Source organism: Adiantum capillus-veneris, chromosome 2, assembly GCF_014529385.1.
Source record: "Adiantum capillus-veneris isolate H3 chromosome 2, ASM1452938v2, whole genome shotgun sequence".
NCBI lineage: Eukaryota > Viridiplantae > Streptophyta > Polypodiopsida > Polypodiales > Pteridaceae > Adiantum > Adiantum capillus-veneris.
Genome location: NC_140932.1, coordinates 106,840,051 through 106,900,998, shown reverse-complemented (window position 1 = coordinate 106,900,998; position 60,948 = coordinate 106,840,051). Strand labels below are relative to the sequence as shown.

The 60,948-nt window shown below is 43.7% G+C and overlaps 1 protein-coding gene across 1 annotated transcript; it reads left to right on the top strand.

Annotated features, from left to right (window-relative positions):
* Positions 1 to 1,202: 1,202 nt before the first annotated feature.
* Positions 1,203 to 36,970, top strand: LOC147463346 (uncharacterized). The gene is made up of 13 exons (XM_086528585.1): positions 1,203 to 1,383; positions 1,450 to 1,586; positions 4,217 to 4,324; positions 4,405 to 4,456; positions 4,541 to 4,603; positions 4,689 to 4,742; positions 35,523 to 35,621; positions 35,707 to 35,775; positions 35,863 to 35,978; positions 36,142 to 36,202; positions 36,288 to 36,442; positions 36,517 to 36,598; positions 36,743 to 36,970. Exons 1-13 carry the CDS (start codon positions 1,231 to 1,233, stop codon positions 36,839 to 36,841), a joined length of 1,248 nt encoding a protein of 415 aa, XP_086384711.1. The 5' UTR covers positions 1,203 to 1,230; the 3' UTR covers positions 36,842 to 36,970.
* The last annotated feature ends 23,978 nt before the right edge of the window (positions 36,971 to 60,948 follow it).

Below are 60,948 nucleotides of genomic sequence, written 5' to 3'. Positions count from 1 at the left end.
CCTATTTCCTAGCAAAGTAATTGCGAGAGAGAGAGAGAGAGAGAGAGAGAGAGAGAGAGAGAGAGAGAGAGAGAGGAGTTGCAAACGAATCTTGCAATTTCCTTTTTTGTTGTGGTTCAGACATATCGGCATTACATGTGAGATGCTCCCAATATTCTCTATCCTCCCCCCACCCCCACATGTCTCCTGAGTCCGAGTGCACGTGCCCCCCCTTCCCCTTTTCGGCTGCACACTATTCGCGTAAGTTGAGGTAGCCCTTAACTTACGTTGCCTTCCTTTGGCCTGCGGATCCGAGAGATATGAAATCTTGCCATATAACCAATGGAAAATTTGTATGCATACATAGAGGGCCATGCAAATCTGCCGGCCTGTTGCTAGCCCCAACAAACAAACACACACACACACACACACACACACACACACACACACACAGAATCTGTTTAGATTCTACTTAACAGGAATTTCTTTGGATCGTATACATATTGGCAGTTTGCAGAAATAAATTACATTAGTTAGGAAGATCCCCGTCCCCGTCCCACCCCCGCATCTTCCTACAATAGCCCCTAACTAGCAATCTCGGCATGAGTTTTCTCCTTCGTCGATAGGCCCTCCCCTCCCTCATGACAACTCTCTACAACATCCCCTAACTAGCAATCTCCGTGTGAGTTCTCCCTACGTCTCGCGTACACCCCCAGGTATTCACGATGGTGTTGTAACCCCATTCATTCTCGACTAGCTATTCATGCTTGTGAAGCACCACATTGCTTCTAGAAGAGAGTTGGCACCGTGAAGAAGCACACAGAGAGAGAGAGAGAGAGAGAGAGAGAGAGAGAGAGAGAGAGAGAGATGTCCACAGATTCTCAATTGCATTTTATTTATTTTTATTTTTAGTGTCATTGGATTTCCAAAATTATAATTTTTAGTGTCGCTGGATTTCCACAAATTTCAGGGGCTTATAAATAGCTTTCACGACAACGTGGCAGACCAAGATTACGTCGGCCTAACCCGGTTGGGATGACTCACCTTAAGAGTCGGATTGCCTCCACCTACGGGGGGTTGGGTGTGTGTTGTAATTTCAAAGTTCTACTCTCTCAAACAAAAAAAAAAAAAAAAAAAAAAAAAAAAAGATTGCGTCGGCTGACTCAGCTTCGATTCAATTTCGATCGTACTAGTACTAGGCTTCTGAATTCAATTTCGATCGTAGTAGTCTTCTAATTCTGCTCGGGCGTCATGCGCTGCTCGAAGTTGCTGCCGCTGAGGAGGGCCCTCTCCCAAGCATGCAACTGCACCTACAGCAGGGGCCTCGCTTCTCAGTCCCCCGCACTTCAATGGGACGCCCATCGTCTCTCTGCAGACCAGCTTCACTTTCGACAACTGGCCTCGGTATGTGTCTTTGCTTTCCCCTTCCACATCTCTCTCGCAACTCTTTCATGTCTCAATCTGCTGCAGGATTTTGCACGGCAAGAGTTAATGCCTTCCGCAGCAGAGTGGGATCGCAAGGGATACTTCCCAGTAGACATCCTGCGCAAGGCTGCAACATTGGGGTTTGGTGGCATTTTCTGCTGCCCTGAGTTTGGTGGCTCCAAGTGAGTTCAGTTGCTTCATTCAATCTAAATATAAAGAAGTTACAGTTGACAAAATAAATCGGTACACTATGTATGTGTGTATGCTCAAAACCTTTTGTTTTGTTTTGTTTTTGTTTTTCTTGTCTACACAATTCCTTAGTAAACTCCTGTAACTCTCTAGAACAATTGTGGACCATTGGGTTATAGCCGCATGACAAACTTAATGTTTTTTCTTATTTTTGATGGAGTGTTTAACACTAGGTTGGTAACCTAACAGGACATAAAAGTGTCCTTTCAAGGTTTTGAAAAATACCCTCCAAAACCATAGTAGATCCACTCATTTTGTAAAATCCTTTCATGAGGTTATAGTTCAAGGCCTACTACACATGGAAAAATTAAGAAACTTGTAAAATTTCTCATCTTTTGGTCACACCAAGCCTCCAAAGTTGATGAACCAGTACATTTTCATCAAAATAACCATTTCTTATGTTTTGTTGCATGAAAATAAGATTAGGGATTTTTGTAGGACTTGAGATAAATTCCTTGGTTAACTTCATTGGGTTGGTGATCAGAACATATGATTGCTTCTCACTCACTATTTTTTGTTTTGCTAAAAGAAATAAGTACAAAAAAGTTGAATTTTTTCCATTCTGCAAACCTATCATCAAAGTTTCTATAGCCATGCTCAATACAAATAATATATGCATGTTTTCTTAGTTCCCTGTTGTCCTTTAGGTTTATAAGGAGCCATGGAGCATTTCAAAAGAATAATACATCTCTTACCAAGGGGAATCTTGGGGACAGAGATGAAGTGCTAAATACAACAAACATGAGAAAACTGTGTTCAACATTATGAGTTGTAAAATTCAATAGATATTATTCAATATCTAGCCAAATTTGATGCTTATGATTAGATATGGTTACTACCGACAAAATGCATATAGTTCTCACAAGAAACTAGCAATATTGAAAAAGCTATACTTGATATACTAGAATGTTTCGTTTTTTTTTATAATTGAAAAAATCAACCAGTGTTGTGTACTATGCAAAATAGGGTATTAGGTGCCCCAAAACTCAAGGAATATAAGTTTTATGTTACAATATGTGACATACAAAATCAAAACTGCATTTGGATATCATGAAAGCCACCAAAAAAATCATAGAAGAGCTAAAATTTGGTAAAAAACAAGATTTGATAATTTTTAAAATTTGGTCATAACTTACAACTTTAACATTTATTTCTCCCTAGAAGCACCAAGACATGTTGAGGACTACTAAAGATAGTTTTATAGCATTATAGACCTCACAAACATGAATTCTAGAGTGGTATAGTTGCAAAAAGTTGAAAAAAGCCAAAAACAGGACCCGTTTTTTCACACAGTTTAGGTTGGGAAATGTTGTGCAAGGACAAGATTAAACATGGAATTGATCTTTCAAAAAAATGTCAAGTTTTTTTCAGCTCATGAGACAACTTTCTAAATGGATTGCACCTCAAAATCCATTTTGAAACTCTTGACATAATTCAAGGAAAATGGTCACTTAATAGGACATAAAAGTGTCCCATTACCAACCTAGTGTTAAGAGAGGTATCAACTAGGGGACCGCACATAATCTCCCATCATCCACTGTGACTATTCACCTTGTTTGGATGGTGGGAAACTTCAAAAGAGCCCATGAAGGTACAATTCAGAAAAGCTGATGAAAGGTAGCTATGTAAGAGATTTACATACAGAGGATTACAAATGTTTAGGGACACCCCCCCGGCCCCCACACCCTCCCCTCCTCCCCAAAAACAAAGAAACAAAGAAAAAGGAAACAGGCAGATATGTTGGAGAGTGTATGATCACCACTTAGGATGCATTGTGTGCTTGTATTGGCTAGTCTAGCACTGCATGTCCATTTTGGGTAATTTTTTTCCATTGTTTTTGGGTGCCTTCATTTTCGGGCCGTCCTCAAGATTGGCTTTCAGGTTAAGCATATGCGACCTTTATGTTTCATGGACTTATTGCCATTTGTTATTTATGCTAAAGTTAGTGCATCATTCTATCAGACACCTCTTCCCATTGCCTCTCTTGTCATTGTCGCCATTGTGTGCACTTCTGTTCTCTGTTCTGCTATCAAAGGCCCGAAGGTTGACTACTCATCCTCTACATGACTTGGGAGATTTGGGGGAGAATGCCATTGTAGTAAATTGATCTTTCTTTCATATTTTCCATCTTATGCAGATTGGCCTCTGTTTGGCTGTGGGTTTCCTTCTCCGAGTTATTGCCCATGCTGTCCTTATCTTAGGAGCTTGCAATTGATAGCAATCCTCCATGCCATCAATTGCACTAGCTGCCCCCTATTTGGCAGCCCATTTGAGCCACTTACAGGGTGCCGATGTGCTCTCAAGTGCTGATTTTGCAACCCATTCTGTTGTGATCTTTTTGGTGACTACCTGTTGCACCTTTTTTTTTTGGATCAGCAAGCCTTCTTCAAACTTTTCTGGCCTAATGGTGTATAACAGTATGTACATCATTATATGCTACCTGCACCGTTCTTGTGAACATTTTCTTGGGATAGTGCTCTCACTAGATTGTATGTGCTCAAGTGTAGGGTTTTAGTAGGATTTCAAACATAACTAAGGTAATCTTAACTTTGTTGTTATGTAGATTGACAAGAGCAGATGGAGCTGTGATATTCGAAACCTTGGCATATGGAGATGTGAGTACGACTGCATATTTAACCATCCATAACATGTGTTGCTCCCTCATCGATAGGTCGGTTTCTGGCACACCAGTTGTCTCTCAGCTGTTTCTTTCGTCAACATCGTGACTAGAGTCTCTTTGAAACGTAGCAGGTTTGGAACAGAAGAGCTACGAGCCCAGTGGTTGCCAAGGCTCACCACAATGGTAGCTTCCAGATTCATAAGTGTATCTGTTGTCATGTTCTTCTAACTGCTACCTCTAGTGGTTCTGATATAAAAAAGATGACAGGAACTTTTGTCTTCTTACTGCTTGACTGAACCGGGAAGCGGCAGTGACGCAGCTTCTTTGCAGGTCTTCATTGACTCATTTCTATTAATTCTGGCCTATGGAGGTTAATGATTTCTCATACCCTTTCTACTTGCTTGCTAAATTGCAGACTACGGCACGTCAGAAGCCTGGAAACACAGATTATATACTCAATGGAAGCAAGGTAGAATCTTTTAAGATATGAATTGTTATGTTTGATGATTGCTTTCCTGCCACTTAAGTATCTATGTGCAAATGAGCCAGCCCTTTCACAGGCTGTGGGGATCACTTAGTCGGAGCTCATCAAACTTCTTCATTGACATGATATGATACGGTTGTTGTCATTGAGTTACAACACAATCTCTCTCTCTTGATCATGGCATTTTGGTTCAGGAGCAGAACTATGTAGGTTTCTTTGGAGGTTGACAATGCTTAAGGGGGAATTATTTGTGTGTATGCTGGACTAGAGCTTATGCAAGGGCTTGGTTTTGGCAATAGATTGGGGATGTGTTGCCTATTATGGACTAATTTCAACAATGTAGTGATTGCAAAGGATTGGCGAGCAATTGTGTCTCTTGCCCTACCTTCTATCGCACCCTTTGAGAGAGAAGCTTGGGACAGATTTCTCTTTGCAGTTTTTGATGTGTAGATGCATGGCATTTACCTCCTTGCCTCGTATTTTGCAGTCATTGTAGTTTTTTTGGGGTTTTCAAAGACAGTCTGGATGGCTATCAAAGAGATTAGATAGATTCGATGTTGTCCTTTGGGCAACCTCTCACAGGGGGACAATCACGATCTAGCCTATGATAGTACTGTCCAACCATCCGTCGATTTCTTTGCAATTGAGGTTTCATGTATCCTCTGGACCTAGACGAGTATCACGGATTCTTGCTTCATGTTACATGATGCCTCATTGTGCCAGAGTTTATGAGAGGCTTGGTCCCATATCAGTCCCTTTGCTATGGATCCGGCCGTTCACCTCGCCACAAGTATTGCAGCATCATCTCACGCATGCAGACATGTATCCATAATGAGATGACATGATATTTTTGTTACAGGCTTGGACACTCCAAGCGAGAAATCAATAGCAACACAAACAAAAACTGTAAAATCATTGGACTTAGAGAGAGAGAGAGAGAGAGAGAGAGAGAGAGAGAGAGAGAGAGAGAGAGAGAGAGAGAGAGAGAGAGAGAGAGAGAATGGACACGGCACGGCGGAGTTCCAAGCCAAGACGCATTGGCCCCAATGATCTTTAGGGTTTTAGGCCCCTCGGTAGGTGCTCCACAAGTTCTTTAAGTTGGGTTTATTTTTTTTGAAAATCTTGACCCCGCCTCTATGCTTCTCATCTAAATCTGCAAGTTGGTAAAACTTCTGCTGAGTTCAGTTTCTCTTGTCCTCCTAGCCATCCCTTTCCAGTTGGGCACACCACGTCATCACTTTGTGACATTCCCCCCTCTTGAAAGAATTGTAATTGCCCTCGATTACGCTTGCAATCCAGCCATAGGATAGAAACTTTCTTCAGTAGACACCGACTCTTTGTATCCATGCACCAGACTCCACCAATCCAACACTTCTACAAAGACATAAGTCACTGATCACTCACATTTCTATCGAGGGTCTCAGATACAAATCATGATCATTGTAACCTATTTAGCAATTGCATCCAGATTGTGCTGATCTTTTCACGGATGTCTTGATCTACTAAATCTTATTAGTATCATATTTATATCCTTTCTTTTCACATTTGAATCAAGCAAACTATGCCCCATGACCATCCCACAAGAGAGTACATCCACATAGTATGAGGTTCACAAAATCACACACTTAGTTCACACTGGACATCGTGTTTCAATCATTCAATCTAGCCCTCTCATTTTGTCTAGAACTCTTTATGCACCTAGATTAGCCATCGCATCCTTCTGGAACTCTTGATGAACACACAACAGTATCCAGTCATCTCATCCAGATAGACATCTCGATGCATTAGAATCTCATTCAGTTCTCTTTCACTTAGCCATCACATCCAGATCTTGCTGATCTTTAACAGATGTCTAGATGCACTAAGAATCATTCATTAGACAATGTTGTAGCCATTTCAACTTTCTCTCCATGTCTCTAACAACACACACACGAAAGAGCACACGTCTTAAGGAAATTTTCAATTCAATGTACATCTAGTCATAAAGTCATTCTGCAAAATATTGTCAGTCTATGAGTATCCCTAAATTCTCAAAGAGAAATTAGTGACTTTATTCAATCTGTGACAAAAGAGTGAAGTGGCTCCCCTCTTGGTAGTCCACACCGCACGAGATTCAACTTGTTGATCTGTAACTTTTGGCATAGACATTGCTACTATTCCAAAAGCTTCAAGGTACAACTCTCTCTCGAAAAGAATTTGCGATGTTTTCCTTCTCCGTCCACTTTGCATCGAGGGCCAAAAAGTACTCTCGACCAAATTATCCGGTTGACCTAGCTTACCTTTTTGTTCTTTTTTTCTGTGCCCCATGACCTATTGGTAGCCGTGTTGGCCTCCCTTGTCCTTGACACTTCAATCTGGCTCTTTGGAATTCTTTGATCTACCAGTTGATTCCCTTTTTATTCTTTTCTTGTGCCTTGGGACTTGTTGGTAGCCTTGCTGGTCTCCCCTATCCGCTAGCATTTCAATCTCAATCGTCGGAATTCTCTGATGAACCATCAGTTGATTTCCCTGCTTCGTCGGATGAAACCGGCCTGTTGGGGTGGTAGGTGTTGGCTTTCACTTGAAGTTTCTTTACTTTAGACTTTACGACACAAAGGAACTTCACGAATAAGCCTGCGACTCGAATTCAACACTTCAAGACAAACCACGGCCTGGCAGCTAGAGCGCTACCAAGCAGACAACGACACCCTGTTGGCCCCAAAGACTGGCACCCCTTTCGGTATTTCTTTATTCTTATTATACTTGAGAAAAACGTGTAAACTTCCACAAGATGTCCCACTTTTTATCGAGCTCAAATTTCTCTACTCCAACCCGATTTCGGCAACATAACCGTAGTAGAAGTCTCCACAGACAAAATCCCAAGCCAACATTGACTTTCCACTCACTTTAGAGCGCTTTGCAAAACTTGGCGAGAAATTGCAGCTCGTTGAATTCTCTGTTTTTGCGCTCCGATCTGCGTGCCGGTCACTTTTCTGGGTAGCCCTTGAGCTCTTGCACCTGTAGGGTCACTTGCCCCTTGAATTAGATGAGATTCCTTGTGGGAAATCTCTCCAAAATGGCCTGTACAAGCACCCAATGCTTTCCCGAGGCTCCCCTGATGAAATAAACGATCCGAACCCTTGCACCTAGCCCTCACCAAGCTGTCCAAACCTGTCCATGGCTGTAAGTACAGGTTTGACCCAATTTCGCCAACATAACGGCGCAAATATCCGTGTAGGTCAAAAGTACACTTCAAGGACACTTTCCCTTGCGGAATGAAAGCTTTCCAGTGAGCTGCAGGTCAATTTCAACATGCTGTAATTTTCTGTTTTGCCACTTTTAGGTGCCTACTGCTCCCAAGGCCTTTCCGAGGTTCCCATGGCACTTCCCTGCAGTTTAGGTGCGAAACCCTAAACTTGCAGAAAAACACAGCAGGCTGTAATTCTCTGTTTTGGACCGTTTCGAGCGGAGCGAGCACGCCTACGCGTGTCTTAGGTGCTCCCGCATGCAATGGGACAGTTCCCTAGTAAATTGGACGAGTTTTCACGCGAGAAAACTCTCCGTTCTTGCATTCCTTCGCGATGAAACTGTGCGTACCTAAAGGGGATTAGCAATTAGCTAATCCGGTTCGTGTACAGAAGGCTCTTGCCTTGGCAAATGTGCATAAACCCCCAGGACTGTACATGGTCATCTGAGAAGCCCAACTAGTGGGGCATTACCATATGTGCAAAGGGGAGAGAGAGATGCGCGAGAGCAAATCGTCGCGCTACATAGAGCAAGGGAGAAGGCAAGCTTTCCATTAAAACTGTAGTCACCTACACCCACTACTCACACACACTGAAGCAAAAAATCAGCCCCCTCTCTTGAAATGGGCGCCTCCTCTTCTTGCAGACCTGGCAAGTACATGTGGAGCCGCCATGTGTCCAGTTTGCCTCTTTTGAGTTAATTCGCTAGTACCCACCAACTTATAAGTGTAGCGAGGGGCCTAAATGACTTTGAACTGAGCCTACACACCCTTTTATTGCTTGGATTCCAGTGCCGATTAGCCCGACCAACTCGTGGTGACCTGCCCTTCCCGACTGTGGGTGAAACTCTCGGCCGTCGGCCATTTCACACTGGCCACGCAATGTCCGGTCATTTGCAACTTCAAAAAGAGGGTCCCAAAAATTGAACAAAAATTATCGGAAAGAAACCAACAACTCAAGTTAGCTTTTGCCACGTCCTCGTGACATCGGAACTTGAGATGCACTATCATTTGATTCCCTTTGTTCTCTGGAGTCCTCTAATGAAATTGCATTTGGTTCCCTTAGTTCGTTGGAACCCTCGGATGCACTACCATTTGATTCCCTTACTTTTTGAGAATATTTGATGAACTTTCATTCGGTTCCCCCGGTTCATCTCTTCACTTGAAGAAGGTAACACTAGCATGTTCGTAGAATAAGTCAATGAGCTGGCATGCATTTCAAAACCTTGCTTGGCATGTTCCATAAGTCTCTGAATAGAATCAGACTTTTGAAAACGAGGACATTGGCAAAAAGGTATCCTAACTCTCTGGCAATAGTTGTCCAATGTGTCTTTCTTATTCATTTCTCAAACGATGCCAAGGTGTGATGACATCTTCTTCATATTCTTCTAAGATTGAAGTTGAAGTGAAAACTCTCTTGAATTTTACCCACTTCATAGGTGCTTCTCTGCGTAACAACAAAGTAGACCACCATGTCCATGCATTTCCTTTCCAGTAAGATGCCGCCCTTTGCACCTTGGAGCGTTCCAAGAACCGACCTCCCGAGAGGGCAACATCAAGCTATTGTATAAACTCAAGGGCTAGATGGGTGTCCTAATAGCCTGAAAACCGATCAAACCTGATTGACCTCCATCTTTGAAATTCTTGGTCTTCTGGTCTATTTTTTCATCGTCAGAAGTGGACGAACTCTCCTCCTCTGAACTGCCAGATGGCCTCCCATAGACTTTTTAAAAAATCCGCTTTTCTGGCTTTTTCTCCGCTTCTTCCGCCTTTTCTCATCCTCTTTGGAACTAGAGGACAACGAATTGTCAGAACGCTTTACTTCTTTCCTTGCTTTGATGTGTGCTACTTAGCACGAATGATGGATCCTTTTAAAGAGAGATGAGGGAGAGTCAGAGATGTGGAGAGAGAGAGAGAGAGAGAGAGAGAGAGAGAGAGAGAGAGAGAGAGGAGGAGAATGACACCGGATGGGGTTCCAACCAACCCTCTCAAGGGGCCCCACACCGTTGCCCATGTGGGATTTGCTTTTGATTGCATAAATGGAATGTACACACATGCAATACCTTAATGCAGACTCTACCGACTCGAATGGGGAATGTCACTGTGGTAACTCTTCGAGATGAAGCATGTCAAGGGCTGATTTGAATCTTGATGCACCTTTGGATGGGTTGCTGATGCCCACCAAGGGGGTAGATCTGGGGCTGATTTGTGCTTCTAATGTGAGAGGAATGAAGGGCTGAAAATTGGCTGCAAAAATGCAGATCTGACACGTAAAGCAGGGTTTAAAACGCAGATGATGATGAAGCCGATAATGGACAACAATGGGAGCACTCAATGTGGCGAGGGAATGGCCAAGATTCGGGCTGCAGCAGGTAAGAAGGCATCCGCAGATCCAAGCAATCTCCAATGAGGAAGAGGGTCAAGAGGTTGTGGCAACCACTATTCTTAGTTGTTGGTGTGTACTTTTGACCTACAGGGGTTTTGTGCCGTTATGTTGGCGAAATTGGGTCAAAAACGTGTAATTACAGCCATGGACAGGTTTGCACAGCTTGGTGAGAGTTAGGTGAAAGCATTCGGATCTATTTGCAATAAGAATAAAGAAATACCGAAAGGGGCGCAGTCTTTGAGGCCTATAGAGTGTTGTTGTCTGCTTGGAAGCACTCTAGCTGCCAAGCCGTGTGTTTGTTTGAAGTGTTAAATTCCAATCATAGGTTTATTCGTGAAGCTTCTCTGTGTCGTAAAGTTTAAGTAAAGATTCGGGGGAAAGCTAAAGTCTACCGCCCTACGGGCCCGTTTCATGGTTCCGTTGTCGGGACAGAATCACTTTCTCCTTAAAGAGTGAGCCTTGGTTGGTTTGCGGCGAAGACACAGAGCATAGGAACTCGGAATTACACTATGGCTGATACGACAAACAACGCTAGGGAGGAGGGTTCCTCTTCACAGGACAGACAGGTTGTTCCTCCTCCAGTGTTCGAGCGTGGCGAGAGTTCACGGCCACCCATTTCTGTACTTTTTGTTGATTTTAATGCTTCACAAGGTCAAGGGTATATGACTGGGCATCTAGATGAGGACGCGTTTAGAAAACAGTTGGTTGCCGCTGTGAATGTGTTTTCTCGGCTGGTGCAAAATCCTAGGTTTATGGAATTTCTGCAAGCCCCACCAGTGTCACAGCAGACAAGGCAACTGTCTCATGTAGTAGAGTCTGTTGAGGCTCAAGCTTAGGTCCCTTGTGCGTCTCAGCAGGGCAGGGAGCACTCACATGTTGCGGAGTCAGTTGGGGCTCCAAGACAACTTCCTTCTGTCCACAAATAGGTGGTTAGGACGCCTATTCCACAAGCTTTTCAAGTTCAGCCAGCCACCTTTCAAAGTCCAAATGATGCATCAAATGGACAGGGAACCGGTTTCCAAGCTATGCAACAGGTTTTTCCACCACCCACGCTACATGCTGGGTATTTTGGGGGTGGATCCGTGTTTCAGAGCATGGTTGGTTATGCGCCTGGAAACTAGCAATATATGCCAGGAATAGTCTTTGGGGGTATGCAAGGCATGATGTCAAACCCCATGTATGGTAACATTAGCATGCAACAAGGGTTTCGGTGCAATCAGGGCCAGTTTGGGGTGCCACAGGGCAATTTTGGCATGGATGGTTTTTCCGACCAGCAGGCGCATATGGCACAAGTGACGCAAAATGTCAATGGCCAAGGGCCGCCGATGATCCCTATCACAATGTCCATCTTGCAGACAATTCCCTCTGATAATTTGGGAGCACTGGAAAAGCCAAAAGCATACAAAGAAGGTGGTGCAGCGCTGAAGTTTGACACTTTCAGCGGCTTTGAGGATGAGGCAAAGGCTCTTACTTTCCGCCAGCAGTTTGATACAGCTTATGCAGGGGGGAATTTTACAGAAGCCTCCAAGGTGAGGAAAGCTACCACTTTCTTGAAAGGCAATGCGCTTACATGGTGGACGACACCGTTGATGCAAGGACAGGCACCCGCCACATGGGTATACTCCAAGCAAATGTTTGCATCTGCGTGGCTGTCAAATGAATTTGAAGCCGATGTCATGAAGGATTGGCACCAACTTATTGCAGTTGCTTGCAAGAGCATATAGGAGTACAACCAAAGGTTCCCTATGATAATTTGGGAGCACTTGAAAAGCCAAAAGCATACAAAGAAGGTGGTGCAACGCTGAAGTTTGACACTTTCAGCGGCTTTGAGGATGAGGCAAAGGCCAGCAGTTTGATACAGCTTATGCAGGGGGGAATTTTACAGAAGCCTCCAAGGTGAGGAAAGCTACCACTTTCTTGAAAGGCAATGTGCTTACATGGTGGACGACACTGTTGATGCAAGGACAGGCACCCGCCACATGGGTATGGCTGTCAAATGAATTTGAAGCCGATGTCATGAAGGATTGGCACCAACTTATTGCAACTGCTTGCAAGAGCATACAGGAGTACAACCAAAGGTTCTGTAAAGTGTTGCTCTCAGTAACCTCCTACAAGTTTGTGCCACTGACAGAGCAGATTGAGAAGTATTGTTGTGGGCTGTCGAAAGGGCTTCGAGACTACTGTTGAAAGAACAGAGTGGCTACCCTCACTCAGCTTATGGAAGTTGCCAACATTGGTCATGCCTTGTTGAAGGGAGAGGACGGTGGGTTTCAGGGCAACGTGAAAGGGGGTCAACAAAAGAAAAATTCAGTAAAAAAGCACGTTGTGAAATTGACTCTTGAAGCGTCCCAGGGGTCTGAAAAGACAGGGAAAGCCAAGGACTCAGCCAGACTTCTAAAGGATAGGCCAAGAAAAAGAAAAGGAAGCCTTTTGTGCGCAAGTTGTTCGAGGAAAAGAAGGCTTTAATGACTAAGAACAAATGCTTTTTATACGAGCAGCCTAGCCATTTTGTTGCAGATTGTCCCTAGAGGAGGCCAGCTGACTCAGAGGATAGGAAAGGGAAGAAGCCCAAACCCACGGTCCGGTTAGTGCCAGATATGGTGGGTGATAGGCCAAACTCAGATGCCAGTGAGCTATGCAAAGCGTGGGGTAAAGTCAGAGGCCAGACATCACTTATTTTCTTTAAAAGCAAACTTTATCCCACCAGAATTGGCCGCCAAATTGGGCATCAAAGCTGAAGAGATGGGGTACACAGCAGAGGCAGGGTTGGCATGTCCTGGCCACTTAGAATGTGTTACGCCTATCATTGGAAAGCTTCGTCTGCATATTCAGTCATGTGGACGCAAAGGAATTTTACATCATGCCATTGGAAGGGTGCGATGCGTTGTTGGGAATCCCGTGGATGTTCCGCATACATGGAGTGTTGGATGTCTTCAACACGAAAATCACCCTTTGTAATAGGGGCAAAACCACATCCTGGATGTAAAGCTTAAAGGGGAGTTTGTCCCTATTGTATGTGCTTTGACTATCACTTCTGTAATTAAGAATCATCTTTCTGCGCACTTGATTTTTGCATGTGATGTTTCAGATAATTGTCAGTCAAATTTATATGTGCTAGATAAAGAAAGGTCATCATTTTTGCGAGAGTTTAATGACTATTTTTCTAACTCATTACCGTCTCGGTTGTCGCCGGAGAGGCCTGAGGGTCATACTATTCTAGATAAGCCATGGGAAAGTATTGCTATGGATTTTATCTTTGATATGCCAAGAATGCCAACACAGAATGATGGTATATGGACCATTATTTGTAGGTTCAGCGCAAGCAGGCCCATTTTGGCAAACTGGAGCATCTGCTTTGCGCACTCATCAACATGTTGTTGACGTTGCATCTCCATGAGTGATACTGTGAAGGCCAAGGTGGCCCGTATTCATGATTTGCTAATCCATTTGAATTTTCAGTACCGCCTCCTGTTTCAAGAAGTATCAGGAGGGTTCGTCTGATTCTTGCGGGATTCGTCGTTTGAACCCATGTATTTGGGATTCTTTATGGCTTATGCCCTGTAAGACAGAGCGATGAAGACGGGAGCACGTCTGATGCGCGATGAAGTAAGGATGGGAGCCGCTAATAAGTTCGGGGTCGGAACACGAAGATTCTTTAATATCAAGTTCCAAAGTGCCCAAGTGCCGTGTCTCCTCTTCGATAGGACCGGTATGCTTTGAGAAAAGCACACGCCTGATGCTGTGATACCATTGTCACGGGCTTGGGCACCCCCAAGACGAGAATCCAACACGACACACAAGAGAATCACTCAAAATACTTCACAACTTTAAATCACAGTTCAATTCGAGACGACACGGCCCGACATAGTTCTGTGCCCGGAGGTATTGGCCCCAAAAACTGGCGCCCCTTTTGGTATTTCTTTTAATATTAACAATAGAGCAAAGTTACAACTACCCGTGGGACCTCTGCTCTCAGAGTTAACGTCCAGATGCTCTGAAGAGTGAGGCCCTCGGGGCTTATTTATTGATACAAAGGATGCCCCAAAAGCAGTAAACTCAAAAGCAAGGAGTCCCAAAAGCAATTGACTCCAAAATCTTTCCCCAAAAAGCATCAATGCAATTTTCGGAATCCGTACAGTTTTGCCACGTCAGCAGTCAGCGCAAAAAGTGGGATTCCTCATAGTCTGCCACATCAGCAGTCAGCGCGTTTCATGGACGTCCGTACAGTTGCCACATCAACGCTCCGTACAGCATGCCACGTCATCTGTCTATATTGCTGTTCGTACTATCTAGTCGGGCAGTACTGCCACATCATCATTTTGTGACAATAATCCCTTTCTGATGCTCTCGTCACCCTCCATGTGACGCACTAGAAATACCCATCACTTAGTCCTTTTTCACCGAACTTACGGAACAACTCCTTCCCGATGCTCTATGTCACGCATCCCTTGATGCATCAGAGATGTCTATCCGGAATCCGGATGGTTGAATACTTCTTTTCGATGCTCTTTGTCACCCATCCAATGTGACGTATCGGAATTACCCGTTCTTGGTGGCCTACAAATATTCCCGCTCACAGGTTTCCCGTAATTTCTCTAAATGGCGTACTAGAAATATCTGTACTCGGACGTCTCAAGCAAGAAAAACCCTCTCACATATAAATCCAATAATTCATTTAGAAATATATATTTTTTCAGATAAAGCTAATTTAGCAACAGGTTTGGATGAAAGATAGTAGCCCCTAAACAGACCTCCTTAAGAGAGGTTATTAGATTAGGCTTGAGAGGATGTCCAGAGCAACTAGACAGACAGACAAAGCTAGACCAGCAGTCGGAGGCAGCTCAAGATCAACCTGAGATGCCCCTAGATAGGCCAGGTCAGTAGCCCTTCGATTCCTTGGAGATCTGGTCACAATCGTCTTACAGCAGGCACTATTGGGGGTAGTGGGTATCCTCACTATGATGAGGAGATTGATTATTCATCAAGTTTTGCATCGTTCCCTGAGATCTTACTCGCCCATTTCTTTACCTGTGGTCCCATGGAGATTTCTAGATATTTTTTTGAGGAGTGAGCCACTGTCACGGGGACGTGCAACTGTTAACTATGTCACGAGGACGTGGCAACTGCTAACTTTAGTTGTTGGTTTCTTTCCAATGGGTTTTGTTTTATTTTTGAGACCCTCTTCTTGAAGTAGCAAACGGTCGGACATTGCATGGCCAATGTGAACGGTAGTTTCACCCGCAGATGGGTAGTGGTCGGCACTGGAATTCGTATGGTAAGAGGATGTCTAGGCTCAGAGCAGGATCATTAGGTCCCCCCCGTCGCACTTAGCAAGTTGGTGGATACTAGGAAGTGAACTCAATAAAGGCCTAAAGTCAAGGTGTGACTGCCAATAGAAAGTATCCGACAGTTGGGCCACATTGCACTTTTGGATGCGGTCCCAATGAGGATAGATGGTCAGATGACCAGTGGGAGCCCAACGGAAGCATCTCCTAAAAATTAGGGAATTGCTATTTTGGGCCGTGAAATCTGTTCGCGTCATTAGCTTCAAGATGACAAGGGGAACATTTTATTACTCTGCTACAAAGTCAACTGATGCACCGGTTGAGAGATTTTTAAGGAGGAAGCCCAATGCTATGAGTTGCTATATCAGTCAAAGAGCTAGCGCTGGACATGCTTGTTTCTGGCATTTGCTCCATTGCAAGAGTCGAACAAAGCTTTTGGCAGATTTGTGTAGGTCTCTTACAGCCAGAGAGCTTCAACCCCATGTTTTGATTAGAGTATCTTATCCCTTGATGTATCCTTTGGCTTGTATGCCCATGATCTCAATGTATATCTTTTAGGGTTTTTCCCATATTTCTTGTATATGGATCTATGGTCGATTTTATGTAAGGCAAAGGGTCACAAGGCCCACTTTTGCTTTGTGTGTGTGTGTGTGTGAGAGAGAGAGAGAGAGAGAGAGAGAGAGAGAGAGAGAGAGAGAGAGAGAGAGAGAGAGAGAGAGAGAGAGAGAGAGAGAGAAGGATAAGAAGAAGAAAAAGATAGAATTTTAATGTCGTGGGAAACTATCCCAAGAGACCTTAAAAATTTATTTGGCGAGGAGAGTTGAACTCAAGACCTGTTATTCAAGAGAGAGAGATTTAGAAGGGTGTTAGCTATGCCAGAGGACTCACAATGACAGGGCTAGATGGGATTACGTGCCGGCAAGATCTTTACGTCGTTTGTCAGATGCTTCCTTGGTTGGTGCATAGATTATTGGTTTCACTTATAGGGTTCGCAGAGGGGTGCTTCTCGTGTGAGAGAGATTGATGAGACTATTCTAGCTGACTGGCATGGCTTCATGGGGGACAAACTATTTTACCTTCTCATCAGTGTTGGTGGGTGTTTTTTGATTGCTACACAGCAAGGGACTCTAGTATTTATGATTGTCAAGACTAGCCATCATGGGCGTCACGTCAGACTGGAGTTTCAAGGTGAGAGAAAGGCCATTATGCACCGCCCCAGTGGTTCATTTTACACTCATCGTACAAGGCACCTTGGCATTTACATAGCCTTCACATTGTTATCTTGCTTTTGTACTTCCTCCCATTGGGCATCTCCAGAAGTCCCTTTGAAAACAGAATACAGCCCCCTTTCTCGCAGAGAGAGAGAGAGAGAGAGAGAGAGAGAGAGAGAGAGAGAGAGAGAGAGAGAGAGAGAGAGAGAGAGAGAGAGAGAGAGAGAGAGAGATGAGATGAGATGAGATGAAATGTTATATTAATTAATGTCTTCAAAAGGCCAAAATGACCTATGAGACCAAAAAGTTACAACGCGGTGAATCTGATACAATGTCTGAGTACCAAAAATAAAAAGGTACTGAAAAAAGGGGTACTATAGAATCCTAAACTGCTAGATGTGAACTAAGCAGCTAGCTGGAACTGTCTAGGATATGAGTAGGGAGGGTGAAAGTAGTGAATGAGGGCTAATACAACACAATGTGGGTGTGTGTGTGGGGATATAATGGGTAAGAGCTGATACAAAGGTTGGTACAAGATGAGCAGGGTGTACAATCCTCAAAAGAGCTAAATCACAGGAGATCCATCATCTGTCGCTAGTGGATCTCATCAATCTCCTCCATGGTCAGTAGTCTGACCGAGCGTCGTGCATGTCGGGCCAAAGTGACCCGAATCCTCTAATGCAGCCTTTGTCGCTGCTGTCTGGTCCTTTGCAGTGGTGGGCGTCTGGATCTCCCTAGCTCGGTTGCTCGGTTGATCAGCGTGCCTCAGGTGTAAGGAGAATGTGAGCTTTGTTGTGGTAGGTGCTCCTCCGGCTACCCAGTGCCCGCTCTAAAGAAGTCTGTGATCTGTCTCTGAGATTGGCTAGCCTCTCCTCCATCAGGCTCTCTTTGTGTCTGTGCAACTCGAGCAACCAGACATCTATGGTCCTCATACGGCATGACTCTAGAGAGTGGTCCAAAGCCCTCTCTTAACAGACAATGAAAGCGGACTCGTATCTCATAGTAATCTGGGCAGTGGCATGTGTAGTGCAACTCTGTCTCAGGCTCCATGTGACATAGGAGACATGTCTTGGCCTCTGTTGATACTCCGTTGTATCTACCTGTCTCGACCCAAAGCTGGTGTGAAGATGTGCGTATCTGGCCAATAGCACATCGTATCCCATGAGATAAGTGGGTGTCTATGACTCCATGTATCTGGGCCTCGTCACAGAACCATCCTCGGTAAGCTGGAGAAGATGCTCTCTATAGAAAGCCATCTTAGTGCCCAACTCCTGTGCCGGCTGTATCGAAGTCCTCCTTGTCCCAAGTTCCATAGGGTCTCTTGACTTGAAGATAGGTACAATAGTAGATAAACTCCAAGTATCAAGCAGGCCTCTATAGAAAGCCATCTTAGTGCCCAACTCTTGTGCCAGCTGTATCGAAGTCCTCCTGGTCCCAAATTCCATAGGGTCTCTCGACTTGAAGATAGGTACAATAGTAATAAACTCCAAGTATCAGGCAAGCCCTCCCACATGGCACGGTTGAACATCACTGCTAGAAGCTGTGCGAGAAGATCCTATCAATGGCCTTCTTCACCATCTCAGTGGTGAAAAAAGCACATGTGTGTAGGCATGGCTCGGGGGGGGGGGTCGGGAAGAGGCGGCTATCCAGGAAGTGTGTATAGAGATGATGCATACTAGCCCCAGGCCTCTGTAGAAGTAATGGCAAGAGGGGGGGAAGTGCTCATGAAAGAGTCGCCATGCCTCACTCGAGTCTTGACTCAAGAATAGCTGATATAGATCTTGCTCTAGTCGAGCCAAAAATGCCCTCTTCTTTTGCTGCACTAGTTGTCGGAAGGCAGTCGGAGACTGTCTATGAGTGATGTCCCCCAAAAGCACCTCCCTCTGAAGTTTGGCTCTCATCTTGTGGCACTCCTCATCATACTAGTTGTTTTGGGGCATGCTCCCAAAACGTCGTGTCACGTGCACATCTAACCCTATGTGTACGTGGACAAGCTACTTCATGACAAGGGTTCAGTTCAGTTCAGTCAGTCTAGAATAGGAAGTGATCTGGCACTTTTGTGAGGCTGTTCGCAGACCGTGCATGTTGAGACACTTAGAGTAGATGCATATCCTCTGGTTGCACACAACATGATCATCAGATTTCCATTAGAACCCATCATGAGCATTTTTACAGTGCATAGACCTATTTTCCCTATTTTAGCCAATTTTCACTTATTATTTTTAAGTGACTTTGGTTGGGAACTAGGTAGGGCAATTTTGATAAGCAAGTACATAAGAAACCTAGCGCTAGCACTTTCTGGCAGAAGAGGCAGCAGGAATACAGCGTTCAACAGGCACCCTCTCAACAAGACTCCCCCTCCGCAACGACCCTAGTGTTTTCAACCATTCATAAGCCTAGCGTTTTCATCCCCATATCAGCCTTGACGTTTTTGCATTTTAGAGCAGCCGGCAACAGCAGGACCAGGAGAAACACTAGCGTTTTTGCAACAAGACTCCAATTCAGCCCAACGTTTTTGTATCAGCACAACCTACTAGCATTTTGTAGATTCTTCGTGACAAGGCTCAGATTTGCACCAGCGTTTTCAGTTTTCAGCAGTCAAACACATCAGTAGAAGTCCCAAACCTCGCAGATCTCACCTTCGCGCAGCAGGTCCTCGCCGCACGGTCAGATCCAGTGGAGTTTGCAAATTCAGCCTGGAAAACGCTTTCAGCGCGTCGTCGTTGCATCATCGCCATCGACATCGTCACCGACATAGAGTCAGATTTCAGCAGATAAAGATTTGCAGATTTCAGCCTTAGCATTTTCAGATTTCAATCCGTCTTGTCGTCGTCCTCATCGTCGTCGACATTGTCGGCAAGTCCAAAGCATTGTAGAGATCTGTGCAATCAATAGTAGACCGCTCTCGCCATAGAGAGTGGGGCCTTCGGAGGAGGGTTTGACAACATTTCGGTGTCGTATTCTTCTCTCTCTATCTCTCAGTCTCAGCACCTTCATTCAAAGTGTTCACCACTTTGTTTGTGTCCATTTTGCACTCTCTCACGAAGGAACGAAAGGCTCTCCCTTCTGTAAGTAAAAGGAACCCTTGAGCACAGTTCGGCGCACTCATCGTGAGCAAAGTTCAACTTTCACTTCCGCTGCACCTTACATTGGTATCAGAGCTTTGGCAGTGTTCTGTATCACTCAAGGAAAGAACCACAAGAACCGCAAATTTTTTTTTTGGCTTGTTGCGGCCGCACGTAACCCAAGTCCTCTTGGGCGTGTCGATTCCTAATCGTGTTTTTGAAGAGTGACAGGAAACCCAAGAAAGAAGGGCTTGTCCAGCCTCCCCTTGTCTCTCTTTTCACTCATTGAGAGCGGACCGTGCACTTAGCGGCCGGCCAATCGACGTGAGGTGGGCAAAAGCAACCTTGGCGTACAATCTACGTGAGGTGGGAAAAAGCAACCTTGGTGTAAGCGCAAGGCCGCCAAGGGGTGCGTCCGCGGGAAGGAGAAGAGCTCGGGTGAAGAGAAGATCCTTCTCTAACACAGATTGCAAGCTAAAGAAGAACCTCAAGACCCTCAAGAACCTCACGAGCCTCAAGAAGTCAAGAACCTCAAGAACCCAAGAACCAAGACCCACAAGAACCCAAGTTCCTCGTGAACTTAAGAACCCAAGATTTCAGGGATGGTCATCACCTGAAGCGGAATGCATACTTCGCATGGAGGTGGTGAGCATGGGAGTGGCGAAGAAGAGTTTTTTCCAGCAAGAGGTTTTTCCGACCCTCCTCCCTCCCATCTACACAAAGGATTGCACTAACTCCTTTGGAGGCTTTCAACAAAATGATGATGTACAGGAAGTTAGAACGCGAAGAAAGAACAACAGAAAGAATGGCAGCCATAGAGCCTAAATATGAAGAAGGAATGGCAACCATAAAGCGTGAGCACGAGCAAGCACGCTTGGAAGCCAAAGTAAGAAAAGCCAAATTGGATCGTGAGCGCGAAGAAAGACAAGCAGAATTTGATCGCGGGACCAAAGCAAGAAAAGCAATGAGCGACCAACACATGAAAGAGTTGTTTCGACTTTTTTCTAATGTGCAGGCACAGATTGAACAGAATCAGGAAACGAAAACTCTCTCAGTCTCTTATTTTCCAAAGCATGACACATAGGATTTGAATGATAATGATAAGCGAGATGATAAGCATGATGATTTTCATGATCAAGATGTGATTACTCACAAGCATGTTGATTTGCAGGATAATGATGTGATTGTTCACAGGGATGATGGTTTAGTTGATACTTTGTCTAGTGAAGCTAACCTCATTATAGATTCGATCAATCACGAAGAACCGATCTTGGCTCTCGAGTCGAGGTCCAAAGAATCCCCACAGGAAGTATTATGTGTACGAATGATTAGTCAGCACGCATTGTTCGAGTGTTTCATTTATGATGCTTTCCTGTATTTTAGTCACTGTCCTTATGTGATCCCTTTTCAAAGGCATGACATATTGTACGCTGAGCAAGATTCAGTCATGAATGAGCACGGATGTATGCGGATTACTCATGAAAAGCTGAAATGTTTGTATTCAAGGAATTCACAGTCCATGTCTCTTTCTTGGCATGACACAGTATCCGAAAGAACACAAGAAGGATTGAGCATCAAGCATCGGCATTTCCATTGTGATTTGCCACAGTTGATTCATTTAGATCAGAAAGACAAGTTTCGAATTCATTGTTTGTGTGTGTTTGATGAACGGTTTGGCACTCCGTCTCTTTGTTCATCTACATTGCATGCACAGTCTTTAAAGAAAACTAGAATTTTTCCAGTCACTCTACATGAAATGGGTATGTTCGTGTTTTTGTGTTGGAAGTGGTTTCATGAATTTTCATCCTCGAAGATTCTTGAAGAAGGTAGACATCTGACTATCGACGAAGTTGAAGTATTGAAGGAGCCATATAAGACTTTGTGTCGCTTTCGGCGCAGCCCAAAGAAGCAAGCATTGCAAACCTATATGAAGGTCAAGTACCGCATGACCTACACAACAGAGTGGGCCGGCGAAGAGTGTGTTTGATGAACGGTTTGGCACTCCGTCTCTTTGTTCATCTACATTGCATGCACAGTCTTTAAAGGAAACTAGAATTTTTCCAGTCACTCTACATGAAATGGGTATGTTCGTGTTTTTGTGTTGGAAGTGGTTTCATGAATTTTCATCCTCGAAGATTCTTGAAGAAGGTAGACATCTGACTATCGACGAAGTTGAAGCATTGAAGGAGCCATATAAGACTTTGTGTCGCTTTCGGCGTAGCCCAAAGAAGCAAGCATTGCAAACCTATATAAAGGTCAAGTATCGCATGACCCACACAACAGAGTGGGCCGGCGAAGAGTCCTTTCCAGGATTCCAGACGCTGTTGGCGATCTTACTTGATGCCATACAGTTCGGTACCCGTACCTCACTTTGAAAAGGAGGGGACGTCACGTGCACGTCTAACCCTGTGTGTACGTGGACAAGCTACTTCATGACAAGGGTTGGGTTCAGTTCAGTCAGTCTAGAATAGGAAGTGATTTGGCAATTTTGTGAGTCTGTTCGCAGACCGTGCATGTCCATAGACTCAGAGTAGATGCATATCCTCTGGTTGCACATAGCATGATCATCAGATTTTCATCACAACCTATCAAGAGCATTTTTACAATGCATAGACCTATTTTCCTTATTTTAGCCAATTTTCACTTAGTATTTTTAAATGACTTTACCCTAGCGTTTTCAGCTGTCACCAGCGTGTGACTACTATCTATCCTTTTTGTTGATTTCTTTCTTATTATCTATTTACTTTCACTTTTTGGAAACACCCCTCGGGAAATCTAACTGCCTTGCATTGCATAGCTAGTGTGGAACTGTCCAGAGGGAGTCCAGGCCTGAGGGCAAGAGAGCACTAAGGTTGGACAAGGACTATGGTTAGCCAAGTGGGGTCATTGACTAGCCAAAGTGGAATCCTTTGCTACAGAGGCTACATTTCAGTTCTGGATGTGGCCGCAGTGTACAAAGAGGGTCGGATGACCTAGAAAGATACAATGGCAGCATCTCCTAAAATTTAGGGAACTGCTATTTTGGGACCTGAAAATGTGTTGACGTCATTACCTCCGGAATGACAAGGGGAATATTTTCTTACTCTGCCGTGAAGTCAACTAGGCAACCGGTTGGGATATTTTCAGACGGCAACCCCGAAACGGGAAAATGCTTATAAATGTGCCAAGTGGCACCTTCTGGTGCACTTTCCTCATGCAAGAGAAGGGGGCGCTGAATTTGAAGAGAAAAGAGCCTCATTTTCAGTTTTGTCACAGGTTAAGAGCTATGGAGTGCTTGCTTTCCCTCTTATGCACAGTGCGGTGCCAGGAGTGATGCCCTGCACGCTACGCACTGCCCTCTCTCTCCCCTTTGGCAATATGTTATGCCCCTCTAGTGGGCTCTTCATTTGACCAATGTACAGTTGTGTGGGTTCATGCGCGATTGCTGAGGCAAGAGCCTCTTGCACAAGTACTGGATTAGCTAGCGGCTAATCCCCCCGCAGGTACAGGTGAATTCGGAGAGGTTTCACGCCAGAAATCTCGTCCGATTCAAAGGGCAAGTAGCCCTACAGGTGCGGGAGCTCGAGGACTTGCTACGGATGCGACCGGCACGCGAAACGGAGCCCGAAACAGCAAATTACAGCCTGCTGTGTATTTTTGCAGGTTTAGGGTTTTGGCCCTAAACAGACCCTAATACCCCCAGGAGGTTCGGGGACGCAAGGGGACTGCTGTACAGGTGATCTGGCGCATTTTCAGGGCTGAAAACAGAGAATTCAGCGTGCTGCAGATTCTCGCCAGGTTTTGCAAAGTGCCCGTATGCGTCGGGAAAGTCGGCCAATGCGTGGGAATACTGACTGTGAAGGGTTCTAGTACAGTTATGCTGCCGAAATCGAGCTGGAACAGTGGAAATTCAGCCGAGTTTGTGCGGGGCAGCTTGTAGGAACCACAGCGTTTATTCCCTCTTTTGAACAATAAAGAAATACCGAAAGGGGCGCCTAAGTTAGGGGCCAATCTGGTGTCTGTCTACTCATACAGGTGCAATCTAGCAGCCTGTATCCCTCTCCCCTTTGTTGTGTCTTGAAAGTACAGGTAAAATAGACGACTAATAATGGGTGAAAGCTAAATCAAGGTTTAAAGTAAAGTCTACCGCCCTTTTTGGATTGAACAGGCCGGTTTCATGGTTCCATCGACGGGATTAAATCAGTTTTTCCCATAGAAGTGAGCCTTGGTCAGTTTTGGGCTTGAAGACACAGGGGATCATAGACCAGACTCAGGGAATTGCAATTATGGCTGACAGACCAGATGATGTGACTGAAGAGGTTTCCTCTTCACAGGGTCAACAGACACATGAAGTGGGTGAGTCCTCAAGACCACCACAGACAGATGACGATATATTCAGGACCCAGTTGGCTACTGCTGTGGCTATGTTCACACAAGTAATGCAGAACCCGAGGTTTTTAGCCTTTCTGCAACCTCCTGTTCCGTCTCAGCAAGTTGGGTCACTGGATCATATTCAAAAGCTTGTTAAGGCTCGAGCACAGGTGATTCATACCGCACAGTCAATGGAAACACCTGTACACTTGACGGAGAACATGCAGTCTCCACAACCTATGCCTAAGGTGCAAGAACAGGTGGCTGAGATGCCAGTATTTCAAGCTGTACCAGTTCAGCCCGCCACCTTTCAGCAGCCTATAGCTGGTTCTAATGGGCAGGGAAGCAACTTACAGGCTATGCAACAGGTCTTCCCACCACCTTCAGTACACCCTCGCTATTTTGGAGGTGGATCGGTATTCCAGAGCATGGCTGGTCATGCACCTGGAAATCAGTTTTACACGCCAGGAACAGTGTTTGGGGGTGCTCAAACGATGATGCCTAACCCCATGTACAGTGTCAAGGGTATGCAACCAGGGTTTCAGAGCACTCAGGGCCAATTTGGGATGCCACAAGCAAATTTTGGTATGGCTGGAATTACAAATCAGCAGCCAAATATGGCATTTCCAGGTCAAGTTAATAGCGGCCAAGGAACACATATGAACCCTAATAGTGTTCCCATGTTTCAGTCACTTCCATATGACAATCTAACGCCGCTGGAGAGGCCAACTCCGTACAAAGAAGGTGGCAAAGGTGTAACTTTCACGACCTTTACAGGGTTTGATGACAGGAAGAAGGCTCTTTCATTCCTCCAGCAGTTTGACAAGGCCTATGCAGGGGGAAACTTTACAGAGGCTTCAAAGGTCCGCAAGGCAGCCACTTTCTTGACAGGGAATGCGGGACAATGGTGGACAACTTTATTGCTTCAAGGGCAAGCTCCGTCCACATGGATTTACTTCAAGCAGATTTTTGCAGCAGCATGGTTATCTAATGATTTCGAAGCAGATGTCATGACAGAATGGCACCAGCTAAATGCTGCCACTTGTAGAAATCTGGATGATTACAATCGGAAGTTTTGGAAAGCTCTACTTCCAGTAACTTCCTATAGGTTTGTGCCATTGACAGAACAGATTGAAAAATACTGTTGTGGCCTACCCAAAGGATTGAGAAAGTACTGCACGAAGACAAAAGTCACTACTTTGACGCAGCTCATCGAGGTAGCAAACACTGGCAATGGTTTGCTCAAGGGAGAAGATTGTGAATTTAACACTGGCGTCAAGGCAGGATCAGGCAAGAAAAATTCAGCCAAGAAGCACGTTCCCAATGAGGCTCCTAAAGGGACTCAGGAGTCAGCCAACGCAGGGAAAGACAAAGCTACGGCTGAATCAGAAAAAGGACCAGCAAAGAAATGGAAAAGACGTTTTCCTCGCAAGTCAGAAGAGAAAAAGAAGGTCTTGAGGACAGAGAACAAATGCTTTATATGTGAGCAGCCTGGCCACATTGCTTACAATTGTCCTACAAAGAAAAGGCCAGCTGATTCTGATGACAAGGAAGACAAGAAAAGCCAGATATGGTGGGCGACAAGCCAAATTTAGATGCAAGTGAGCTTTGCAGAGAATGGGGAAAGGTCCGGGATCAAACAGTGCTTATCTTCTTTGATCCAGGTGCCAAAGCCAACTTCATTTCCCCAGAATTGGCTTCAAAGTTGGGAATCAGACCTGAAGAGATGGGGTATACAGCAGAGGCAGGTTTGGCATGTCCCGGTCATACAGAGGCTGTGACTCCCATCATTGGAAAGTTGCGTCTACATATCCAGTCCTATGTAGATGCTGAAGAATTTTACATCATGCCACTGGACGGATGTGATGTGTTGTTAGGTATTCCTTGGTTGTTTCGTCTACAGGGAATCCTGGATGCCTACAACAAAAAGATCACTGTACAGAGCAGGGGAAAGACTCACATTCTGGATGTAAAGCTTAAAGGGGAGTCTATTCCTACTGTATCAGCTTCTGCTATTACTTCTGTAATGAAAAACCATCTTTCTGCGTACTTGGTTTTTGAACTGAAGTGTCAGCTTGTGATGAATCAAATTTATCTGTGCTAGATAAAGAAAGGTCAATGTTTTTACAACAGTATAGTGACTGTTTCTCCGATTCATTACCATCTCAATTACCGCCAAAGAGACCCGAGGACCATGCGATAGATTTGGTGCTAGGTAGTAGCCCACCAAATAAGCCTCCGTACAGGGTTAGTGCGGCTCAGCAGAAAGAGATAATGGGCCAAGTACAGGAGCTGTTAGGAAAGGGGCTGATTCAGCCCAGTTCATCTCCATTCTGTTCTCCAGTGTTGTTGGTGCAGGAAAAGGATGGCTCATGGCGTATGTGCATAGACTACCGTGCACTCACCTTTAGATGGACACAAAAAGAGATTTCAGCTTTTAATCTCTTAAAGGAAAAGATGACTTCAGATCCAGTCATTGTGTTGCCAGATCTTAGGAAGTCATTTGTGGTCCAGTGTGATGCCTGTGGTAGTAGCATTGGTGCAGTGCTAATGCAAGATGGCAGGGTAGTAGCCTATGAGAGCAGAATTTTGCAAGGGCCAGAGATGACCATGCAGGTCTATGAGAAAGAGTTACTGGCTGTGATTCATGCGCTCTTAAGTTGGAAACACTACCTGCTAGGTGCAGATTTCGTTGTCCAAACGGACCATCAGACCTTGCGATACTTCTTGACACAGACAAAGTTATCTGAGAAGCATATGCGATGGGCAAATATCTTGTCCATGTTCCATTTTCAGATTGTGCATGTGGAAGGCAAGAAGAACGTTGTGGCTGATGCCTTGTCAACGAAGCCACAAATTTCAGCTGTGTCGATTCCTTATCATCATGAACTTGATGATATGAGAGAACAGTATGCAAATGATGAAGATTTTGCAAGGGTCTTCGAGCAACTAATGGATGGACAACGTCATGAACACTATCTTCTTAAAGACGGGTTCATGATGATGCATGGCAGATTGTGTGTGACAAAGCCATTGCGACGCAAAGTTATGGAAGAAAGTCATGTCCCACCGTATGCAGGGCATCGTGGTATCGATGCTACAGTTAAAGCGGTTGAGACATTCTTCTATTGGCCTACATTGAGAAGAGATGTGGATGCCTTTGTGCGAGAATGCCTAATTTGCCAAAAGGTCAAGTTTGACAGGCAAAAGGCACCAGGGTTATTGCAACCACTACCTATTCCAGATAAACCATGGGAAAGTATTGCTATGGATTTTATCTTTGATCTTCCGAGAACGCAGACAGGAAACGATGGTATTTGGACCATTATTTGCAGATTTAGCAAACATGCTCATTTTATTCCTGTCAGGAGGAAGATAAAGCCAGATCAGATGGCACGCTTGTTTATGAGCAATATTGTCAAGTATCATGGCATGCCACAGTCGATTGTTAGCGACCGTGATCCACGCATGACAAGTTTGTTCTGGAAAGGCTTGTTTGAGAATATGGGCACCACGCTCAAATTCTCTTCGTCATTTCATCCTCAAACAGATGGGCAGTCAGAAGAGGCAAATTCTACTGTCCTAGATCTGCTGAAGTGTTATGTGTCAGAGCATAAAGGAAAGTGGGAGCAGTATTTGCCATTGGTGGAGTATGCATACAATAATACAGTGCATTCATCAACTGGCAAGGCACCTTTTGAGATAGTTGAAGGTGGCAAGAAAGTTCCTCCCATACTGCATACAAAGGACAAGATATTTGAAGCAGATAAGTAGGTTCAGGACATGGATGAAATGTACAAGAAGGTCAAAGTGGCCTTAGAAAGGACTCAGGCAAAGCAAAAGAAAGCAGCTGATCGTCACCGTCGTGAAGTGGTATATTCACTTGGTGATTGGGTGCTTTTACGCTTTGAAAAGGCAAGGTTAAAGAAGATGAAGGGCAAGGAAAGACTGTTTCCAAAGCTCAGCATGCGTTACTATGGGCCTTTTCAAGTGTGCGACATAATCAGTGATGTTGCATATAGGCTGAAATTGCCTGACAGTTGGAAGATTCACAATGCGTTTCATGTGAGTCTTCTCAGACTCTATGTGGGTGATGTGCCAGAAGATATGCCAGCTGAAGATCAGCCGGAAGTCGAGGAACTTGACGAGATCTTGGTCCCGGAACAGATTTTGGCACACAAAGAAAGGAAAGTGAAAGGCAAGGTTGCTAGGCGTTACTTGGTAAAGTTCAGAAACTATCCACCAATGGATGCTAAGTGGATGGAAGAAGGTGAACTTGCAGAGTCACCAACTGTGTTATCACTTTACCTGGAAGCCTTCGATTTGCAACCTACCTTGACCCCTTGAGTTTCAAAGCTAAATGGATTGTCAGTGTGACAATGGCTTCTGAAACAAATGATGTACATGGTATTTAAAGTGAGCTCAAATCAAATACCTGTTACATGAATGTTAGAGCTGTACAGATTGTCAGTTTGGCAATTGCTCTTATGGAATGTCCAAAAGTTTGGTTAGTGCTATAGAAGTGAGTATTTCTTGTCAGTTTGTCAAGGATACCGTGATTGCTTCTATTAAAGAGTACATGTGTAACTGCATTCTTAAACTGTCGGTTTGGGTATGCTCGAAAGTGTTACAGGATCCAACGTGTACTATAAGACAGTGGCAAAATGTGCAGCTACCATTTTGTCATTAGAAAGTTAGTGACTCAAAGCAATGGCAGAGTGCGCAGCTACCACTATGTCATTGGGACAGGGTTCACACGCAGGCAATACATGAGTCGACGAGGTGTTGAATACACCAGGGTTGACAATGAGCATGTATGTGTCGTATATGTGTGGACAGGTGTTGAATACATCAGTGTTGACAATAAGCATGTACGACATAGATGCAAACGAGGACGTTTGAGATTTCAAAAGGGGGTATGTCACCAGCGTGTGACTACTATCTATCCTTTTTGTTGATTTCTTTTTTATTATCTATTTACTTTCACTTTTTGGAAACACCCCTCGGGAAATCTAACTGCCCTGCATTGCATAGCTAGTGTGGAACTGTCCAGAGGGAGTCCAGGCCTGAGGGCAAGAGAGCACTAAGGTTGGACAAGGACTATGGTTAGCCAAGTGGGGTCATTGACTAGCCAAAGTGGAATCCTTTGCTACAGAGGCTACATTTCAGTTCTGGATGTGGCCGCAGTGTACAAAGAGGGTCGGATGACCTAGAAAGATACAATGGCAGCATCTCCTAAAATTTAGGGAACTGCTATTTTGGGACCTGAAAATGTGTTGACGTCATTACCTCCGGAATGACAAGGGGAATATTTTCTTACTCTGCTGTGAAGTCAACTGGGCAACCGGTTGGGATATTTTTAGACGGCAACCCCGAAACGGGAAAATGCTTATAAATGTGCCAAGTGGCACCTTCTGGTGCACTTTCCTCATGCAAGAGAAGGGGGCGCTGAATTTGAAGAGAAAAGAGCCTCATTTTCAGTTTTGTCACAGGTTAAGAGCTATGGAGTGCTTGCTTTCCCTCTTATGCACAGTGCGGTGCCAGGAGTGATGCCCTGCACGCTACGCACTGCCCTCTCTCTCCCCTTTGGCAGTATGTTATGCCCCTCTAGTGGGCTCTTCATTTGACCAATGTACAGATGTGTGGGTTCATGCGCGATTGCCGAGGCAAGAGCCTCTTGCACAAGTACTGGATTAGCTAGCGGCTAATCCCCCCGCAGGTACAGGTGAATTCGGAGAGGTTTCACGCCAGAAATCTCGTCCGATTCAAAGGGCAAGTAGCCCTACAGGTGCGGGAGCACGCGAAATGGAGCCCGAAACAGCAAATTACAGCCTGCTGTGTGTTTTTGCAGGTTTAGGGTTTTGGCCCTAAACGGACCCTAATACCCCCAGGAGGTTCTGGGACGCAAGGGGACTGCTGTACAGGTGATCTGGTGCATTTTCAGGGCTGAAAACAGAGAATTCAGCGTGCTGCAGATTCTCGCCAGGTTTTGCAAAGTGCCCGTATGCGTCGGGAAAGTCGGCCAATGCGTGGGAATACTGACTGTGAAGGGTTCTAGTACAGTTATGCTGCCGAAATCGAGCTGGAACAGTGGAAATGCAGCCGAGTTTGTGCGGGGCAGCTTGTAGGAACCACAGCGTTTATTCCCTCTTTTGAACAATAAAGAAATACCGAAAGGGGCGCCTAAGTTAGGGGCCAATCTGGTGTCTGTCTACTCATACAGGTGCAATCTAGCAGCCTGTATCCCTCTCCCCTTTGTTGTGTCTTGAAAGTACAGGTAAAATAGACGACTAATAATGGGTGAAAGCTAAATCAAGGTTTAAAGTAAAGTCTACCGCCCTTTTTGGATTGAACAGGCCGGTTTCATCAGCCATCTGTATGCCCTAGCGTTTTCATCCCCAGATCAGCCTTGACGTTTTTGCATTGCAGAGCAGCCGGCAACAGCAGGACCAATAGAAACACTAGCGTTTTTGCAACGAGACTCCAGTTCAGCCCAGCGTTTTTGTATCAACACAACCTACTAGCGTTCTGCAGATTCTTCGCGACAAGGCTCAGATTTGCACCAGCGTTTTCAGTTTTCAGCAGTCAAACACAGTAGTAGAAGTCCCAAACCTCGCAGATCTCACCTCCCCGCAACAGGTCCTCGCAACACGGTCAGATACAGTGTAGTTTGCAGATTCAGCCCGGAAAACGCAGCTTTCAGCATCTTCGTTTTCAGCGCGTCGTCATCGCATCGTCGCCATCGACATCGTCACCGACATAGAATCATAATTCAGCAGATAAAGATTTGCAGATTTCAGCCTTAGCATTTTCAGATTTCAGCCCGTCTCGTCGTCGTCCTCATTTTCGTCGACATCGTCGGCAAGTCCAAAGCATTCTAGAGATTTGTGCAATCAATAGTAGACCGCTCTCACCATAGAGAGTGGGGCCTTCGGAGGAGGGTTTGACAACATTCTGGTGTCGTATTCTTCTCTCTCTATCTCTCAGTCTTAGCACCTTCATTCACAGTGTTCACCACTTTGTTTGTGTCCATTGAACTCTCTCACTAAAGGAACGGAAGGCTCTCCCTTTCGTAAGTAAGAGGAACCCTTGAGCACAATTCGGAGCACTCATCTTGAGCAAAGTTCAACATTCACTTCCGCTGCACCTTACACGTTATCTCTGCTCAGGCTAGGTGTGTGGGTATGCCTTTACTGTTGCATCATGCAATGTATGTGTTAGTATAGTAGTAAGCTACTCCAGAGGTCGCCTTGGCTCCTCAGCGCACAGGCATCTATAGATCCCATCTATGTAGACAGAGTTTGTCTCCCATGTAAAGGTGTAGTGAGTAGGGGCCGCTACTTGTGGCATGTGTGCTATGCTAAACCGGAAAGAGATGGTCATTGACACAAGGGCATGATCTACTGCCACACCAACAGGTCTGGGTCCAACTGTGAGGTCCAGGATACTAGAGATAAAGCTCGGCTATGCCATGACATAATCCTCTGCGCTGGCTCCATATCTGTGTGGAAAGCATGTAAAACGTCCCACAGTGGGAAATCTCTGTAGGCCATTCAAAATGGCCAATCCATGTGCAGTCCCCATGTCTATCAAGTGCCGTCCATACTTAGTATGCTCCACATCCTGTGATAATCTAGATAGGCCACATCTAGCTCCATCAACATCTCCTCTGAAGTATCATAAAATACCGTTTGGTGATGGGCAGTCCTAGCATTGAAGTCCCCTAGGATGATAATGTCACCATCCCTAGAGAACTCCCATACGTCATCATCCAGAATAGAAAAGGGGGACTGTCCTCTAGGTGGTGCATATACTAACGCACTCGGAGGAAAGTAGCAAATAACAATGTAGAGATATCTGCCTGTCTCTGTCCTCAATCTCACCCATGTACCTAGCCTGCTCATCCCTACGGGCTATATGTATCAATGGTTGCAACTCCTCCATGGATAAAACTGCCACTCCCCCTGAGCCCCGTCCTTTGTGCTTTGATCGGGTCTCCTGTCTGCAAGCTGTCTTCCATCTGTATCCGCCGACATGTGGCATAGAGTGCCCAAGGGCCTGATGCGTCTCAGAGTAGAAGATGATTTCCCTCCCAGTGAAACTATCCTCAAAAGCACCCACATCTAGGCGTAGAAATCCATTACAATTCCAAGTAGCAACTTGGAGTGTGGTCCCATAGGTCTCGCACCGTCATGCGGAGCGTCGCTCCAATATCACCACCCTTCCATCTCGGTAAAAAGTAGTCTTACCTTTTTCCCTTACCGCTCTAATATCCGGCATTACCTCCTCCTGCATATGAGCTATCTGCGAGAGGGTGAGGTCATCTTCGAGAAAGATGCCCGTCTTTTTAAGAGGTTTCTTCTTCAAAAAGTCCTTCGCTTCCCATGGAGGGGAAACAAAGGATGAGTGCCCTTTGCTTCGAGGTTTCCTCATTGCTTCCATTTTTCTTATTGCCCACTCTCCAAGCTCTCGTATGCGTCGATGCATTAACCCCCATCATAATCATGAGTTCTTTTATCTCTTTATCTACATCATCTTTGTCTTTAAGGCCACAAATTCTCACATGTAAGACACGCACACGTCTCCTTTGCTCCTCTTCTAGTGTCAAGTTAATAATGGTGGGTGTGGACGTTGTTTCCTTGCCTTTTCCTTTCTTGGAAACCTCGATTCATTTCTCGACCTCGTTCGCTTTCTGTTGAGTTTTTGTAATAACATCCACCCAAGAAGTAGTCCTTTCTTTGTGTTGCTCCTCCCCCTCTTTGATGGCCCACACTTGCTCTTTAATCGTGTTGAGTTCTTCAATTACTGAGAGGTTGAAGCTCTCCCTCTTCAAGTGTGTTTTGTGATCGCACTTCTGCAAGCTCCTTGAGTAATGCAATCTCCTCACCTGCAAGTATGTTTATCTTGCTTTCCCGAGCTGACTTGCGTTCTTCAAGTGTCTTTATTGTGCCTAGGAGGTTGCGGTTAATCTTGCTGATGGTCTCACACATTTCTTCTTTGCATTTTTGAATGGCTTGCTCCAGAGGGTCGTCCTTGTCAACTTTCTTCTTCATGTTCCAGAACCACAATTGGAGAGGGAGAGGTAGAGAGAGAAAGAGAGTAGAGAAGATCACACTATGTAGATACGTGTTTCCACATTATGTATACATGTGTATTGCACTCCCACATCGCGCATACATGCTTAGGCCACACCCATCTACATTCTCTGCAATTCTGAAAATTTTCTGCACTTCTGAATTTTTTGAATTTTTTTGAATTTTTGCAGGGTCTTTCTGCACTGCTGAAATCTGAAATTTCTGCCTGAAAGGACCTCCTGTAAGGGCTGAGGACGAGGGGTGGGGTGAGGGGCTGAGGAAGCGCGAGGGGGTGGGCAGCAGGGCTGAGCGCGGGGGGAAAGGGGGGGGGGGGGGAGAGAGAGACGTACATGGCAAAAAACATTGAGTAGTCAAGATAGAAATGTCTTCCTCTCCGTGAGCATTTAAAGAAGTGCTGAGAGAGAGAGAGAGAGAGAGAGAGAGAGAGAGAGAGAGAGAGAGAGAGAGAGTTTAACCAGGTTGTGGAGTGTAGCTATCTTTATCCTTAGATGTTTCCTATAGGCTGTTATGGGATTTTCCCCCATGATCTCATTGTTCATCCATCGGGGTTTTTCCCATATTTCTTGTATATAGACCGATGGTTGATTTTTATGTAATGGAGAGGGTCAAGTTGCTCCCCCCCCAACAAAACACACACACATAGCACCCCCCGACGAAAAAAAAGGGAGAAAAAGAATGGAAATTGTTTTTGCAAGCGCACACTAGAAAACCAAGGACACAATGCAAAAAGCAACTAGAGACAAAGAAAGTGGACTGTTTTACAAGAATTTTTGGAGGATATGCTGTGTAATCACTTCTGGCGAGTGATTGGACGGAAACACAGAGATAACTGCGAACTTCACACTTTAAACACTTGAATTAAAGAGAGCAAAGACGACACGACCTGGTGGAGTTTTGAGCCAAGACGCGTTGGCCCCAAAAACTGGCGACCCTTTCGTTATTTCTTTATTACAACTTGACTTGCAGAGGTACAACTCTCGTTGGGTCCAGAGCTTCTAGCTCTGCGTCCAGATGCCTGAAAGAATGCCCCTAGGGGCACTTATAAAGAGTACATGGGTTGCTAAAAGTAGAGCCCCCAAAATTGTCACTTCTAAAAGCAATTTATCCTTAAAGCATCTGCAGGGAAAAGCTCACGCAAATCTGCCTAATTCTGCCAGCAGCGCTAAAAGTGGAAATCCGTACAGGCTGCCACGTGTCATCCCATCAGCGAAAATTACGGAAACATCCGTACAGCTTGTCCGCTAGCAGTTTTTAAATTGTTGGGTCTTTTAGGGTGACTTTTTATTATTTAGGCCCCTCGGCAAACTTTATAAGTTGGATAGACTTCAATTTCTTCTCTTTGAATAAGTTAGGCTCCTCGGCGGGCACTCATAGGTTAGGTTCCTTCAATTTCTTTCTCACCTTCTAGGTTTTAGGTCCCTTGGCCAGAATCTGCAAACACAGTCAAGTTAGTTCTAAATCCGAAGGTTACTCAGATGTCCTAGAATCATGCAGAGGTTCACATATGCAAACACCACACAGAGGATTCTGGCTTTGACTTGGAGATTGGCATGGACCACTTTTGGGGAGTGAATCTGGGGCAGGCCAAGCAAACGCACTGGACCTAATGCGTCTATGACCTTGACACAGAAACCCTAACCCTGAAAACCGTCACATGCTGTTTCTTTGAATTTGGTTAGTGTCTAGAAAAGAGGCGAGAGGCCTCGCCCTTGCATATTGATCTTAGCTTTTGTGGGTTACAAAGTGCACTTGTAGTGTGTGGTGCTCTTTGGAGCGTTGAATACTGCAAGGAGTGCCCATTTTGGAGAGCTGCTCTTTTTCAGTGGCACTATGCTGCTCGTTTTTGAAGTGCAGTATACCGTTTTTTGCTGGCGTCGTTTTTTTCTTTTGGAAGAAGTGGACTCGCAGATTATTTTGAGACAGAACATCTCTCAAATGTGTTGATTCAGGTTTCACACACTCACATGCATGCATACACATGATGTAAGTCTTATTATGTTACATGTCGTAAGATGTAGATATGGCAGGCACACATACACATGCAGAGTGGGACGGAAATTTAGTGTCTTCAAATAGCTCTAAAGAATCCCTTTCACTGTCTTTTTGAGTACACAAGGGATGTGCTTATTGCTTAAAGTTATTTTATTCAGGCTTTTATCAGTGGCGGTGGTGTCAGTGACATTTATCTGGTCATGGCTAGGACTGGCGATGATGGTCCAAAAGGCATTACATGCTTTTTACTTGAAAAAGTAAGCCCCTTCTATTCCTTTTTGTAATATAGATCTACCTCAGACTGCTTATATATCCAGATTTTGAACTCCCATCAATCATCAGGGTATGGCTGGCCTATCTTTTGGCCGTCCCGAACACAAGCTTGGATGGCGCTCCCAGCCCACAACATCTGTGAGTGCAAAGTTTCTGCCCATGTTATCTTTGGATTGCCATAGACAGACTACTTGGTTTTGATTTTCAGTGGTTTGCACAGGACAGGTCAGTTTAGATGATGTAAAAGTTCCTTGTACTCACATAATCGGGAATGAGAATCAGGGTTTCAAAGTAGCTCTTTCAGGATTGGATGGTGGTCGTATCAATATTGCTGCATGCAGGTAGTAGAAAATCTGCTATACTATCTCTGTCTTCAAATTATTTGTGCTATACTATCACTGTCTTCAAATCTGCAGGTAGTAGAAAATCTTCTTTACTATCTCTGTCTTCAAATTATTTGTGCTGCATTTCTTCTTTAATATTGTTTACCCCTATGAGTGTCAGTGTTGGCGGTGCTCAATTTTGCTTTGATGAGACAGAAGAATATGTGAAGAGACGCAAACAAGTAAGAAGAGGCTCTGGGTAGTTTATTCATAATGCAGTATTTTGAGTCGATTCCATTTATATTTTCTTTCCATTGTTTTGGGTAGTTTGGCAAAGCCATCATAGACTTTCAAAATACTCAATTTAAGCTTGCCGACATGATCACAAGAGTGCAAGCGTCTCGACTGATGGTGGCACATGCCGCGTCAGCATTTGATGCCAATGCACCTGGAATGACAGCAACTGTGGCTATGGCTAAGAGGTAACATAAGCTATGGTGGTCTGTTAAGAAGAAGATCTGGGTTACGAAATCTTAAATAACCTTTTATGGTAAAGGTTTGCTACGGAAACCTGCTACAATGTCTGCAATGATGCACTCCAGCTTCATGGTGGCTATGGTTATCTCAACGATTATCCGGTATGCTTCTTATTGCGCGCACACACACACACACGCATGCACACATATACATACTATGTGTTGGCCTCTCAGGTCTTTTTAAGAGTTCTCTAACATGCAACTTTGCATACAATGTGGGCTAACTCGAGTTTCTCCGATAAGCAGATTGAGAGATATGTGCGCGATTTGCGAGTTCATACAATATTAGAAGGCACAAATGAAATCATGCAGTTGGTGATTGCAAGGCAGATGATGCATCACTAGCATTTTGTGTATAATTATGTGAATTTATATTTGGGAATTGTACATAACAATTATTTCTGTACAGTAGTTATACCTGTCAATAACATTGAGTTCATGCTAATCTATGGACCGGACACAGAGTTATCATTATGTGCTGCCAAATGCCCAAACAAATAAATGACTTACAACCCAAAGCACAAAGCCCTTGCTCTTGCAAGATATTATGTGAATTGCTTGTTTGTTTTTTAACACACTAAATCAAGATGGCCACGAAGTTTAAAGATGATCAACACAGGATTTATGTAGGGTAGGGCAACAAGAGAGTGCTCCACTTTAGCTAGAGACATTTGACATCACCAAACGCAGATGATGCTTGAGCCTCTAAATTTATCACAACCACAAACAAGAGCCATCAATGTAGCCCATTTTAGCAGAGGCATAAGGTTTGTAGAGTGGGTATGGCACGGGGCGCGGGGCGGGGGGGGGGGGGGGGGGGGGGGGGGGGGGGGGGGATTGTAGTGCGACGATAGAGCAAGGGGATTGCTTAGCACAGGGGCTGCTTCTTCAAGCACAAGGCCAGCTTAAGTGGGAGGGGTGCTTGCAAGTAAGTCCCTTGCAGCATGGCTTCCACTTGCTTCACCCATATCCTCACAACCAAGCCATGACCATCCCCAAGCCAATTGCTGCATAGCCCGCTTCATCACACACACACACATCAACCCTCTCTCTCTCTCTCTCTCTCTCTCTCTCACACACACACACACACACACACACACACACACACACACATAGAGTATGGGAGAGCTCCCCCCACTTGTCAGAAGATGCAAACCTCGTTGCTTGCCCACAAAGCCTCCATGTAGATAGGGAAGAGGATGTTGGCAACAGAGAAGGAAAGGGAGAATGGAGAAATGAAGTGAGGAAGAAGAGGAGCACTATTATTCAAAGGTGGGAGTGAAGAAAGAGATGGCATGTGCAGGAGGATCGCTTTGCTCTGGGAGAAAGTGTGATAAGATTCCATCATCCAAAATCTACAAGGTGTGCTTCTTGAAGCAAAAAATGGGCGACTTGAAGAAAGAGAATTTTAGCCTTGCACAAGTGCGGGTCATCAAGGAGGAGGAAAATAAGTCATCTTGGGTCGAGGTCATCACCAAGACACAAAAGAAAGTGGAGGTGGTTGAGAAGTGGATCAAGGTCGCCAAGAAAGAGAAAGGTAAAGAGGCTTCTTCTACACCTACCATCATTAAGGTGACCCACAAAGAAGAGCAAAGAAGGCGGGTACGTGCCTTGCATGTGAGGGTCAGTGGCCTCAAGGATGTCAACACTGTTGAAAAAGAGCCGCATGACCATGATGGGGAAAAGCCTTTACACAACAAAGGCATGGAGGGTGGGCAAGAGGAGTGAAGGCTCGAGAGAGTTCTCAGAGGACACAACACTTGTACTATGTTTCCCCATTTTGGAGGAGTTCTTGAAGAAGAGGCCAACTCTCAAGAAGACAAGTATTTTTCTTAGTGATGATCTCACCCTCTCATAGCTGGCTCAAATGAGAGAGGTGATGCCAAAGATTACAGCAACAAGTGAGAAGAGAAAGATTGCCTTTTACGGAGATGGTCGGATGGTGATTGTAGAGCGGCGCTCTACATGACGGTGTGAGACCTATGGGACTATATTGAAGATTGCACCTTGGATTTGTAATGGATCTTATAGGTTGAAAATGTGGGCGCCTTTGAGGATAGCGTTAAGGATAGGGACATTATATTTTTTCAAGAGACTCATCAGGCCTCTGGCAGATGATGCCACATGTGATTGGATATAGATGTGAAAGAGCTTGTGGGACTAACTCGAGATCTGAGCATGGGAGCAGAGGATCGGAGGGAGTAGCAATCTTATTCAGAGAGGAGCTACAACCACTTCTACATATTGTACAAAGAGATGCCACTTCTACATATTGTAAAAAGAGATGATCATGCTAGATACATGTGGGTGAGGTTGAGGACTGACACGTACCGATTTTGTACATTGCCATATGCTACTTTCCCCAGTACATCAGCCTATGCTGGGCCTAGAGGGTAGTCACCTTTTGACAATGACATATGGGACATTCACAGGACAGAGTGCAGACAAAGTATTGGAGACATCTCACGGAGATGGCAACTACACATAGTTTGGCTATACTTAATGGCCTACAATGTTTTCATAAGATGGCTTCCTTTAGAGAGCATCTTCTCCAACTTATAGGGGACGGGTTTGTGATTCAGCCCAACTATATGAATACACACCTATCTCATGGATACGGTGTGTCATTCGTCAGATATAGACATCTTTACACCAGCTTGAGATTGAGACTGGTAGATTAGAGGGATACCAGCACCTAGCAAGATATGCAGCCTATTCCATAGAGAGCCAAAGACGAAGATGCATTATATATGTTAGTGCACACTGTATTACGAGGTACGAGGTTGCTTCCACTCTCTATTCAGAGAGGACCTCGGACCCTTCTCTAGAGTCATGAGCTACCAGAATAGAGATGTCTTGGAGTGTATCTATTTGAGTTACACAAACACAGAGATAGTTTACTGAGGAGATTTAGAAAGAAACAATCAGAGAGACAGACTACTAATTTCTTTTCACCACACACTGGACAGATAGAAGAGCATCCACCACCGCAAAGCTCATCTCATACTCACATCCGTGGTACTCCCAATTATCAAGCATTGGAGCTAGGGATCGAGGCGCCCACAACTTAGGAGAGGAGCTTCACAACATCAACATAGACTATATCAGAGGATTCAAGCCATCGAAAATAAGATGAGAATGGATTCTGTTACCATATACATGTGTTAGTGATGTGTGTGAACACACTTAGGACCGTCGGGGCATTTTTTCCTCACTAGGAGGGTTTTTCTCACACGCATTGTATGTAAGTCCATAATTGTATGGCTATGTTCTCTTTCCATTGCACACTAAGTAATCTACTCTGTATTGTGTGCCTTAAGCTTCCTTCGTCTTCTCAAAGATGTGTGTGTTTCCCTGCAACCCTAATTCCAACAATTGGTATCAGAGCAGGTTGTGACCTCCCGGGCTTAGTCCCAGCAACTCAAGCACATGCCTGCAATTGGTAGCAAAACAGGTTGCGTCTTCTCGGGCTTAGTCACCAACAATTGGCATCAAAGCAGATTGCATCCTCCCCCGCTTAGTTGCCAATAGCTCCAGCCCACGCCTGCTCACTTTCTTTGATTTTTATGAGCTTTGGTGAGCGTCAGCAGGTTGACTAATACTTTGGAAAGCTCGTAGAGTGAAGTTTACTCAAATTTTTGATTCAAGCTCATTTCGTCCTTCGTTTTCATTACAAGCAGTGTTGTGCAGGCAATTTTGTTATTTTATGCAGAATTCCTTTCAATTCCGATTTTTGCATAACACCCCTTACAGTCTTCTACGGGTTGTGCTATATAGCACATGTTGGTCCCGCTTTGTTTCTCCTCTTTTCGAGCAATTTTTACATCAGGTACACGCATTCGCCATGGTTGACAACAACACAGATGTATTCATGATGTTTGCTGATGAGGACAGATTGGATGAGGACAATTACCCTATGTGGGCTTACATGATGCATCATGTTCTTGTGTCAAAGGGAATTTGGATTATTGTGCAGGGCATTCATGTACGTCCTGGTTCTGAGGATGTAGGCGATGTTGGGATGTTGCAGGTTTTGATGGCAGGGTTGTTGTTGCTATAGCTGTTTTGACTACGACTGAGCAAGTTCATTGGAATATAAGAGATGCATAGGCTTATACATTGATTGCGTTGTCTGTGAAGTGTACTATTACTCCTCACATTTGATCAACAAAATGTGCACAACAGGCTTGGGATAGTTTGGTTGGTCTTTGTGCAAGTCGCAATGAGGCTAAAATTGCATTGTTGCATAAAAAGCTGGAGTCAAAGATTATGCATGAGGAAGATGAGATTGACACTTTCCTTGTTGGTGTCAAGGATATTAATGAGAAACTTATTTCTGCAGGCGAAGTCATTTCTGATTGTTTTCTTGTGCGTACTGTTCTTGATGCTTTGCCAAACTTTTTGCAAGTAATTAGGAGTTATGACCTAAGGAAATCTAGAAGTTGTCAAGTTTGATGCATTATGCACATTGCTGTTGGCAAGAGACACTTTCCAAAAAAAATAGGGCTAAACACTGTGCAATTGAACATGCCTTTATTGTTGCTCAAAGAAAAGGTGGTAACAACAATGTAGCCACTTCTCATGATTCTTCTCCTATGGGCCATTAAAAGTATTATGCTAAACTAGCAAAAAGATCCTATGGACCTTTTCAAATTTTGAAGCCAATCAATGACATGGCTTATCAACTCAAGCTGCCCAACCATTGGCTCATACACAATGCTTGGGTCTTACTTAAATTTCCCAAGGCTCGATTGAGGCATACGACGGGCAAAAATCCTATGGGCCATCAAAATGTATTATGCTAAACTAGCAAAAAGATACTATGGGCCTTTTCAAATTTTGAAGCCAATCAATGACATGGCTTATCAACTCAAGCTGCCCAACCATTGGCTCATACACAATGCTTTTCATGTAAGCCTTATTAAACCCTACAAAGGAGAGCCACCAACAGAACCAATTATTGAAGACCCCCTAAAAATCGAAGACCAAGAAGACGTGGTACGACTCGAAGCTATCCTTCAGCAAGAAGACAAGATGCTACGACATGGTAAGATTATCAGACAATATCTTATTAAGTTCAAAAATTATTCTTTTGAAGATGCTAGATAGATGCAAGGAATACAGCTTAAGGATAGTATGAACCTTGTCATAATCACCTATTCTTAATGCTTCTGTTGGCAAAAATTGGTATGGTAATTCTGGTGAAAAGGGTAAAAAGAAGATGCGTTTCCATTATTGTAAAGCTAATGATCACTTGATTAAGCAGTGTCCTAAGTTGAAGGTAGAAGAGGCTAAGAAGAAAGAGACCGGTTCCACTATAAGTGCAACTATTATAGAGTCTTCTATGAAAGGAGATTATGATGCTGATGTTCATGTAGAATGGGCTTTCAGTGCAAAGTGCACATATAATCCTTATGTCCATGATGCATGTATGCCAATTGCTACAGATGCTCATGTGTGGTACTTTGACAATGGTGCTACAAAGCACATTACCTCTCATTGTGACTTGTTTACCTCTCTCAAGGATGTCCCTCATGGAAATTCAGTCACTTGTGCCAACAATGCCTTTTATCCGGTCAAGGGAGTTGGAAAGATTAGACTGTTGCGAATGACAGTTCTTTCACACTTGTTGATGCACTTCATGTACGTGGGATCAAGACGAACCTTTTATCTATATTTGCATTTGCTAGACTAGGTCTTGTTGTAAAATTTATGGATGACAGATGTATAGTTCATGATCTTAGTTTTGGTGACGAGATGGTTGTATCAAGCATTTTATGTCGTGGGCTGTGTAAGCTCACTTTATATGAAAAGTGTGGGCAGAATTTGCAATACAGTTGTGGATTCTAAAGCACTTGTGAAGCATGTTTGTGAAGGCTGTATTTGGGTTAAGATGCATGTTTGAAGTTTCCAAAGGATGGTTCGGTGAGGGCTATATGTAGATTGCAACTTGTACATAGTGATGTTTGTGGATCTATGCAAACTCGTTCCTTGTGCAATTACCTTTACTTTGTGACTTTCATTCCTGATTACTCTAGGCATGCATGGGTGTACCCGCTTAAAGCTAAGTCCGACATGTTTATGTGCTTTAAGCAATTTTTTTCTATGGTTGAAAATGTCTCTAAATATACTATGGACAACCTTCGTTCAGATCGAAGGGGGGAGTATATGTCTCGTGAGTTTAATGCATTTCTGGTTGGTCGTGGGATAAAACACCAATATACAGTGCCCTATACTCATCAGCAAAATGGTGTTGTTGAAAGAAAAAACAGGTCGCTTACTAAGATGACATGATGTATAGTGAAGAGTCAAGTTTTACCACATTCGTTTTGGCTTGAGGCCATCATGTGTGCTACTTATGTACTCAACATGTGTCCTACAAAAGCTTTGCATTCTATGACTCCATATGAAGCATGGCATGATAGAAAGCCTTCTATTGATCACATGCATGTTTTTGGTTGTTTTGCTTATGCTTTGCTGCCACAAAAGTAGACCAGAAAATTGGATGATAATGTTGTCAAATGTATTTTTGTTGGTTACAGTATTGAAAGCAAGGGTTACAGGTTGTAATTTTGCAAACAAAGTGTATCTTGGTTTCATTGAGATGTTATGTTTGTGGAAGATTCTGTTTAACCCTTGTTGTCATGTACTAGAGACAGTAATGTAAGCTCACATGACATTTATGACAATTTGTTGCCTCTTTTCAGTGGTGGAAACTTGAATGTAAATTTCAATGAGGTAAATGTGCAAACTATGGGGGTTTCAGAAAATGCTCCGGATCAGCCCATTACTATTGATGGAGATGTACATGATGTCCTTGATGTGGAAAGGGCTAAGAATGAGCAGGCTAGAGGTATGCCAAAATGGTTGGTGCATACTTTGCATGACAGTATATTGGATGCACCTTTGTCTAGTCATACTTGTTCAGGTTCTGGCCATGCATCTTATGCATCATATTGCTATGCTTTAGATGTTTTCAGTGTAAGCGATGTTGAGGAACCTCTATATTTTGATGAAGCACAAAATTCAAAATATTGGATGGCTGCCATGCAATCAGAATATGATGCACTTATATAAAATGACACATGGAATTTATGTGCACATTGGCAGCTCATTCTGGTTGGGATGTACATCAATCAGACATTGTTACTGCTTTCTTGAATGGTGCCATATTTGAGGAAGTTTATGTAATGCAGCCTCGCGATTTTGTTAGGAAAGGACAAGAGGATAAAATGTGCAAATGTAAGAAAGCTTTGTATGGGTTGAGGCAATCTCCTCATGCTTGGTATGAGAAAGTTGATACTCATTTGGTCAAACGAGGCTTTTGTAACAGTTCAACAGAAAGCACTTTATATGTGAAACGTGCGGGCGATGTACTTCTCATTGTTGTTCTATATGTGGATGATTTGTTGATCATTGGTCCCAATGAGGCACATATTGCTGAATTAAGGCTGATTTGAATGCTACTTTCAAGATGAAAGATTTGGGGATGTTTCATCATCACTTGGGTATACAGTTTAAGCAGTGTGATGGTGGTATTGCCTTGTGTCAGACAAGTTACATAGAGACATTGCTATGTAAGTTTAGACTTGAGTATTGCAAACCTATTGCCACTCCATGAAAACAGGTTTGAAATTGAGTCTTCATGATGCTGATGATCCTATTGATGTCACTCTTTATCAAACTGCTGTTGGATTTCTTATTTATGTATATGTATGCAATATGAGGCCGGACATTCTGTTTGCGGTCTCGCAGGTTGTGAGGGCATGTGTGCGCGGATGTGTGTGTGCATAGTGCGGTGCGATGCGGTGCGTGCAAGAAAGGAGAGAAACACGAGAGTGCGGATGGAGCAACCTCAAGAAGTGATATGTGAGAAGCTCTTTATTTATATGTATATAATAAATACGAGTACATGTACATGGTGGACGAGCGTCCGAACACCGGATGTCTGACCCTGAGCAAAGGTGCATTGCATTTACCTCAACAAACTTCCACTTAAAGGTGATGCATCGATAAGTGAGACCTGCTAGCTAAACTACTGGTATGTACAAGAAACTAAGTGAGCGACTCTCTCACCCTATGTCCACTGGCTCACTCAGTCGATCTACATGCAACCGTATTGGCTCTAGTGGTAGGAGAGCATGCGTATCTATGCTAGAGCCTGCATGTCAATCCCCCAGACAACTCTATATGGTCTACAAAGCTCCACGAAGCATCATGCTAGTGTCAGTCACGATACACTTCACAATCCCTACTTCAAATGCTCCCACTGCAGCTGCTAGGTCGGGCCTCGACACTAGTAGCTCGTACATGAGAAGCCTAAACGCTGACAAAATTTGCACAAACATGGCTGTTCTAGCCTCTCATGTGCTATCTGCATGCACTTCATCATCAAGACTACTCATCATGTATAGATGTGTCACTGTCGACATTGGGATGGCTACGTCCCTCTCATCCATGGGCAGAACCATGTGCCCTGGTATCAACTCATCAAACTCTAGCATGGGCATATCAAATGTCATAAAATCTAATATCTAATATCTAACCAACCCAAATGATTCCCTCATATTAAACTGATCACTTAATGTGGGAGAATAAACGGGAACAAGGGTTAAGATATAGACATGTGCTTATAGATCTATCTCAACATGGGGCAAATGGTAAAGGGGCCCAAATGAGAGATGGTCTATCAAAGAGCAAGGATAACCAACGGAGCATAATACCTTAGGTTTAGCTTCATTGAAGACCTCCAATAATGTGTGTAAAAGTCCTTTGACCTTAGGTAAGCTAGGGTTGACCTTGAGGCGCGGGAACCCGACCCAGCTCGAGGTGCTTGTCCTGCTTGATGACTAAGGTGCTTGAGGTGCTTGAGATGCTTGAGGTGCTTGACATGCTTAAGATGCTAGGGTTGCACTTAAGGTGAGAACCTAGCCCAAGCTTAAAGTGCTTAACGGCCAAGCTTGTGGTGGGAACTCGGCCTATGTATGAGGGGCTTGAGGTGTCAAAAAGTCAAATATTCAATCCCTACAAGGAGGGGGCGATCCCTACATGAGGGGGGATGAGAGAGAACACCCACACACTCACACAAGGCATGCATGGTACAAAGAAAGCAAGAGGGACACTTGTCAAGTTCCTCCTCATGTTGCCTGAAGCCTATTAGTTGGCCACCCAAGGGGTCCAATAATAATTTAGGAGATTTAATTAATTGATTTAGCATTTATCTAGCCCTCTCTCTCAAAGGGGAAAGGGGGACACTTGTCTCAAGGCTACTACCCTTGCTGCTTGTAATGCCTCCTGCTTGTGATTGGCTAGGCCTGGAGGGGTCCAATGAGCTTCAAGCATGAGCTACAAGGGGGGGTCGACCCAAGCAAGCTAGGGGGTTGCTTAGGGGGTATAATCACCCACACACACTCACAAACACTCTCATTGTGTGCTATGCAAAGTGCAAGAGCTCCCTCTCCTTCTCCAAGTAAGTAGAGGTTGAGAGCCTACACCAACACTCTTGGATATGGAGTGCAAATCCAACCAAGAGCCATGCTTCAATACTTAAGCTTGCCATCTCCTTCTTCTTCATTACTATGCTATTATGTATGCTAGCAACAAGAGTTATGATAAGTGAGGAACTAATTCTTTCTCCTACGAAATGTTTCTTCTTCCTCTTCCCTACCCTCATTCCCTGCTAGCTCTCTCCACCTTCGAAGGTGTTTGAGGTCTTGGGACTGAGGCTTGGGATAGTTAAAGCTTTCTTGAAGTTTATGTTATGTTTGTGATGCATGAAGCTTTCCATCTTCATTGCATCAACTAGGTCACAAGGAACACAAAGATTGTATTGTAACAAGTCTCTCTTAATGGGAGAAATCATAATACAAATGCCTATTGGAGGGGGGACCGGCTCCACATAAATCCGGTCCTCAACTGTTGTTATGTTCTCTAAATTCTCTCTCTTGCAAAAGTAGTATTCATGCCAAGTTAACTAATTGCTATGATTATGTTGCTATATTCAATTATGTTCACCCGCTATGCTCACAAAGTCATTTCTCAAAAGTACTCTCATTCATTTCCGCTACTCTCAAACTAAATAGGCCAATTCCATACCGCAAATTCACTGGAGTGTTGTTTGATGATATCATCATCTACTCCAAGTCTTTGGAGGAACATAAGAAATATCTCCAAGTGATTTTTCAAGCATTGAGGGAGAATAAGCTTTTTCTCAACCAAAAGAAAAGCGAATTCTTCCTTCAAGAGATTCAATACCTAGGTCATATTATCTCTAAAGATGGTATCCAAATGGATCCATCAAAGTTAGAGGTAAAAAAAGCATGGCCTAACCCAAGAACTCTACATGAGCTAAGAAGCTTTGTTGGTATGTGCGCATACTATAGACGCTTTATAGCAAAATTCTCTCAAGTAGCAGGACCACTACACGACTTAACTAAGAAGAACGTTAAGTTTGTATGGACTGCTAAGGAGAAAAATGCTTTTGAAAATATCAAAGAGAAGCTTACTTCCCAACCAGTCCTCGTGCTTCCGGATCTCTCAAAGCCATTTGATGTCCAATGTGATGCTTGTGGTGATTGCCTTGGAGCAGTTTTGCTGCAAGAAGGGCATGCTATAGCATATGAGAGCCAAAGGCTCAATATTGATGAAGGAGTCTTGGGCATTTATGAGAAAGAGATGTTAGCTGTTCTACATGTCCTAGACACATGGAAGCACTATCTATTGGGGACTCCATTTATCCTACGAACCGACCACCAAAGTCTCAAGTATTTCATGACGCAAACCAAGCTTTCCGACAAACAAATGAGGTGGGCAAATTTTCTTTTGCAATTTAATTTCCATATTGCTCACATAGCTGGTAAGCACAATCAAGTGGCCGATGCACTTTCACGACGACCCAAAGTTAATGCGGTGTCTATAGCTACTCACAATGATCTATCCTCTATGATAGATGAGTATGCTACTGACCCTGACTTTAGAGACATAATGTCAGCCCTTGCTTTGGGGAAGAAAGAGGAACCATTCACCTTGCAGGATGGTTATCTTCTCCACAGCAATAGCCTATGTGTTACCCATTCCCTTCGTGAGAAAGTTATGTATGAATCCCATGCTCCTCCATATGCGGGGCATAGAGGTATTCAACCTACTCTCCGAGGAGTAGAGACGCACTTCTATTGGCCTACCATGAAAGTGGACATACAAGAGTATGTTTCAAAATGTGTAGTATGCCAAAAGACCAAGTATGATAGAGGGAAGCAACTTGGATTACTCCAGCCATTGCCTATCCCAAATTCACCATGGGAGAGTATATCCATGGATTTCATCTTTGGATTACCCAAGTCTATCCATGGGAATACAGGAATATGGACAATAGTTGACAGGTTTAGCAAGCAAGCACATTTTATTCCTGTCAAAAAGACTATTAAGGCACATCAAATGGCAACTCTCTTCATATCTCAGATTTTCAAGCACCATGGATTACCCACATCCATCGTGTCAGATAGAGATCCTAGAATGACCAGTAATTTCTGGAAAGGTCTCTTTGAAAATCTAGGAACAAGATTGAATTTCTCTTCGGCCTATCACCCACAAACGGATGGCCAAAGTGAGATAGCCAATCTTACGATACTCGATCTACTCAAGACTTATGTTACCGAAGTAGATCAACGCTCACAATGGGAAAAGTACTTACCTCTTGTAGAGTATGCCTACAATAATATTGTACATACTTCTACGGGAAAAGTACCTTTTGAGATCATTGAGGGAAGACCTAAAAGTCCCTTGCTACTCAAAGTACATGGGAAGATCTTCGCCGCCGATGAGTATAGCCGTGACCTACAAGAATCTTTTCAAAAGATTAAGGAGGCTATATCCATCTCTCAACAAAGGCAAAAAGCTGTTGCTGATAAGCACAGAAGAGCCTTAATGTTCAAAGAAAATGATTGGGTCTTACTCAAGTTTCCTAAGGCTCGATTAAGGCAAACGACGGGCAAAAATCCTACGGGCCATCAAAAGTATTATGCTAAACTAACAAAAAGATACTATGGTCCTTTCCAAATCTTGAAGCCCATCAATGAGATGGCTTATCAACTCAAGTTGCCCAACCATTGGCTCATACACAATGCCTTTCATGTAAGCCTACTTAAGCCCTACAAAGGAGAGCCACCAACTGAACCAATTATTGAAGACCCTCCCGAAGTTGAAGACAAAGAAGAGGTGCTACAAGCCGAAGCTGTCCTTCGGCATGAAGACAAGCTACTAAGACATGGTAAGATTATCCTTAAGTTCAAAAATTATCCTTTTGAAGATGCTAGATGGATGCAAGGAATCCAACTTAAGGATAGTATGAACCTTGTCAATGCTGACAATGCTACATTAGAGTAAGCAAATGTACAAATTTCTTTTAAATGACTCATGTTTTTGTCTTATAATACTAGTCCTCTTTTTAATTGTGCACAACTATTATGCATGCTTAGAATCATGTTTTTGATGATGACGTCTCTCAAACACCAAGTAGAATTTGTCACTCTACTTTGGGAGAATGAAATGGACTAAAGAGCAGACATGCTTGCGGCAGCTATGTCTCCCAAGCACCAAATGGATTAGTCATCCATCTTCGAAAGATGTTGTAGGGTAAAAAGGGATCCTCTACCCGCTAAGTAAATTGGACTAATGACTAAGGCTTTATCTCTTCTACCTCATAGTCAAGGACGACTATGATTTCAAGAGAGAGGTAATGTCATAAAATCTAATATCTAATATCTAACCAACCCAAATGGTTCCCTCATATTAAACTGACCACTTAATGTGGGAGAATAAACGGGAACAAGGGTTAGGATATAGACATGTGCTTATAGATCTATCTCAACATGGGGCAAATGGTAAAGGGGCCCAAATGAGAGATTGTCTATCAAAGAGCAAGGCTAACCAACGGAGCATAAGACCTTAGGGTTAGCTTCATTGAAGACCTCCAATAATGTGTGTAAAAGTCCTTTGACCTTAGGTAAGCTAGGGCTGACCTTGAGGCGCGGGAACCCGACCCAGCTCGAGGTGCTTGTCCTGCTTGATGACTAAGGTGCTTGAGGTGCTTAATTATTGAGATGCTTGAGGTGCTTGACATGCTTGAGATGCTATGGTTGCACTTAAGGTGAGAACCTAGCCCAAGCTTAAAGTGCTTAACGGCCAAGCTTGTGGTGGGAACTCGGCCTATGTATGAGGGGCTTGAGGTGTCAAAAAGTCAAATATTCAATCCCTACAAGGAGGGGGCGATCCCTACATGAGGGGGGATGAGAGAGAACACCCACACACTCACACAAGGCATGCATGGTACAAAGAAAGCAAGAGGGACACTTGTCAAGTTCCTCCTCATGTTGCCTGAAGCCTATTAGTTGGCCACCCAAGGGGTCCAATAATAATTTAGGAGATTTAATTAATTGATTTAGCATTTATCTAGCCCTCTCTCTCAAAGGGGAAAGGGGGACACTTGTCTCAAGGCTACTACCCTTGCTGCTTGTAATGCCTCCTGCTTGTGATTGGCTAGGCCTGGAGGGGTCCAATGAGCTTCAAGCATGAGCTACAAGGGGGGGTCGACCCAAGCAAGCTAGGGGGTTGCTTAGGGGGTATAATCACCCACACACACTCACAAACACTCTCATTGTGTGCTATGCAAAGTGCAAGAGCTCCCTCTCCTTCTCCAAGTAAGTAGAGGTTGAGAGCCTACACCAACACTCTTGGATATGGAGTGCAAATCCAACCAAGAGCCATGCTTCAATGCTTAAGCTTGCCATCTCCTTCTTCTTCATTACTATGCTATTATGTATGCTAGCAACAAGAGTTATGATAAGTGAGGAACTAATTCTTTCTCCTACGAAATATTTCTTCTTCCTCTTCACTACCCTCATTCCCTGCTAGCTCTCTCCACCTTCGAAGGTGTTTGAGGTCTTGGGACTGAGGCTTGGGATAGTTAAAGCTTTCTTGAAGTTTATGTTATGTTTGTGATGCATGAAGCTTTCCATCTTCATTGCATCACCTAGGTCACAAGGAACACAAAGATTGTATTGTAACAAGTCTCTCTTAATGGGAGAAATCATAATACAAATGCCTATTGGAGGGGGGACCGGCTCCACATAAATCCAGTCCTTAACTGTTTTCATGTTCTCTAAATTCTCTCTCTTGCAAAAGTATTGTTCATGCCAAGTTAACTAATTTCTATGATTATGTTGCTATATTCAATTATGTTCACCCGCTATGCTCACAAAGTTATTTCTCAAAAGTACTCTCATTCATTTCCGCTACTCTCAAACTAAATAGGCCAATTCCATTACATCAAAGAACTCCATGTACGTCATCTCTGTCTGTGTCACTAGAGAATTGTCTCTCTATCTCTGTCTCTACTGAGTCTACTAGCACGTGTTGCACAACTAAATGCTATGTCTTGTGAGCATGGTGGATCTCACTTGCAAAGAAGAGACATCTCGTCTCTCGCTCAAAGTATGTCAGCAACAAAATCAAGACTATGCCGTCTCAAACCTCAGACACATGCATAGGTTATATCAAGCCACTACATGCTCCTCTTGATTCTGATGAACTGCCTCCAAGCTATACTGACGATTGTCAAAAAATGCCTAGTGTTAGGGGATTTAGTTGTTTCTGCCAACTGCATCTGAGTGTGCGTACGTGTGTGTGCGTGTGCACACGCGCATGTGTGTGTATGTGCGCGCGCACGCGTGTGTGCAACCACACATACAATCGTCACATAGAAGAAATTTGATCCCAACCTTGCTCGCTACTTTAGGCTATTCATGCTACAAGCCCGATTTACTTGCTGGATCGCGTGTGTGCAACGACACATACAATCGTCACATAGAAGAAATTTGATCCCAACCTTGCTCGCTACTTTAGGCTATTCATGCTACAAGCCCGATTTACTTGCTGGCTAGCGCTGCCAGCACTGTTTGATTCCCAAGTGTCCACTTGATTTCCTTGATCGATGCTTAATTTCCTCCTTCTCAAGCTCTTAGAGGTTTACTACCTCCTCATGCTATGTACTCGCTATCTTGAAGCTCCCATGCTCTGCTGCTCGGCTTCTTTGGTTTGATTTAGATTATGCTCGGCAATGGCTGCCCGCCTTGCTTGCTTTAGCACAAAAGCACACACTTTCCTTGCTCGGTCTGCTTCTTGGCTACAAGCTTTGGCGACTGTACACAAATCTCCTTCCTACCAAGATTCTCTCTGACTTGCAGATCTTCTTCCCCTTTGAAGAGATCCCAATTTCTGTAGAGCTTGCTCAAAGCTTCCAAAAGCTTTCCCAAGATGGTCTACATGTGCTGGGGTTTCCGAGATTCGCCCGATTTCCTTCGGGTGCAGCCAAACCTCACTGAATCTTTGCGGATCTGATGCCGCCAAGCTTTGAGATCCGTTCGAGGTTTGTCGTCATTGAGGGGCCTCCACCGCCGCCAAGCCGTAGCTCTAATAAAACTTGTGAGGGCATGTGTGCGCATATGCGTGCTTGCATGGTGAAGTCCGGTGTGTGCAGGAAAGGGGAGCAACACAAGAGTGTGGGTGGAGCAACCTTAGGAAATGATGTGTGAGGAGCTCCTTATTCATATGTATATAATAAATGAATACGGGTATGTACACATGGTGGGCGAGCGGCTAAACATCGGACACCTGGCCCCGAGCAAAGGTGTAGCACCTTCACCCCAACACATGCCAACAAATTTATGCATAGCCCAGGGTTTGATGTCAAGTGGATCTTTTGCTACTTGAGTGGCACTTTACATCTTGGGTTGTTTTATCCCAAGGGGAGATGATTTTTGCCATATCTACATGATTTTTCAGACTTGGATTGGGTTGGTTGTCTTAACACATGAGTGTCCTACGAGTGGTTTTTGTTGCATGGACGATAGTTTATGCATATCATGGTTGAGCAAGAAGCAACCTACTGTGGTCATTTCTAGTTGTGAGGCTGAGTACAAGGCAGTCTTCCACAACTACGGTTGAGTGTGTATGGCTCAGATGCCTTATGGCTTATTTGAATGTTGGATAGGACACTGCCAACATCATCTACACTAACAGTTAGAGTGCATTGGTAGTCGCGAGGAACCCAATTTTTCATGCTCGCACAAAGCACGTTGAGGTGTATTATCACTATGTCAGAGATAGACTCTGAGCATGAGAGATCATCTTCGCTTATGTGCCAACACAGGACAACCGTGCAGATTTTTTCACAAAGGCATTATCTTATGAGAAGTTTGAAGCTTTTTGCAAAGCTTTGGGCTTGCTCCCCTTTTGTGGACTAATCATGTCCTCAGGGCATGGCACTTCCCTATACTCTATGTGCAAGATCTCATTCATTGCATCACTCTAGGAGGGATTTGTTACCATATACTTGTGGTATTTATGTGTGTGAAAACACTTAGGGCCGTCGAGGCATTTTTTTCCTCACTAGGAGGTTTTTTCCCCTGTGCATTGTATATACACCCATCACTAGGGCTATCTTATCTTTCCATTGCACACTAAGTAATATACTCTCTGTTGTGTGCCTTGAGCTTCCTTTGTCTTCTCCAAGCTGTGTATGTTTCCCTGCAACCCTAATTCCAATAGATTCAACACCCATTATATCACCCTCTTGTATTCGGCACCCATTTTTATAGTGGTTACACATACCCACACAGTTCCAGCTAGTAGCACTTGTAAATTCATTTTAATGTCTCTTTTTTTGTACCCAAACATGGTATAAAACTCACCAATTTGTAACGGATTGGTCTCATACATCATTCTGGCCTTTTGAAGACATTAATATATCATTTCATCTCTCTCTCTCTCTCTCTCTCTCACACACACACACACACACACACACACACACACACACACACACACACACACACACACACACACACACACACACACACACACACACACACACGGTTTAATGTGGTCCACTTGAATGGATACCTAGTTACACAATAATTGGTTTACCTTTTCCATTGTTGCAGAAACTGTGTCTGATAGATCTTCAAATAATACGCATCTAAGGTTCAGCCATATATTTTGCCAAAATCTTGAATTTTGCATGATCAGCAATGAGCATATTTACATAAGTCAAATTGCATAGGCGTGATGCACATCTACATGGATATGGTTGGTGTCTTACTCAATTCAAAGTACAGATTGGTAGAGGAATGTAAATAAGCTATAGACTTGTGCATATTAAAAGTATATAAGTCCACCCTTTGATAAATACCTCTTTTTTTGAGCTTATGGACACGAAAATGGAAAACAACATCTCTCATAGTCGATAGGTCTCAACATCCAATTTGTTTTAGTTTCTCATGTACATAAGCTCGTTGAACTGGCAAATCCTTTGCCAGAGATGTAGTGGTTCAACATCTTTATCTTGCTCATGCAGATACTTAACTAGCTCCCTCTATAGATCTTGGTGTCATGTATACAATCATCAACATGAGTCTTTCATTGCCCACGAGCCCTTCCAGGGAATCACACAACCACCCACCATGGGAAATCTATTAACTCTCAGAGGATTTTGTAGACATTCTCTTCATTACTCAACATATATTCACCAAATTCCTTGCCGATGTATCATTGGCCCACATGCCAACCCTTTTTATGACTTTTTCTTTCTGAATATAGGAATAGCCTTTAAAGGGTCTTGGACTCTACGAGACCTACTACTGACATTCATTGAAGTGCCAAATTCTTTGCCAGTAGATACTATCTATTCTAGATTTTTTAGAAAATGAGGAGATCTCTCTTGTTATAATGAGCACTCATCTCTCTCACACATCATAGCCTACAATCTCTTCCCACACACAAGTTGCTTTGTCTTTCTCTCTCCCCACTCATGTATTTCTATTGGATCGGCTTTTGCTTGCTCGCAAGGGATCTCCCATCTACAAACCCCACACCTAATCCATTCTCACGAAGTGTGTCATGCAACACGCACACATGCACACGCGCGCGCGCACACACACACACACACACATCCATAAGCAGTATTCAATGCTCACAAAATTGGGTAGAGATGGTTCTTTCCACACTTTTGCTCAAACTGTTGCCACATCCGTAAAATGATGCTTAAGTAGTGCTTTTTGCACCTACTTAGAATCAATTTATGCTTGTATGGTGTTTATTTGGTCTCTATATATATATTTTTTAAAAATATCCAAATTACTGGCAAAACTGCTCGATTTTGATTATGTTCTTTACTTCATTTGGTAATCATATTGTTGATGGGGTAAGGGAGAGGAAGAGTTTTCCAACCCATTCATACACAATCGCTTAATGAATGGAAAAAAGAATCAAGAAGTACTCTTTTTTCATAGCATTTTGATTTACATATAGACTATTATTTTGATGGGTGCACTTGAAAAGCCTTAAGCCTCTTGTCGATGGTCTCTTGAGAGATTGCATGGGCTTGATTTTCATAATATAATTCCAAATTACTTATCACAAAATGATGCCGAGTTTTGATTATGTTCACTTGAATGGTTCTTTACTTCATTTGGTAATCATATTGTCAAAGGCAAGCACCTCTCCCTTTAGAGGAAGGATGCTTCATTTGTGGTGGTATTAGCTATTTAGATACCAACTTATGATCTGGTTGAGTGATATAAGCATGATTAGAGGAGAAGAGTGCTTGTTGATACATTTCGACAATATATGACGAGCTTGAATGATTCTAGATAGGTGTTGTTGCGCCTACTTAGAATTTTGCTAGTTTGGAACGATTTATGGTTGAGATTTTGCTTAAGTTTTTGCTGAGCATTACAAGGGAGACTCTGTCAATTTTCTCCCAAGATTTCTTGCCATAGCTTTGGTCTCTTGACACATCACTTATGGTAGCATTCATCTGTGACAATTGAGAGCTGACAGTGGGCTGAAAGCAAAGGATGGTGGTACAAAAAAAGGGCCAATTTTTTTTCCACCGGTTTGGTCCTTTGGAGGGAAAGTTTTGAGGCCCAAAACTTTTGGAATTTGTGATTTTTAGCTATAATTGTATCTCAAAAATACAAGTCGTGCAGTTTCACAATGGGCCAGCCCGTGTGAGAGTAGTGACGTAATTAGTGGATTTAGTGGTCCGAACTGCGTCCGTTTGAATTGAGCGCTTTCTACCAGCGCTTGGGCTCTCTCTCTCCCCCCTCAGACTCGTAGCGGAGCTGCTCTTTCTCTCTCTCTCTCTCTCAGCATTGTAGCAGAACTGCTATCGTGTGAGTTCTCTGACCATGAGGACCCCAAAGGCCAAGGGAGCTGCTGCCAGCAGAGCATCACCTTCAACATGCAAACAGAAAGGGAAGGCCAAGGAGGGAATGCCCACCCATGGGAGAAGCAACAACAAAGGTTCTTCCACCCCTGCCTCTCAACAAACAGAGCTGGAGAACAAAAGCAGTCCCAACACAAGGGCTAGTGCAAAATAGTTCAAGGCTTTTGAAATCGACTCCGAACGGACCTCACACCGTGTCGATGAGGATGAATCAAAATCTGCCAACAAGTCAAGATGTGGTAAGCTATTCATTGGAATCATGCTTGTGTTAATTACATGGTGTAAAATTTTGAATTTAAATGTTCAGTGTAAAATTTGATACCTTGGAACATCGCAGTTGTAATCCATATGCATATGAGAGAAAAATTAGAAAATTGACTTGGACCATGCTAATTATCCAGCTTGCTCTATAATATTAAGTGTATTTTTCTAGGATATTCTAGAAAAGTGGTTGTGGAGCTTCAATGTTTGTGGATAGAAAGGTTTAGCTGAGACAATGTACATGATTCTATAGTTTCCCTGCTTTATGTTAGACTTTGTATATCATATATTAAGGATTAAAATTGAAGTTATTGCAGACTATTGTTGAAGTTTTGTGGAAATAGAGTATGGATAAATCATATTGTAAACACATTAGTTATTAGTTATTAAATGTACAGTAACAAATGTGGTACTTTGGATTTGTTTCACAAAATTTCTGATTTGTTTGACATTTTAGGTAAGAATAAAATGGAGGAGTACCCTCAACAAACCAGGTTCTGTTATACAGTAGAGGACTTGCATGAGGAGTATGGCCTTAGTCTAGAAGGCAAACTCCCTAAGGACGTGACTGATGAGGACTTGCCATCCGAGCAGTGGTTATCTGTTTTCAAGTACAAGTTCCAAAAGAACAGCAAAATTTATTTAAATCATTTGCAGCCACATATGGTGGATGACGGCAGATTTCTATTCTCCAAAGTTTATCAGGGACCCCCTTCATGCGGTGAACTAACCACCAGATTTGCTAGGGGTTATGCATTCGAGAAATGTGATGCAGCGAGAAAAGACCCAACAGGGCATAGAATAGCATGGGCCCGGTTTAGGGAAGGAGTGTTGCAGATGATATCATTTAGGACTGGCGGTCTTGACCATAAAGTTGAGACATGGAGGAAGCAAAATGATTCCTCCCCTGGAATTGTCCCGGAGTCAGTTAAGAAAGCCCGCATGACTCAAAGTGGCAGAAACATCTGCACAGAACCAGAGCAAGGTGTCAGAGGGGCATTGACTGACTACCTACCTGACTTAGAGGCATTGCTCCAAAGACTCCAAAAGCAGGTGTCACACCCAGGGTCATCAAAACAAACAGACCCGAAGGCCTCTTTTCAAGCAAACAAGGACCAGCTATTGGTATATGAGGGTAAATGGAGGATATTGATACCCCGGAGGCATGCATCGGTGTGCTGCGACAGCAAATACCTATCCCTGATGAAGAGATCAGAGAGGTGGAGGGTGAGCTGGGAGCAAGTGGGTGCTTGTTACGATGGCACGGGGTTTCCAAAAATATAAAGAAGCTCCAAGCTGAGGTTGAACAACAGGAGGTATTGTATTTCTGGCTTATTGCATTGTGTACGACTGTTGAAGGTTTTTATTCTGCACAAGGTTTGGTGATTTGGCATGTTTCACTTCTTGACTGGTTTATTTGCTGACATTTTTATGGGTTTTAGTACTATCTTGGACTGGTTTGGTACTCTCTCTAACTATTTTGGTACTTTTATTTAACATTAAGGGCAGTGCTGGAACTTTCCTTAGTACTTTGTGCTGCTGCTTCATTTCATTTGGTACTCATTTGAACTACTTGGTACTATATTGGTACTTCCTTGTTTCTAATTTTTGAGTCTTACACTGTACTATTTGTTTTGTTTTGGATTCTATAATGGCACAATCCATGGTACTTTTGGTGCTTTTCTGATTATTTGGTCTTTTTCAATTCTATTTTGGGACTGCTATGGTACATGCTGCTTAGTGCTTTGGTATCTTCTTTAAATGTCTTGGTACTTTCCGGTTTTTTTTTGAAAGTGGTTTGCTTATTTTTGGACTGTTTTGGTACTTTTTAAACTGATTTGGGTATTTAATCGAACACTAACTGCTATGTTCGTACTTCCCTTGTAACCTTTTGGTGCTTAGTTATTTTAATTGGTTCTCTCTTCGATCATTCTGGTATTGGCTTGAGAATTTTTGGTACTCATATAGTTTACAGATATTGTCTTGGGTGCTATGTGGCATAATCTTTGGTACTTTGGGTGCTTTTCTGTTCATTGGGTACTCTTATTACTTATTTTGGAACTTTCTAGTTACAGTATTATACTGTAATGTTGAGTTTGACTTGGGTACTTTTGGTGCTTGATACTGCTTTGGTACTCTTGAAACATTTGGTACTTCAACCTATTTTGGTACTTCCCTTGTAACCTTTTGCGCTTCTTTATTTTATTTGGTTCTCTCTTTGACCATTTTGGTACTGCCTTGAGAATTTTTGGTACTCATATAGTCTACAGATTTGCCTTGGGTGCTATGTGGCACAATCTTTGGTACTCTGGGTGCTTATCTGTTCATTGGGTAGTCTGATTACTTATTTTGGTACTTTCTAGTTACAGTCTTATACTGTAATGGTGAGTATGACTTGGGTACTTTTGGTGCTTGATACTGATTTGGTACTGCTGAAACATTTGGTACTTCAACCTATTTTGGTACTTTTGGTACTTTCCTTGTAACCTTTTGTGCTTATTTATTTTATTTGGTTCTCTCTTTGACCATTTTGGCACTGCCTTGAGAATTTTGGTACTCATATAGTTTACAAATTTGCCTTGGGTGCTATGTGGCACAATCCTTGGTACTCTGGGTATTTATCTGCTCTTTGGGTAGTCTGATTACTTATTTTGGTACTTTCTAGTTACTGTCTTATACTGCAATGTTGAGTATGACTTGGGTACTTTTGGTGCTTGAAACTACTCTGGTACTGTTGAAACTTTTGGTACTTCTGGTATTTCTAGTACCTTAATACTACATTGGTATTTTCTTCTAATAATGTTTTCTTTGCTAATTGTTTAATTTGGTACTGTCTTGGTTCTATTTTGTAACTGTTGCAATAATATTTTGGTACTGCATGTGTTATTCCTTGCTAGCAGTCAATTTTGGTACTGTTTGGTGTCTGTTGGGTACTGTTTTGTTCTATTTTGGTACTCTTTCAATAAGTTTTTGCTATTGCATGTGTTCTTCCATGCATCTTGGTTGTTTTGGTAAGTAAATTACGATAGCATTTTGTTTTGCAGAGAGAGTATGCCAGGCTCTACAACGAGTCCCTGGAAACCCAAGACCGGTACGAATTTGTAAGCAAGCTCTCTGCTAATGTGAAGAGAGGGATGACTCACACGTTGACTCCAAGGCCTCATGTTGTGGACCCGGAAAACACAATACATGTGTTTGGTTCTTGTGTTGCCTGTGGGGAGGCTTTGGAGGCTTCTTACTTGGTTGGTACCTTCATGCGTCCCTGTAGGCATCAGTACCATCCATTGTGCTTTGCAAGTATATTGAAAATGGAAGATACGTGCGTGAAGGAACTTTTCAACACTGCAATCCCTTCGAAGGCAAAGGCCTGGATTTCAGGGAGGTCATTATTGAAGAGTAAGTGGGGTGTTTGTGTTGGACACTACATGCTTATAATATCAGTTGAATTTATGATCTAATTTTCTCTTTCATCTTTGTGTATATGTAGGGAGAGTATCTTTCGGTGCGGACACCCATGACAACATCAACACCCCTGTGCATCGGAAGGATCTTCCTGGATACGACAAGTCTGATGCCTGTCACATGTTCCAGGAAGATCCGTATAAGTCAGCGCATGAAGTACTGCATGACATTGGTGCCAACACGATTGAAGGCAAAAAGGGCGAGCCTGCTCTAGACTCCAGTTTGGAGGAAGATAACACTAAAGCCAAAGCGCAGGAAAGCCAGCAAGGCCCTAATGCCGGCACAGTGGAAGGGAAAGGGTCAGAGGCTGGTGTGGGCTCTGGTATGGCAGAAGATAAACTGAAAACTGAAGTGCAGGAGAAGGATAAATAGGAAAGCGAACCGATTGAGGAAGTTGATGACATAGAGATAGATCTAGGCAAGAAGAACAACGCAAAAATTCAAGCTGATGAGGAGGTGGCAGTGGAAGTTCCTTCGGCGGGCCGAGTGTTTGGATGCAACTCCAAAGTATGTAGAGGAGAAGGCAGACAAAAAGACGAGGCAGCAGGCAAAGAGTGAGGCGGAACTTGCTGACAATGCGAAGGAGGCGGAACCTGCCGAGGGTGCAAAGGAGGCTGCGAAAGAGTATGGCACGGAGGAGGCAACTTATTTTGCGGAGGAGATGAAAGCCATGGAGGAGGCCGAAGGTGCGGGGCATGCGACAACCTTAGAAACAGGTTATAGCATTGACTGTGCCACACTCTCCGAACTCTTCCTTATGAAATGTAAAAAGCGCCCCAAAGGTCGTGGTCTCAAGCCGCGAACCTTCGAGAATTATCTATTTAACAACATTTTGTACTTGCTTCTGGCTTATCATGAAATACGATCCCATTTTGTGTTTTTCAATGTTTGGTATTATGTCAGTCAGATGTTAATGTGTCCGTTCCTTGTTATGTCATGCTGTCAACAATTAGTAACCTTTAATGGTGCTAAATGTCCACACTTTCTATTGCCAAAAGGTTGGGTGTTCCTTTACTCATTTTGCTTCGTGGTACTTCAGTGAGGGACAGGTGGTGGCTGAATGAAAAGCGACCGGATACATCAATGCCGCTGGACATAAAGGCGAGCACTAAGCGCCTTGTCATTCTGGATGTTAATGGAGTTCTATTGAAGGATTGTCATAAAGAAGCCAAAGATTTTTGGTGTATCCCATTTCCAGAGGGATGTAGGCCCCGATGCATGCATGTCTCCCGGCATAAATACTGCGTGGTCAGACCTCATGTGGAGGATTTCATCCTTAGCCTGAGGAGGTGATGCTACGTGATGCTTTGGTCCTGCAGCCAAAGACACAATCTGATGACCATAGTGCATGCTTGCTTCCCTAAGTTGATGAAGATGCAAAGTCTCTTTTTAGGTATGAATCCCTTAACTTCCAAACTGGTTTGGCTCATTTTGGTACTGTATCTACCTT

Bases quoted from the DNA above. Each gene is read 5' to 3' on its own strand.
- LOC147463346 (XM_086528585.1), top strand. From the start codon at position 1,231: ATGCGCTGCTCGAAGTTGCTGCCGCTGAGGAGGGCCCTCTCCCAAGCA. The intron at 4,325-4,404 runs GTCGGTTTCTGG...GAAACGTAGCAG, and splicing joins TGTTGCTCCCTCATCGATAG to GTTTGGAACAGAAGAGCTAC. The intron at 36,599-36,742 runs GTATGCTTCTTA...TCCGATAAGCAG, and splicing joins GTTATCTCAACGATTATCCG to ATTGAGAGATATGTGCGCGA.